Below are 72089 nucleotides of genomic sequence, written 5' to 3' on the forward strand. Positions count from 1 at the left end.
AGAGGGAGAACTATTCAGGGCTCTGAGTAGCCATCCAACAGTAATATCTTTGTTTCCAAACTAATAAGGCAACAAAGGGAAAAATATCATAGACTAAATGCATTTCAATCTGTTGTGGTTTTGGGCTGAATTAGCTTTGAGATCCAGGTCTGAGAATCTGAATTGTTATTTAATATTTATCTACCTGTTAGCCATGGTGACTCCAGACTTTTGTGCCTTATCAAATATTTTCCTTCTTGCTTGGGTGTTTGAGCTTCTTCACTGAGGTTTACTTTAGACTGGAGTTTGGGAGCAGCAGCAAAAATGGGATGATTTATTCTGCAGTGCTAAAACACAAAAGTTACCTAACACAAGGTGATTTAAAGCTCAAAAGATTGTGGGATAAGCTTAGTTAATACTGTCCTCCGGCCTTTGTAATTCAAATACAACCCACCTACAGTCTATTCTGTCAAAACAAGTGGCCTAGTTTAATATATATTATTAATACATATTTTGAGGTTGTCCAACCTCAAAGCTTTGATTATGAAGCCTTGATAATCTTGAGTTTATCGGGATCATTTTAGGCAGAGAAATACCAGCCCTCTCATACTTGAGTGCCACTGGCTCTGTTGATGCTGAAGGTTATTAGCAGAGGCTATCACAGAGATTGGCATTTGGGCTAATTGGATGATTGGGACCATGCCATGGCAGGAAGAGACTGGAAGGCAGGCTATAAAACACAGGGGCCGTGACAGCCTCAGTGAAAGAGTGCAGAGAGCTGGGATGGATGCATTTCAGTCATTAGTCCAAACAGCCACTGTAGCCCTCTACAAGAGCCATGGGTTTTATGCTGATAAGTGAAATTAATTTCATCCCTATCTGATAGAAAAAAAAAGCCTTAATGATACAGAAGGCCTTGAGCCTGTCTGTCTTACGAGCTAAATATGAGCTATTTCGTGTGATTCGAGATGTAGTTACATATGTAGTGTGATCTGCCTTCTAGCCATAAAACCATTCACCTTGATTAGTAGAATTAACTTAGAGAACAGAGGAGTCTGAGGCTTATGATCTAATTACAATATCACAGATTCATGTCACCTCCTGAGGTCACTCGGGCTGGAAGCAGTCACCAAAGGCTTCCTTCACAGGCAATGGAGAGCTGGCTGCTTCCAGGCAGGGACATCCCACCACATCTGGAGATGGCCCTGTCCCCAGTGCCTACAGAGGGACTCGGGGGTGGCTGCTAACTTGGTTCTAACTTGCTTCTAACTCAGACAGCTGAGGTTAGAGACACCACCCCAAGGCGCAGAAGTCCTCCATGCCCGTACATACGTACAGGGTGTACATATATAACCTTTACTGGCTCATGTGCAGCAACACTGAAGAAGAACAAAGGAGGATTTCTGTTGTCGCAACAGCATCAAGGCAACACAACCGACTTCTTTTAGAACACAAGAGCAAATATCTGGTGTTTAGGTAAGTGTGCACGACAGGCTGCCAAGATAAGGCTGATGTGTCATGATTTGTTATGCTGATATAGGCTGATGACATGGAACAGTGACACATCAACCAGAAATACTTGCAAAGACGCAGTTGCCTGAAAAACAACGTCACACTTGTGTTGCTAGTGGAATGTAACTCATTAATATGTATATCATGCACCCGTGAGTCAATGCAGAGTACAGTTATTAAGATCTATATATATCTTAGTGTGACTAGAAGAAGACTGACCCCCACTGCTCTCTCCATTACATCAATATTTCAATACCCTGTTCTGGTGGTATCTCACCATTTTATGTTGGCAGAAGCAGGTGCGCGAGTGATGGATTGAGTTGCGTGGCCATAGCTTTTAGTCTTCTCCAGAACTATTAATGAGCTCATTGCTATAGTGGAATGACAGACAATAGGCTCAAGGTGATAAACTAAAATCAATGAGTGTTGATTTGTTTTTATCAAATAGTTTTCCTTGAATTTATTAGCTTCTAGTACCGCTGAGCAAGAAAAATGATCATTTACAGTAACTGATTGCAAATGGTGACTGGATGAGAAAATTCAAGAAGAAAATATTCCAGCCCAGCACAGCCAGACGGGCAGAAAGGCTGGGATCAGATCCCCAGCACTGTGCCATGAAAAGCTTTTATTCAAACAGAAATCCTGCATTGCAATGTATTTGGTAATGGTGATCTTTGAAGCCATATTTTCCTGGTCAGAGTGACATCTGGACCTTTTAACATTGTAAAACGAAGAAGATGATACACCATTTGGCACTTTCTTGTCTGGATTATGAGAACTTTGTACTATTTATACATTTCAAGGGATGAGCAAACTTGTTTAAATTTTATCTAGTTCTGTTATCTAGTGGCTGCCATGTAAGGGTGGGAATAGAGGTTTTAAAGAACAATTCAAATTCTGTTTTAAGAGCCAAAAAAACCTCAAATGTGAGAACTGGGACTTATGAGAGCTTCTCCTCCCCTTAATACCATTTGCTCTCCTGTCCTGGTGGTTCTCTCCCCAGAATCCCATCTCCATAAGAGGGTTTCTACATCCTGTAACTGCAAGATATCTACAGTACTGGCAGCTCTGGGTCACAGGAATATAGCTTTGCCTTTTGAAAGAGGGATTGGTCAAGTCAGCATTAACCTTTGCAGATGTTGTGCTATTTTTCTTACTCACAGATATAGATCTAATAACCATTCAAAAAAAAAGAAAAAAATTGGTCTGTGGCCTTTCAAGAAGAGACCTGGTGAGACAATTAAGTTAAAATAGAACAAAAATGTTTCCATTTTTCCCATGCTCTAATTGAGGTCATAAGAGATCCCCCAGTCAGGAAATTGTTGCTTTTACTTTATTATCTTCCCACAGAGTGGGAGACATAATATAAGCACTAGGACCTCCGATTTGTTGATGAAAAATTGGTTTTTGTCTGTGTGTACATGCTTATTTTCTCTATTGATTATAAAGTAACTATGTCAGATATAGACACCTGCATTGCAGAGATAGGTGTAGTGACTTAGATGAATATACTAATTAGTATTTACCTGTCTGGCAAGTAACTAAAGAGTGGCACTTATTACCTTTTGTTGAACCAAACCTTTTCCTGTGGATTTGCTGACTTAATGCGTTAGCACTCGGAAGCGGCACAGGAAACCAAATAATTTACAGTTCATTAATAACTTTAAGTACATTCTATAGTGTATCTGCTTTCTTTCATGTCCTCCTCAACACCAGCTTGGTCCTGTTGTGAGAGAGCACATTTCTCCTGGGTAATTTTCAAGCCTGGAGAGCTTTGATACTGGAGGTCTGTAAGTCTTCTACCATCTGATTTTAATGCTTCAATCTCTCAGAAGGACTGTGTTTGCAACTATTTACTATGAACTTAAAAATGGATGTTGTTTTGGATAAACACAACCGAATTCATTATTCAACTCAATGTCCCCTGAAGAGTTCCTTCCTGAAACAGCTTCCAGAACCACATAAGAAAGGGTTAAACAACCCACCTGGACATTATCAGTAGCCTCTAAGTGAAAGAACGCATCATTTGCAAAAGATTTTTACTGGTTCTTGCATTAAAAAAAAAAAAAAATAAAATAATAATCTTCCTTTGTCATCTCTGATCATCGCTGCTGCCTTACAGCTAAATAAAGTGCTGCCTCCTTCCTCTTTGTTGAATCTCAAAAGATATTTTTTGTTTCTACAGAAAGTTACTTGAACAGTCCTCTCCTCCTCTGCAGCTGACTCATCTCCAGTAGCATTTATCCATACTATCAGCTATCTCCCTATGTGGTATGGCGTTTTCTGGCAAAAACAAAGAGAAAGCTGAAATTTCAGCTATATCCGAGCAGGTTTTATAGTGGACAGTTTGTTTGACATTCAAAACAAACTCAGTTTTCTAAGGCAGACAGAATTCCAATTACCACAAGAACCAAGTAGAAAAATCTACAGTCTCTTAACAAAATCAGTAAGGTTGACAGGTGCTATTCAGAATGCTTACATTAAATGGAATCTTTTTAGCCCCTCAGATTTTTCTGCAGTGATTACACCCACCCCTATGAAATCTAATTGACTGTACAATATGTAAAGTGGCACAGTGGTATCTATGAGTATGTGTCTGGCATTTAATACATAATTTTCCACTTCTTACTTCAGGTTACTGCCTCCTCATTTCATTTCCTTTTTCATATTATGGGGCTGTAGTGTTCACGATGATGATAAAATAGCTAATCCAAGAGGCTGCCAAGTGAAATTTTAATCAAAGGCCTTTCCTAGCTGAAAGACTGGCTTTGTTAAGTGATCAATATCTATTGATGAAAAGAGCCGAGAAGAAAAATAGTTCTCTTTGCTTTCACAAAGGAAGAACTTATTAGAAGTTATTAGAAACGTGGGCCAATTTACCCCTCCCGTACCTCCTAGGAGTCTGGATCCAACCTTAAATAGATAGATTGGCTGAAATCACCATGCAGCCATTTAAAGACCTCTTCTAAGCTGTACTGTTAATTAGACCCAGAATACGAACAGACTGCTGATATCTGACACCTTGGGAAAGAAAAAGCTACCATAATTATAATTATGTGCACCACAGAACTTGTTCTCTATCTCAAAGCTGCATTTTTTCCTTAGCTATGCAATGGGCTAAAGAAAAAAGGGAGACCAGGCTAAAAGTGTCTGTGGAAATGTGCCAGGCACACAGGGGTAGAGAGGTGAAGAATGCTAATTAATATGCTTATTTGGCAGCGTAACAATTAGGATGCAGAGGCAGGCACCACCAGCAAATGGGAATCTGGAATCAGATCACAAGGATGGGGAAGGGAGGGATGCTGAGAGCAGGAATGGGCTATAGAGGATCTTACTGCTGTTTAGCATGAAAGGATTCAAAAGGGATGTCCCTTCAGTCCTCAAAAAAGTGTTGTTTTGCAACTGAATTACATGGGAGCAGGTTCCTAATACCCGCCCCCTTCAAGGGTGCCCATTCCAGAAACTCCTCCTATTATTGAGGAAAACACAGGAAGTATTGCTTTTGTTTTCCATCAATATCAGTTCAAGTCCTTTTCTGAATCAAGGCCCAGTTGATCAGTTAATGCATTTCAGAGCACGTAGGGAATCGGTAATGGAGACATTTAGTGGGTGCTGCTCTCTTCTGCACCTCTCCAAGTGCCCCATCCTGTCTGTTTTTAAATGGATCAAGGGAGATATAATAGCAAGATTCATACAAATTTCAAGTATGTAGAGTTTCTCCTTCATCAGATTTCCAATATCATATGCACATTACACATACAATTAAACACTTTCCCACTTTCTCAAGGTATTTTTATCCATTCTCCATCAACGTAAATAATTGAGCACATCTTTCCTGTCCTCCTTTTAAAAATACAGACAACTCATGCTAACGAAGCATGGGTTCATTATTTTGAGAGCTCAGGCTTGGTCTGATTTATTGAATGGTCATTTCCCAAACCTCATAGAGGAAAGTTTTTCTTCCCCATGGGGAAAGCTATGTAAAAAGGGGGTTTGTTGGCCTTACAGTAAAGCCTCCTTTCAACAGGGGTTTAAAACCAATAATACAAAAACGTGGCTCACTGGTCAGCACCACATGCATGTGGCGCTCAGAGCACCTAGAACCCAAGGGAAAATCAAATCAATCCCAGAAAGATTTAAAGATCCAAGACATGACCCAGCGAGACCTTCCCTTGAGAGCTCAGATAAATATTACTCAGGTTTAGAAGCTTTTTGTTGGACCCCACTCTAGCAGCACAATCCAATATTCTCCTATTTCTGATATTTCGGGGGATGGCAGGAATACTTCTGAGTGACAGGTTGACACACTCGCCAAGTTATTTTACAGAGAACCTAAGTCCAATATTGCTGAAGCTGCATTTTTGTACTTTGCCAATAAATTAAGTAAAGATCCTTAGATAAAACGTACCTACTACATAAATTTGCAACAAATCAGGCTGTAGGCAAAAAAGCTTCAGGTTTTCACTACTCTGTTCCCCTTCAAAGAAAGTCCTGAAAACATGAATTTGAACCAGAGAAACAAGCAAGCAATGAGTAGTGCTGCTTTAGAAATCCATAGCTATTTTTTGCAAATTGGTCCTTTCTTCGCAATCAAGCCTGATTCTCTCTCCCCCCGGGATTTTCAAGACTGGATTTGCTCACAAAACCAAGGCTCTCCTCCTTGCTTTGAATTAGGCTGGAAGATCTGGCTGGAGGCAGAGCTGGTCAAGTCACTGACCCGAGTCTGCTGGTGTGAGCAGGGGATTTGTGAGCATCACGGTCAGGTTCGCTTTTGAGGAATACTCAGAAAAATTTAATTCACCCGGGGTTAAACCACAGGCTTTTCAAAACTCTTCTAGTTGCCAACTAAATGGTCCTTGCTGACCTCATGTCCTGTTATTCTTTCTCACTGTCCCACAATTAATAAAAACCAAACCACTCCCTGCTCCATCCAAGGTGGGAGTCCTCAGGGTAAGTGAAGGTCAGGCCAGTAAGGTATGTCTCAGCTAAACTTCAGAACCAGTTCTTTTCCCTTAGGTCTAAAAATAGACAACTGCAGTTGACTGCATTTTGCTTTGACTATCCACCCTGCCCGTGTCAGCAGAACCCCATTTTGGCTTCAAGGCATCGATTACCAAATGTGTGAGCCGGTAGGAATCACCCTTATTTCACAAGGGACCTCATTGCTGGCTTTGTAGGGTTTCTGGCCAAATCCAGCCCAGGCAGGAGGTCTCGATAAGCATCTTGCTCACGTGCTTTCCTGACCTTGGCGTTTTGAATCATGTGCAGCCTCTGAGTCAGATGAGTCAATGTCAGGAAATATCTTTGAATGTAGAACAAAAAATTGGGACAATTCTACCCCACCGCTTTTCTGGTAAACCAGGCTGATCCGAGTTTACTGCTGTGCCTGGCTGCTAAACAGCAAAACCATAATTCCCAAATATGCCAGTGCCCTGAGAGCATCTTTAAAAGTAGCAATAAATTTGTGGAAATGGAAAATGGACGCATTACTTTTCTCTCTTATATGCCTCATGGATATCGTTTAATCCATTTCCTACAGCGAAACCTGCATTACTGAACCAGAGGAATTCAAAGTAAATGAATGGATCCAGCCCCCGCTTGACTGCAGAGCGTTAATAATTTTGCTTAGCTCCCTGCTTAGATTGTTTTTCACCTAAAGAGATATTTACTGTAATATCCAAGCACCGTTTCAAAGCAGGCAAGGAACACCCCTACAGATGAAAAGCAATCTTGGAGATCACCGGGAAAGGAGGCAGACTTCCTAAGAAGGAGATTTGTAGTCAGACGTGCTACCTTGTTGTGGCAGGCTGCATGCCCAGGATGGCTAACGTCCTAGCTGAGAATGAAGAGAGAAACGTCCTATTTTAGATGGTGAGATTGGCTCCCTCTGGGAGTCGTTGAACCCCTGCCTCTCGAGATGCTTTACAAACATCAGCAAAATAGAGAATAAACCGGAGGGAATAATGCTGCGAGCAGAGCTGGGAGATGGTGTTGGTGTTCTCCATCTGTGCTTTTTGTGAACAAACCACCAGCCGTAATCTTTTTTGATGATGTAGCCATCAGGAATCCTCTTTGGGCAAAAGGACTGATTGCCCTTTTTAGTGGGTGTTTGATGGTTTGCAGCCAGTGGGGATCTCAGACACCTTCCTGCTGCCCACAGCCAGGCACCACGGTCATCTGGGCACACAAACATCAGCCCAGAGAATTCAGGAACCATCGGGGGCTCCAATGAATTTTTTCAAGACAAGACTTTTCCTCATTTGTATCAAAGAGTAAGAACTCAAGTGAATCTGTAAACCTGAAAGAGCTTTCATTGGTATCTCCCCTTTGCCCCTCACCTTTAACACATTAGAACTATTTTAGTTATTTCTTCCCATTTTGTTCTTTTCTTAATGTAGTTTCAGTGAAACTTTAACTAACCAAAAACAACCAGCTTTTTTTATGTTATTTGTTCTTAATGTAGTTTCAGATAAATTTTAGCTAACCAAAAACAACCAGCTTTTTTTATGTTAAAGCCTTGGAACAGCCTGCCAGCTAAATGCACGAGAACCTAACTTTGTTTAAAGCAAAGAGATCCTCAACACACCGCTTTGTGTATACCTTACTAAAAATACAGGGATTTCAGAATTATAGTTCCTTCATCCCTTGCTCCTGCTCTCTGCACCGTAAGTGATTTCCAACCCTCAGCCTGAGCGAGCTCAGAGAAACAGCCTCTCTCACCTCCTGAGCCCAGACCTTCAGATCCAGGCAGCAGCCCCTCCTGCGTGGCAGGAGCTGTAAAAGCAGCTGCTGGGATGCGGGGAGGAAGAAGCCAATAAGAAGATGGATGATATAAATAAAAATAATCAAGTAGTTCGGAGTATTGTACTGTCAGCTTTATTATGATAATAACGCCACACGGATACTTAGTCTAGTTTAGGAATAGCCCTAAAGAAAGATAATTTTACCTCCGTTTTACAACCAAAGTAGAGACTTTACTCAAAATAGAGAGCTTTGCTCTCCCCATCCCCAGCCTTGTACCTAAACCATAAATCTTTTTCTCCCTATACTGCTATACTATTTTTTATCTTGATGTCTAATAAACGCCACATTTGTGAAATATGTTATAGCATATGGGGAGAAATAAATACAAGTACATATCCAAAGAATAAGCCTGGCAGCAAGTGTCCCTTGTACCTTGGCTGGTGTTCCCCAGCACTGAATTTAAAGACACTGCGTTTGCCTGTGACAGGGTCATCGGTCTGCGGGGACCGGCGGCTGTAAGTCTTGCTGAGAACTCAAGGCAGTTTTATAGATGGCTGCAGACATGTGGCACCAACAAGGGAGAAAAAGCCACAAGGGCAGAGCAGAAGGCTATTTGGGATCAGTTCTATGCTCCCAGAAGACATTTTTTTAATCTCTGTCTCAGGTTCCACCCCCCCCAGTAAAATAACACTTTTCTATTTCATAAGGTCTGTTTTGCTTAATATTCGGGAGGCTCTCTAATATTGCTGCCTCCAGTGTTTTGATGACATATTTTACTTCCCTGTAAGGCACTGGACAGCTGAATGATGGGTGTGACAGTTTCAAAACGTGAGCTAGAATTAAGGCAGCTGTGGATGGCTATGTAGCGCAGCATCAGTTCCCTGTGTCTTTTAACCCCTTAAGTTGGACCCTTGCTTATAAGGCAGTGGATTCCAAGATTTTATTCCAGATACTCGCTCATTTCTTTAAAGGAGAAGAACAATGAATCATCAAGAGTTTCTAAGTATAAACATGTGAGCACTGAATGGCTGGTAAGTACGCGATGAAGTTAACTCCTGTCCTGGTGCTCAAGCCCAACTGAAAGGTCACAGATCAAACGGGACCTACTTTGCTAAAGGAGCTTATTTCTAAGTTTAATTAAAACAACGATAGAGCAGACATGCCTCCAATACAGTGTATTACAGAACTCTCAGGGAGTAATGTGAAGAGTGACGCTTTGGTAGCAAGAGTATGTACCCACTTCGAGCTTCAATTGAGAGAACAGTAGGAGATATTTGGTCTTAACCAGTGTGTGACATTTGGACATCTCATAGGCTATAGAATTGTGCTCAAATCCCAGAGCCAAATGGCCAAAAAGACCAAATTTCCAGTTTTGGGGAATCAATTGTGGAAGAAAGTACCACTTGGTATAAATTGAAACATTTCCTTCATTATCCCAGAAAGTTTCCTTTTTTTTTTTTCCCCTTTAACCATATTAACTACTTCAGTATTTTAAACAAATGCTGCATCCGAGTAGTTTGAAATAACCAGGTTTTCCTCCATTTTGAAATTATACCCTATTCATTTTGCTAGCATTACTCTTAACGTGTCAAACCTGGCAATTTCCATAGAAAACATCCTTTCCCACATGAATGTTTGGGTCTGTGCTATCTGTACTTTAACCTCGCAGCTCAGTCTATTAGGTATTTCCCAGATGACCAAGTACAGACTGGTTTGCCCTTAAGAGCTCAATACTAGAGGCATATTGAGTGCCAGTAAACAGGAAAAGTTTTACAGCATGAAAATAGGAATCCACTGTTTGCTCAATGAGAGAAGGCATAAAAGCTTGGGAACCATTTGAACACTGACCTAAAGTGAAAGCTGTGGCTCTTGGTTGAAAGCATCCATTTCCCTTGCAGGGGCCAAAAAGTAAATGCTACAGCAGAAGCGCTTTGGTTTGCCTTGTATAGAAGTAAAAAGAGGATGTTTCCCAATGTGGCTGGATTTCTTGCTGGCACAGAAATGGAGGGGCTGGCAAAAAAAAGCAACTCAAATCAGGTCCATCTGCTTAGAATTAGCTTCTGAGTTTATGCAATCCGCTGTGCAGCAGTAATGCGCAAAAGGAGAATGAGACCAGGGGAGCGTGAATTGCAGCAGATCAGAACATTTCCCAGCTCAATGAAATTTTGAAAGTGAATTCTCGTGCGGTGATGTGCTAGTTTTAACAGCTTTTTGTCCAGTAGAGGCTTTTCTCCAGAGCCTTTGGGTTGTTTGTTATTTCCGAGCAAGCTGGTGGCCCTGCATTAAAGGAGAAGAGGGAGGAGAGACCGAGTGACACCACTCGTGTTTTGTAAACCTGGAGTAGACGGACTGATGTCATTCTTTTTCTGGAGAAATATTTTCCTTCTGTTCTAATGTGGGATGAAAATGAAATGTGAAAGCTCAGTGGTTATAACAAAGTGAATTTATCCTCCCCCACTTGGCTCTAGCAAGGGTATTTTTGGACCGAGGTCAGCAAGGGGATAACATATGCGCACAGGTCCATTTGAAGCCTTTAAAGACAAAATTCCTGCTTCTTCTGCTATCCATTAGTGACTGCCAGGTCCCAGCACAAAGCCTTCAATAATTCAGAACATACTTTTCGGACAAAAGCAGCTGCTGGAAGTTAGCACAGGTAGTCGATAGCTTTCCTCCTGCGAGAGAGGTCACTGCACAAATGACCCTGAAGTTAGTGAGGTTTCTCTGATACTGACTCACTGAAGTGTTAACTCGCTCTAGAGAGAGCCTTTCTGCCTCCATCTCCCTTGATGTAACATACAGATGCTGCATATCCTTCCAGTTCACTGACAGATTCCTATCTTAAGGGCTTTCTGCTTCTCCTGCTTGTCTGTGAAGTGTCTTAAAACACCCTTCACACAAGTTTGGAACTGGCACCATGCAAAAAAACAAAAAAAAACCACCCACCCAACTGTACTTGCTGCCTAGTATTCAATTTTTTATTGTTTTTTTTAAAGACCCTGCATCACTCCAGACACTCAATTTCAGAGAGAACTGTTAGACAATTCTGATGACTTGAGAGTTTTGTGTTCTGCTGTGCTGTAGAGTGGGAGGAAAAAAATTGCAGGGAACAACAATTCATTTCTGGCTTCTTCATCACCACAATATTTGTAGTTCCTTTCACTAAGACAGTCTCCCACACCATGCTGAACAAGAGGAGGAAAAATCCAGTTATACAGCTCTTTTCATTTAAAAGAAAATGCAGCTTTCACAACTAATTTTTAAGGTGCATTTTTACTGTGGCAGAATAAGAACCTCCTGCAGGAAGCAATCAACCTTTGCTGATATGAGGAAAGGAACACTGCTCCAACCTCAAGAGGTGGATTATTTAACATGATTCTTTATGTATTCCAAGGTTATACTAGTCAGTGTTAACACTGGGAAATCAGCGTGGCCTTTTTTTATTATCCTGAGTATTGGTTTTGTAAGGAATTTCATCTGCAGAAAAGCATACGGTGAGATATTACTGATTATTTACCTGATTAGCTGAATTAATGAACAGGTTTTTTTTTTCTTTTAACTGCTCCTCCTTTCTCACCTTCATCTCTTAGCTAAAATGAGACACTGTTTGAGCCCTAGCATGCTAGAGCACTGTGAAGATAAGTTTCAGCAACAGTATGCCCTCAGACACTGGGAATTATATTATTATTATTATTCTCCCTAGCAAACCAGGCTTGAGTATTAGGCATAATATTTTGCCCCTCAGTCTGCTAAACCAACAGCCAAATAAGCAGTAAAAGGAGCAACACTCCCTCTACACCCTCACAAAGCCACACACATACTTTCTAAACTCAAATCTCTCCTGGATCATTGTTCTTTGCATGGGATTTTCCAGTCTATGAGACAAGAACTGGAATTAGTCAACAGTCAGTCTCTTACTCCAGCTACTTAGGACTGTAAAATACTTGTCTCTATTGCCCAGAAACAGAGTTAGGCACCTAAAAATAAGTGATGTGACTACTGCCTCCACCTCCCCATGCCGTATTAAGTTTAGGACAAAGTTTCATTGCGAAACCCAGCACTCTAGACTGGTTTCTCTGACGTTGAGTCCCAGGAATTCTGTGTATTGTTTGTGTATGGAAAATGTTGGAGGGGAAAATCGCTTTGGTTTGGGCCCATTCTTCAGTATATAAAGAACATCATGCCCCATCCCTCTGCCAAAAAGCAGCGTGCATTGGCACTCTGACACCAGCCAGCCTGGGAAAATCTGTGCACGCTCACTGGGGTCTGGGTTCAAGGTAAGAGAGCAGCCCAAGAAATTCACATCTTCACATGCTTGGGTTCTGAAGCTTTAGGGAATGGGCATTTTCTAACAGATGGGTGTGATGAGGAGCATGTCTGCCTTTGAATTGATCTTCCCCAGTGACCAGTGTAGAATTAGGGAAACTGCTACAACTGAACAGGTACAAAAGCCATTGCTATTTTTGTCTTCTTTCCAAGAATGATCAAGAGCAGTTGCCTAAGTCAAAGTCCAGTCTTGTACGAACACCAAGAACCACATGTCAGCTCAGAAAGGACAACAGAACCCCTCTACAAATCACTTTGCCACAGGCCAGAACCAGTTCCACACTCTGCACTAAAACTCCGAGGCCACTTTATTAGAAAGAAAAACATAATAAAAAAATCTAAGGGCTATGATAAACACAATATGCCATGGGGAGAGACTAAAAGATAACAAGGAGTTGCTAGTGTTTCATGTCTCTGAAAAAAGATGGCTTTTATTAGGTGATTACAACCATATAACACTAAGAAACAGTGGTTTTGGTACCGATAAATTTTGGCTGTTTCAAAACACAGGTAACATAAGGTTCAGCTGGATAACTAAGAACATAACCCAGAAGACAACTCCTAAGGCTGACCCTCCATTGCCAGGCATCTGAACGCAATTATACAGCATCACTGGGGGAGCAGCACTGCTCCTTCCACATCATTGACATGACACCAGTGGGCACAAGTGGACAAAGCAAGTTGGATCCTATTCTGCTGCCACAGAACCACAAAACACTCTGTACCTCTTGATAACAACCCATCCATACAACTGGAATAGCCTCCGATTCCCTTCACATTCTGAATTGGTATTTAATATGTAGCCAGACTAATTCCTGGAAAGCATCAGCCAGAAAAACATTTTTTGTAGATAAATTCTTAGTTTCTTAGAAAACTTACTTCTTGCAGTTATACTTGGGACTGGAGAACAATGAACAGCACAACACATCATTTCTTCTCTGTAAAATGGCTTTACAGTGTAATAAACAACCCATTTCTTTTTATTCTGCTTTCACCAAAATACTTCATCATTTCCCATTTAAGTTATTTAGTAATTTCCACTGCAGTGAAAGATGCCAGAAATGAGTCTCTCCTCCTTTGAACTTTAATTCTTCAGTATGGAAAAAAAAGTTGGGGAACTTTTGCCACAGCCAGCTTCACAAACAGGTACTCCAGGAGGCTCAAACGAAGTGTAATAAATTAGGAGCAAGTTCTTTAATTTCTGTTCCATCACCTTCTTCATATAAGAATATTCCTTGCATGAAGATTGTAGAGCTTCTGAAACTAACTCAATAATTTGTCCTGTCTATTTCTAACTCATTTTCTAATCCATATGATGTTAAAAACAGATGTAGAGAACCTTGCAAATCATGCATTTGGGTTCATATTTTGTTACGTGATTGCTGATCATGTATCATCTAGAAATTCTCACTAAAAGCTCAAATTTGTGCTAAGTGCACCTAGAGCAATTTTACTATTATCCTCCTACATTAAAAATGAACATTGAATTGTAGAAAATAGCATTTTAAAATATAAATATTTTCATTTATGGTTTTTTATCCCCCCCATCATTGACCCATAAGTATTTTAAGAAACAGTTTGGGTTTGGATCAGAAGTTCAGCCACATCTGCAGCTAGAGTTTTTGCTCTCTCCAGTGTTAAGAGAGAATTTGTACTGGCAGCTTTATATCTAGGCACAAGAGGTTTGATTTGAGCTCTCTTTTAGAGAAGTGGGGAAATCTAATAAAAAATAGTTTTTCTTCTGCTGGACATCAAGATTCTCCTTTCTCATTTAGCTATTTTGAAGGTTTCCTCTTTGAAAGGGCCCAAGGCACAGAAATGGTCCCTGTGCTTTGCCATCAGGAGGGTTGCAGATTCATGGAAGGGGCTTCAGCTGATCTTCCCTTGAGCAGGGGCAGTCACCTACGAGCTGATGTTCCTCCACCCCAGCTGTCTGTGGCTGCCCTCAAAGTTATTCCAAGGCCTCAGTCCTCACCTGCCCCATCTCCAGGAGTCTGGAGGGCAATAAATCACACAATCCATCCTTCCCTCCCCTAGAGGCTTGGGCCATATAACAGCAAAGGTATTTCTACTTCTCATACAAGTCTTCAAGGGACAGGTTCTGAGCATAAATAAAATGTACAGTACTGATGAATTAAAGTCCTTAACACATAAAAACATTTTGCTTCGCAAATCTAATTACCATTCTTGCCTGTTGGTGTTTTAAGTAGAGTTTTAAAATGTCAGGCACTTGGGAGGGTTTGTTTGGGTTTTCAGGCTTTGTGTTGTTTCTTTGTTTTTCATGAGATGCTAATTTGTGGTAATTGTGTTATGCAGTCGTAAGAGCCTGGCTCAGAGGAAGGGAATTATTGGTGTGTGTATTTTAGTAATAACAATTAGAGAGCCAAGAAAAAAAAAAATGAGACAGGAGAAAGAACATATTACTAAAATGCTCACGTACTTAGGAAGAAAGCTACAGCTTGTTGCTTTAAAGGAATAAAAATCCGTCTCGTATCTCTCAAACACCTATTTATCAGCATGCCATCGAGATAAAAAACTGTATACATTTCTACAGACAGGATTAATTTGAGGCAATTAATGGAAATAAAAGGAGAAAGGGGCAGTGATTTTTGTTGTAGTACTAGGCACAGGGAAGCTGTTAACTCCTTTTGTGATTTGAGGTTCTTAAGAGAAAGACCCATCAGGAAAGGAAAAATAAAGCATGGTTCTTTGTTGTTGGCGTTATAGCAATATCTGGATAGCTTAATTAGGAACAGAGCATCCTCTATTCTGCTCAGGTCTGAATGAAAAGGCAGCTCCAACCCCACGTTGCTTAAGACATAGCGCAGCAGATGGGGAAAGGAGCAAACAGGAGCAGGAATTGAGCTTAGCCAGGCAAAAAAGACAGCATCTCACCATCTGTCTGGCCAAAACCATCAGCTTAGGAGAGAGGCTGGCAGGGCAACAGGTTGGCTTGGAAAAGGTTAAAGTAATGGCTGCAGTGATCCTGCATAGGTATGACGCCGATTGTCTGATCATCTGCAGATTTGTGGATTTATGCTACAAATGTCTCTTCCTCTGGAAGATCCTGTGCTGGCCACTATATGACAGGCTCCTAAATTAGATGGAGCACTGATTTATTCTGGCATGGTGGTTTCTACCCCTAAGAGGAAGGACCCAGTAACCTCAGCAGACAGGTTTCTGGAGCTTCAGCTATTGATTTTGAATTCAGGGGGCTTTGGATGTCATCTCTGCCCGTGCCAGTGCTGCCATCAGAAAGCTGCTCCCTGGAGCACACTGCCAAAAGCTGCTGCCATGTTTCTTTTAAAGCTGCTGACTTCTGCTGTCATCTGCTTGGGGCCCTTCCATTTCAAGGGGATCTTAGACAAGATGCAGTGGTACCAAATAATGAGTAAATATATGCCTATGGAAAGGGCAGTACATCACTACGAGTGCATCCTTTCCCTAAACAACTTTCTCTAACATTGCTACCAAACAGTTGCTGCAGGGACATGGCAATTTGGTGGCACAAGCGTTGCATTTATGGTCCCAAAACACCACAGGCTCCTTGTGGATGAGGCTCCATATATCAAACTTAACTCATCATTTTGCTCTGAGCTGCTCAGAAGTTGCTTGGACCAAAGCTGTTGTTTGAGCGTGGTAGGGAGGTGGGGGTTTAGCAAAGAAGACAGAATTGTGTACAACACCACAAGGCAGGAGATATCTAGCGTGGCCACACAAGATGTCCTAAGCTTGAACAATCAGCCACCACTCACAGCAAGACAAGATGACAAATAAAGCTCAAAGTGATTTCCAGCCCCCCTTGGAATACGAGAACATTTCTGAATAAAGACAGAATTTCTTCCCCAGGATTTTTCAGAGCCACGCTTCGCTAAAGTAGTCAAGGAATTTGCTGCTCTGCGTGTTTTGGATGGAAAAGAAAGCTTGCAGGCCCGTAGCGAATGCTGAGGCACAAGACCAGACCTAAATCTAGCTCAGATCTGGGAAAGATAAAGCAGCACACTGGTTTTATTTCTGTCACAGTGATGTTATACAGGTTGCAATCAGGACTGTTGTACAAAGAGCTGGATCCACCACACTAGATGCGTGCTGTCGTGCCTAAGGAGAGTCCTGCCTTGCCAGGCAAAAGTTGGAAGGAGAAAGGGAGATGAAATTAGATGCTTCAGGGAGAAAAATTAAGTCGGTGGGATGAAGGCAGGTGCTTCAGTGTGTTGGATGTCATTGCTTCTCACATGGGGGCTGGCAGCTGACAAAACCTGAAGTATTTAAACGACACATCCCAAGATAGGTATGATTTAGACACACCTTCAGTTCCCCCAAACTCTTTTCCATATTAAAGATTAATGTCAAGCTAAAGCAGAGAAGAGTAGCATAAACTCTCACTAGAGGGAAGCAGCAGTAACATCATGGGAAATGACCCAGCTCAACACAGGAGGTAAACAAGAAAGAAGCAGGAGGGACAGAAACTGAAGTAGGCACTCATCTCTGGATAGATTTGTTTCAGCAGTAGGTTAAAATCAATCTTCCCGAGGCTACAAAATAGCCCTGTCCTCTGTATGTGGTTAGACTTTATCAAATCATCCAGGTAATAAATCAAACCAGGAAATTCTTCATGAGTTACATAGAAATAAACCTTTAACAGCCTCTCTATGCAATTAGGCAGCCTTCAGACCTGCAGCTGTGCACAAAATCCAGTGGCCCAAATCTTCATCTGTTGTGAGTTAAGAAAGTACCCTTAGCTTAATGAAGCTGTCTTGATTTATGCAAAAGCATGGATCTTGTTTACCAAGCATTAGCCTATGCTTAAGTGATTTCGGAACATGGTGAAAAAGTCCTTATGGTTCCCAAGATGGAAAATTTTAGACGCTTCTAATATTTGCACATCTCACTATAAAAGTGAGTATGAAATAAACTGGCAGGTCTATCTTGCTTGAAAAATTTCAGCCCTATTTGCCCAACACTTTTTTTAACCCACCATTTGAATGCTCACTTTGAGTTCTCCAAATGACTTGGGTAATTTTCATCTTTACTTCGTTTGTCTAGTACATACAGATCTTTCCATCAATACATCACCCCTAGATTTAAACATCATCATATTTGCAAATGAGGCTGTTCAGGAGAAGTCATCAGTACTGAATACATACTGCTCATTCCAAGTCTCAGACCACACTTAGCAGCATCCTCTAAGGTCCCTATTCTCAATACACACTGATTGTCTTCTCTGAATAAGCAGCTGCAGCCCAACAGCAACCATGTTGGGTTGATTCTTTTTATTTTTTTTCCCTTTTTAAATACTCAGAAGTTTGCAATTTATCTTCAACTCAGCTGTGCTATAAGCTTCAGGCTGTCCCAATCTTAAAAGACAGAGGAATGAGTCTGCTTCAAGTTTAATAGACAACATTTAATCTCTCTTGCCTTTGGGTGGGTTTTCTTTCTTACCCAAGCAGAAGCGAAACCTTTACTAAATCCTGAAGGATGACTTCCCAAAGCAGTACTTTTCACCACTTGCTGAATAGGTGGATAACTTATCATGTCAAAGCCTACAGCACCTCAGAGAAGTTTTTCCACTCTTGGTCCCAGACACAGGTCATCTACATGGTCTGACTCTGAGATAAGCAGATTAACAATGGTATTTTGTTAAATGGCATCGGATGCACAAGCAATGGGATGCTGGGCCCTTGTATGACATCCTTGTAATGAAAAGACAATGTTGGCTAAAAGCCAGGGTTTAAGGTTCTGATTTTAACAAAGCTAGCAGATAAGAAAGGGCCAGAGGCTTAGAAAGGGCTGAGCAGCTGTGCATTGCCTGGAGCCCTCCCTTGGGAACCCTCTCATGCTAATGAGTATAATTTCCAATGCAGAAAGCATAGGATCTTGTGAGTGCAATCTAGACAGAGTAGGTACAATCCCTGCTCCAGAATGGTTACAGTCCAAACAAATAAGTGAAGGGAGAGAGAAGCATTATTTCCTCTACTTCACAGATAGGGATGATGCACTCAGAAATAGACTTGTCAAAGGTCAACAGAGAAGGTTGCAGTAGAAACAAGGACCAGGTCCAGGACTCTTGTTCCTTCTGCTGCCCAAGCTCTGCCTTTCTCTGCAGACCTTAGAGGTAGAAAACCACATTGGGTGGGACCTTACAGGCCATTTAATCCTCTCTCAGTAGATAATGAAAGCTAAGTAAAACACTGTGATGGATCTTTGCCTCATCTGTTCTTAAAAACTTCCAGTAACTATGAATATTCATTACCTCTACAGACAGTCTTTCACCTGTCTTCAGAGACACACAGTTTGAGATCAGAGAGCTCCCCCTTTCCCAGCTCCACAGGTCATGTTTTCTAGGCTTGTATCATTCCCACTGCTTTCTCCTGAACTTTCTGATTAGTCCAAGACTTTTAAATTGGACACGTACAACTCCACCATGGCTTGCCAGAGTACAAAGTATAAGTACAAAGATTGCTTCATAAAACTTAGATGTAACAGTCCTCCTGCCCTGTCCATCTTTACCTGTACTTTGTTCTGTGACCCTTCTGACCTTGGTCTGTTAGTGGTCTCCAGCTGTAGCAGTTCTTCACTACAACGCTTTAATTTTTCTCTGAGGATTTTAGGAGAGAAAACCTTCAGTCTGGCACTTCTTTCTGCTCCCCTCCACTTCAGAGAGATGTCCTCTAACAAGGCTATTACTCATAGATGAGCTGATACTTTGAGTGCAGTGTTAATGACTGAAGCTGTGAATACAAATTTATTTCCATTGTGTATTTAAGAGCTTGGAACAAGCCACCAGTATGAAGAGGTCATATGTACCAGTAGGAAAAAAAAAACCTGGGTGGGGTTCATCTCTCTTCCCTCCCCTGAGTCATTTAGACTAATTTTCCAATTGATGATTGAAATAGTTGCCTCATCCTAAGATAGCCATCTAAAGTATCTCTGCTGAATCATCATCTTGAAGGGTCTTCAGTAACTGAAGCTTTACTTTATTCATTTAGACTTCCCTGGCTCCCAACACCCTTTGTTATCTGGGGAAGGACCAGGTACAGCCTGACACTCTTGACTGCGCAGGGGCTCAGCCTTAGCTCAAGTCCTCCCAGCAGCCTTAAAAACAAGTGTTACATCTACAGAGAGAGCAGCACGGGTGCCAAGAAAGCTGTGGAGAAATGGCACATGAGCATTTACAAATCGCCCCTCCATTCTACAGTTTGTAAAGTTCTCAAAATTAGGTTGATTTTTTCCCCCCACCTCGCCTTGCAAAGTTGTTGGAACAGTGATTAAGGCTACTGAGCAGCCCAGCTCTGCTTTCAGCACTCTCCTGGGGCAACCTGAGCATCACTTGTAAACTTATCTCAATTCAGGAACCACATGAAACCAGTAAAACTTTCCCTCTCAAAGTTACTGCCCAGGCTGTGGAGAAATGGCACATGAGCATTTACAAATCGCCCCTCCATTCTACAGTTTGTAAAGTTCTCAAAATTAGGTTGATTTTTTCCCCCCACCTCGCCTTGCAAAGTTGTTGGAACAGTGATTAAGGCTACTGAGCAGCCCAGCTCTGCTTTCAGCACTCTCCTGGGGCAACCTGAGCATCACTTGTAAACTTATCTCAATTCAGGAACCACATGAAACCAGTAAAACTTTCCCTCTCAAAGTTACTGCCCAGGAGCAGGAGGAGAGACTGTCCTGCAAGAACAGGCACATGGTTCATCTGCTCTCCTGTGGCTACAGGAATTAATTTCCTTTGGCTGTAAAATCCCAATCTGTGTTCTGCTCCCTTCACTTCAGGACACCTTTATTTTTTATATTCATCTCTTCATCATCAGTGACTTTAAAAGAAAAAAGGCAGTTAAAAGAGCTACAGGAAAGATCAACCTCACCTCAACAGCACACTCTGCTCAAGGCATTTCATACTCAACCCCCCACCTCCAGTTAGCTGTGCTGCCTACCCCAGTAATTTATCCCAGCATGAAGATTGCTTGGTCAGTGTGTCTGTCTCTCCTTGCTATTTTCTTCATGCTCAGTTTGCCTGGCAGGCAATTCTCCTTTTATATCACAAGAATCACTTGTTAGCCTATAAACAGGAGCTTGTTAGCTGGCTTCCACTTTCTGATCTCTGCAGGAGCTCGTAGTTTGCATGAGGGGGGGGAAGAAAAAAAAAAGGATATTTTAAACACCACTTGTCAGCAGATTAAGTGCCCTTTCTTTCTGAGCAATACGGGAATGGTAGGGAATTACGGTAATGGCAAGGATACTGCCTGCTACATCAGCAGAGCAGTAAAGTTACTGCTGCTCCTTGACAGTGTGGAGCTGAGCTCTGCAACTGGGGAGGGATCCCTCCAGGGATGCTGGAGCCAAGCCCCTCGCAAGCCTTGGGAGACAGGGAACCAGCACAACTGGGAGCCATCAAAATACTGCTGGGGAAATAAAGGGAGAAAAGCAATGGATTTTCAGGCACAGAGTCCCATCCCTGCATGAAGAGAGGAGCCTGCTGTGTTGTGCTGTGAAATCTCCTTTCCAGATGCTCAGAGGAGCTGTGCTGCCTTCTAGAGACTAAAGAGGTGAGTGGGGATTGGGGCAGGCACAAGGGTCCCGGGTATGCTCTTCCCCAAACCATCTCTCTCCACAGGTATTGTCTGGCTGGTTTTGAGCATGAATATCTGTCAGTCCTTTCTGCCACATCTCCTTGAGCGACTGGGAAGTTTTGCTTCGTGTGCTTAAAAAAAAACAATAAATCATGATCATTTCTTAACTTTCTAGCCCACTATCAACCCCTATAATGACCACAGTTGTAATGGTTAGGGATATCTGATGTTACCTGCAGTCACTTTTCATTGATGTGGAGAGTGAAAACTGTTTTTTTCTTTCTTGGGGTTATTCTTCAACTAGTTGCCTCTTGCAGGCAAGAAAATACAAAGGCTGAATTTCATTTCAGTGCACGGAAGGCAAATTCCCACAGTGCAGTACCTTTTCATCTCCCCTCCCCCCTCCTCCCTGCTTGTCAACTGGGAATTTCGGGGGTTCAGAGTTTTAAATGCTTTTGCCTGCAGGAAAATTCAGTTTTGAGATTCAGCTCCGTGACAGCTGTTGCTACTCGGTGTTTGAGTAAAGGGCCATCTGAGGAACTGGTCTGAGACACCCAATATTAGGACACTCTGAGAGCCCTACCTCATCTTAGATTTAACAGGAGTAGTCTCAGTGGTGGTTTTTCACAAGTCTGATCAGTATTTTGAGTGGGAACACTCTATCCACATGCAGGTGCTGTGGAAGGCTTTCCAGCCCTCACTTGTAGCTTTCTCCTTCATGCCCCCCGTGTCTCAGTTCCCAGGCTTATCCTCACTTTTCCATCTGATGTACCTTTTCTCCATATTTAGTCAGCTAAGGCTGAGCTTGGCTTCCAGATACTCTGAAATGTTGTGTCACTCAGTAGGGAACTTGTTCCTTACAACATCATCTGCTTGGCAGGAGTTGCTTTTTCCTATAGATTTCTAAAATGGGCAGTTTAGCTGGACTAAAGAGCAGTTCAGTGGGTAAAGGAGTCACTTCATAAAGAAACCTTAGACTGAATTCTGGACTTATAAATCTACTTCACAGTTAGCAGTCCTAAATTGTGTCCCACAGGTTTCCATCTCTCCTACAACTGGTCTCTGCAGGTGAAATGATAATTAGGATTGATTGCTGTCCCTAAAGGCAAACAACCAACTGCTGCTGAGAGTGCGGTCAGAAAAACTCAGGCAACAAAATCCACGTTGGTCTCTCAGCTGTTGCTAAAGAATAGTGGGCTGAAAAAGGTTGGTTCCACTGGCTGGAGCCAGGCTGAGGAGGGCTCCCTAAAATAGCCTCCTGCTCTATTCTTACATGGGAACCATAGCAATAAGTGAACATTGCTTTTGGAATCATATTGTTTGTATCTTTGTCTCCTTCAGGGGGGTGAGGAGCTGCAAAGAGCACAACAGCCTACATCGTTGACACAGCAAACTTCACTCTCGCCTACAGAGCAAGGCAGAAGCTGATGTAAACAAACTCTAATTCACAGTCCAGGAACTCAAGTGACACCTGCTCCACAGCACGGAGAAGCTTTGACTGACGCTTCAGACCCAGAAGATGGGTAGTGGCAAGTATCTCAAACGACATTGTTGAGCAGACACAGCAGCAGCCTCCTCCTTGTCAGGCTTTTAAGTCAGTTGTAAGGCAGAACTAACACAACATAACTAAAAGCATCAGTCATTTCCTCTTGGGAGAAACATAAATTTTGGATATTTATGTTACCTAGATATTGAATCTTACCAAAAGGCAGTAATGATTTTAACCTGCAATTCCAATATTTCTCATCGTGTAATCCCAGAGAGTAAGATAAATAGCCTCTGTTTTGTGTAGCCTCACTTCTGCACCCCAAGGAAAAATGCAAAAGGAGGTAAATTTGGCTTGAAAATAGTGACTATTAACTGTGCTATACTGGTAAAAGTTGGGGAGAAAGGTGGATTTTCTAATATGTTTCTGGATCCTTCTCATTGTTCCTGGTGCTGCACTTCTAAGACGTTCTTAAAAACTCTTTTTCCCAGCAAAGCCAGGCTAATGTTGCCTGTAAGACCCTCCGAGAATTGATCTCATCACTTTTTCTACCTGAAAAGGGAGTGAAGTACAACAGCCTCACATGAACATTACCAGCCCCTCACCATGGTTTTCCTCCCTGGAAACTCCTCCGACTGCTCCAACTGCACCCACTCTGTGGGGCCTGTGAACATTTCAAAGGCCATTTTATTAGGTGTTATTCTAGGGGGGCTGATAGTTTTTGGGGTTTTGGGTAACATTCTGGTTATCCTCTCTGTAGCCTGCCACAGGCATCTTCAGAGTGTTACCCACTACTATATAATTAACCTGGCTGTAGCTGACCTCCTCTTGACTTCCACTGTCCTGCCCTTCTCAGCCACTATGGAGATTTTGGGCTACTGGGCCTTTGGGAGAATCTTCTGCAACATCTGGGCAGCTGTCGATGTCCTTTGCTGCACTGCTTCCATTATGAGCCTCTGCATCATCTCCATAGACAGATACATCGGGGTGAGTTACCCACTGAGATACCCCAGCATAGTGACAGAGAAGAGAGGTCTCCTGGCACTCCTGTGCGTTTGGGCACTGTCTCTGGTGATATCCATTGGACCTCTTTTTGGCTGGAAGGAACCAGCACCAGAAGATGAGACCATCTGTCAAATCACCGAGGAGCCTGGCTACGTGTTATTCTCCGCTCTGGGCTCCTTCTACCTCCCCCTGACTATTATCTTGGTGATGTATTGCCGGGTGTACGTGGTGGCCAAAAGGGAAAACAAAGGTCTGACTTCTGGTCTGAAGACAGAGAGATCTCGTTCCGAAGCGGTGACCCTACGGATCCATCGTAAAAATGCCCCTGAAGCCAGCAGCTCAGCATCCAACCCCAAGAGCAAGCATCATTTCTCAGTGCGTCTCCTCAAGTTCTCCAGGGAAAAAAAAGCTGCCAAGACCCTGGGAATAGTGGTGGGATGCTTCGTTCTGTGCTGGCTCCCATTTTTCGTAGTGATGCCCCTCGGTAAGTAAAGCAAAACCCTCTACCTTTTACAGCACCGTCCCCGGAGGGAGGGTTGTGTTTGTGCCCGTGTACAATAATGCACATAGAAAATTGCCAAGGGAATAATTTTCTATTGGAAAGCTGTCAAAAATCAAAATATTCACCATTACAAAGCAGTGAACATAAAAAAAGGAGTCTCAAATGAAACAAACTATTTCTGGTTCAAAGAGAAGCACGAAATTCTGAAAATAATGGAAACTCTTTCTATACAGAAAATACTCTCTTTCAGAACTAGAGCTGTTATTTCTGACCAGCTCTGCCATAGGAACCATTTCTTTAGGGATGTGTGTGTTTATATCTAAGATTGCAGCCAGCTCTTCAGCTGATATAAATATGTAAAAGGTCAAGATATAAATGCATTCAGGGTCAAAGTAACTGTTCACAGACTTGGGGCCAGACCTCCTGGAGTGCTTAGCACCTAATATTTCCCACTATAAGGAAAAAAAATCAGTTTCCTATCAGGAAATTCACACTATGAGATACCATATGTTAATTACATTTTGAGTATTTTTTTAATTTATCGAATGACCAGTCAGAAGAGACCAGTGAGGATCCTTCAAATTAATTTTATACTTCTCTGGCTTGTATTTATTGTGGAAACCCACTGAACCCACTGGCCAAACACTGGCTACAACCATCATGCTGAATATGAATATTTATTCACCAGTTTTAATTCTAAAGGGGAGGAAAGTCAGGGATTTGTTCTGCTTTACTATCACAAATATAAAAAGTAATTAGAATTTTAATTAAACCTTGCTCAGTCACCTTTGATGTGATTTCAGGATTTAAAAGCAGAATACTAATTGCACACCTATATCTGAGTGGGATGTATATGACACATCACACCAAAGTTTGCTCTGCAGCAGCTGCACTAAATATTAGGTTTTGAAACATGGAACCTTAAATCTGTGAGTTGCTCAGTTTCAGTAGCTTTTTTTACAGAAAGGGCTTATGTTGTACAGGAAAAATACAGTAAGATTGTGTGAAAGTTTTAGCTAATAACAGAACAATGTGTGCTATTAAGGAAAATAAAAACCAGCCTTACCTAAACATGAAAAGAAAGATTTGTGGATTTTCCTTTGATTTTTTTTTTTTAATCTTATAAAAAGCTGTTCTTTTTCAATTAACCTCTATTGGATTTACTAAGATTCCCAGGTTGTTTCATGAAACATGTTGCTAATGTTGCCATGTGAAAAACCCAAAACTAGAGAATCTTTTCTGTTGGTCAGTACTGGGAAGTGCTGGAGTAAGAGATGGAGAAGTTTCACGAGGAAGAGCCCTGAAAGACCTGGCTCGTGCTGTCCAGGGTGTCAGCATGTTGGAATGCTGGTTGCCAAGATGTTTGAAACATACCCAAAAAGGGTTTGCGAGAACACATTAAACACACTTCATGTGTAAACGTGGTTGCCCATACAGAGCTGTTGTTAATTAACGTGCTTTGGATTTAAGAAAATTTCTGGATTCAAGAGTGGCTTTGCTCTTACTTTGACCCTTATAAAGCAACTTTGAGGTTAGTTTCCCTATCTTTGTGGGGTTACTGAGTTATTTTTAGACTTATAAATCCTTCAAAACCTATTTGCTACTTCTGTTTAAAGACAACAAAACCCTGTTAAGCAGACAAGATGTGCAAAGTAACATGACTTCAAAAAAACCTTAGGAAGCACATCTCCAGGCAGACTGTCCCACCAGCCTAAGGACAGACTGAGCCAGAGACTCACCTGGAGGTGATTGCATGTGGCAACCTCCACCTACACCACACAAAACACTTTCTAAACGACAGTCACCATTTCCAGACAGATGAAGGCAGGCACAGGGAGAAGTGATCCAGCCAGGATCACATAGCAGATTAGGGCAGAAATCAGACTTTTCAGACATGCAGAACACTCCGTTGCCAAAACCATTGGCAGCTGTGGAGCCCACAACACGGCTGGCTGGTCTCCACCTACACCACACAAAACACTTTCTGAAAGACAGTCACCATTTCCAGACCCATTCTGCAGAGAGGTGAAGGCAGGCACAGGGAGGAGAAGTGATCCAGCCAGGATCATGCAGCAGATTAGTGGCAGAGATCAGACTTTTCAGACATGCAGAACACTCCGTTGCCAAAACCATTGGCAGCTGTGGAGCCCACAACACGGCTGGCTGGGCAGCAACAACTTTGTTGTGCAGAAGACCAGCTCTGCAGCTTTGTGGCCACAGGACAGACCTATCAGAGGTCCCATCAGCCATCGGCTGCTGCCCATCACTTCAGTCACTTGCAGGAGTCAGAGCCTTTCAAAAGCAAGTTGTCCTCAATGAACATTGCCCATGAGACAGACATTCTTAAACTACCCCACACAAACCACTCCAGACAACCAGCAGGTGCTTACTACTCTATGCAACAGAAGTTCCCAAAGCATGAGTTTATTTTACTGTGATCTAGAGCATCTTTGACATCCACACATCCATTAACATCATTTCTACCAGCCAAGAACCACTTTAAAACAAGAAACACCAGATCTGTTAACATGTTTAACAAATAGGGGTAGAAAATTCTGAGGTGTAGGTATGGGAATGGCAAGAACAATAGAAGGGTATCAAGAAGGGATATCAGCAGATGCTGCTGAAAATAACTGGAGAAACAACTTGAGTGTCCCTGCCACAAGACAATATCTTAATTGAAATCAGCATGTAAAGTTGCCAGCTGCAATCTGTGCCAGTGACATCTCTCTTACCTTCTTAGATGGATGGAGTTTCATCCCAGGCCAAGGGTCTGTGCAAAGGCTTTCGGTCCAAGAGTCCAATACACCTTCCTCTCACTTGGCTTTGATGTTTGTGGAGCGAGCCAGGGAATAATAATCCTGTTGCATGAAATAACTGAGGTTACAATTTGTTCCTTCTCTGCATGCTGGAGTGCAAACCCACCCTTCACAAAACTTCTGTACCATAAGAGTGTAAAAACAGCTGATTTCCCCTGGAAGAAGTCAGTTTCTTTTCTGGATGCACTTTTTCTCCATCTCTAGAGGTGAAGAGTGAATACACTCCTAGTCTCAAAGCTTTTCTGTAAAAGCTTCTTCGAACTCAACATACTTTCACATGTTGTTTAACAAAACTGTACAAGTCAAAGCTCAAGTCCATCCCAGCTGGATCCCCACCCTTTGTATTCCCCTAATTAAATCTCAGTTCCACTGTAGGCACATAGTTTTTCTAGTGCACTGAGAGGTCCTTTTCTGTGATGGTTTAAGGAGGACTTAGACCATCTGAAATTTGGGGTAAGAGGTAGCAATCAGCACCTAAACAGGAGTTTAAACAGAGCCAGTCAGAGCTATGAGGCCCTTTGTCTACTATGTCCATTAGCCTCTATATAGAACACCTGCTCTGGGTGAGCTCAAATTCTGTCTCTGCTCTGCAGAAATCTGGAAGTCTGACAGTGTAAAGTGCTTTTCATTCTCCAGACCTTCCTTTGAACTGCTATTACACAAAATAAACTGTAAACCCATTGCTGAATTAACTTTATTGGTGGAATTCCGCACAGACTCTTCCTATAAATGTCATTGCCTCAGAGCAATCACGCCCAGCACTTTAGCCCTGGAATAGGTTGTAAAGCCTGATGTCCATTTATATCTACAGCTCTCTGCAAATGCTTCCCAAGGAGACTTCCAGATATCCCCACCAAACTTTTCTCATTCTACACTAAGCATCCACCTTTCTCTAAGTGTAGAAGGGATATACTCAACAAAAGGAAATGTTTATCTTCTGAAGATTTTTACCTCCCTGTTTAGGAGCTCTAAGCACTTCCACTGACTGCCATTTGTTTAGTACAGGCTGATGCTTGCTCTGAGCAGACTACGAGAGCATCCTGCTCCATCCAAGCAGTCTATTACTCAGCTCTTCAGAGAAGGTAGCTGGAAAGGAAACTTCCCCATCCACTTTAGGGCTATTGCTCTCACATATCATCTTCTACACCTGTTGCATCATTTCTTTAATCTCTTCTTTCTCCTATGCAACACTTAATCACCATTTTCCCAACTGCTAGCCACTCATCAGTGACTTGGGCTTTCTCATTTAGCATGCCCTCACGTTAACTTACATGGCAAGAGTAGCTTTAAAACCTTTTTAGTACTGACCCTCACACTTTGGTTACCCCATGCTTGGCTCCTTTCTCAAAACATGACTGCTCTAAAGCACTCCATTTGAATGGCAAGGAGGAGCACAACACAAGGATTACAGCCCATGCACTCCTTTACATGAACAAGGATATGGCTCCTTTCTCAAAACATGATTGCTCTAAAGCACTCCATTTAAATGGCAAGGAGGAGCACAAGCCAAGGATTACAGCCCATGCACTCCTTTACATGAACAAGGATACACTGCTTTACTGAAGGGAATTTAGAGCTATGCTCTAGCAGGTGATAGAGCTGCATTTTTCTTTTCTCCATTAGCCAAGGCCTTCTTATCACAAACTTTCTTTTTTCCAAGTAAGCTATGAAGTGAAACTCTACTTCTCTTCCTGAAGTTCTCTAATATCTTGTTTAACATGTTGCCAAAGTTATTTAAGATCTGGGGGCAAAACAAATGCCCTGAAGTAAGCAATATTGCTTTTCAAATTGGAGCAATCATATTCTCTCTGGCACCCCAGAAAATAGTGATGGCTTAAAGCTGAAGTAGAAACCTGAAAACAGGCTCCTAAAGGAACCTGAATATCAAGGAGCAGCAAGAGCAGGGCTGTTCCATGAGGATCTAGCAGGTGATAGAGCTGCATTTTTGCTGTACCCTCCCCAAAAGCATACACAATCATACCTGAGAAGAAGCAGCCAGAGGTGGTATCTATAACAGGTTAAGCTGACAGTCCAGCAGTCACAAAACAACAAATCAGAGCCAGAAAAGAACAAGCATGACCTTGCCTACATCTCTCAAAGAGGATGAAAGACAAGAGCCTGACCTTTTATGCAGCTCCTTGGCCAATGAGCAGAGGGTCTGGTTGTAGAGGCCACAGATGAGGCTCATCTGGGCAATTAAGGCTTGTTGGGCTCTGGCACTCTGCAATAGCAGCATGTTTTCTTCCATTTCTGAGGACCACCCAGGAGCAAAGGGTGACAGCAGCACAGGCAGGAGCTGTACCCTCCCCAAAAACATACACAACCATACCTGAGAAGAAGCAGGCAGTGGTGGTATCTATAACAGGTTAAGCTGACAGTCCAGCAGTCACAAAACAACAAATCAGAGCCAGAAAAGAACAAGCATGACCTTGCCTACATCTCTCAAAGAGGATGAAAGACAAGAGCCTGACCTTTTATGCAGCTCCTTGGCCAATGAGCAGAGGGTCTGGTTGTAGAGGCCACAGATGAGGCTCATCTGGGCAATTAAGGCTTGTTGGGCTCTGGCACTCTGCAATAGCAGCATGTTTTCTTCCATTTCTGGTTTTTCCCTTTTCTCTTGCAATTGCTAGAAAGGGATACAGAGAGATATAGACAGAAATACCCAGAGCTAGAAGAGTCCAGAAATTCAGTGCATGCCCATAGTGATGTAACCGCATCCTCAGCATCACTTTGGCAAGTGGTGTCAGCCGACAGAGCAGACCTTTTCCTGTAGCTGGAGACACTTATGGGTTGCCCTGGCAATTTTTCAGAAGCTTCATTTTCAACAAAACAGATGACAGTGCTTGGAGGTTGTTTTGAGGTGGAACGTGCACAGAACTGACAGGTTAAAAAAAAAGGGGGGGCTGGGATATTACAAAAAAGGTCCTACGTTGGGATTGATTGTTCATCTTAAGAAACCCTTAGAAGTGAACAAACTCACAGATCTTTGTTGTCCACTTTCTGTGGCAAACTGGCTTAAACCTATCTGGTTGCAGATGTTTAGTTCAGAAGCAGAAAGAAATAAAAAAGGAAAATCTGAGCCAGGATGTCACAGGGGAAAAAACAATCCAGACTACTAAACAGGGCAAGGGAGAGGAAAGCTTTTCGTGTTTGTCAATCATTCTCATGATGAAGAGAGCAGAAAAGAGGATATGCTGGAGGGTATTTATATTTGTAGTAGAGTAGTAAATTAGTCTTGTGAGCTGACACAAACACCGTCAAGGGAATCCTCTAATCCTGTCTACGTGCCTGTCTGCAGCTGGTTTCTAATTACTATTTTGTGGTTGTTTTTCAAATGGAGTCAAAGAGAATGCCTCTCTACTTTCACTAGAGGTAAACCAGAAAAATTAAATGCATTTTTCTATCTCTGCCATTGATGCAATGTCTCGGGAGGTCACAAGGTGAGGAGCAGGAATATGCATCAGTGTCTGGAGATTGGTGGATTTATCCCTATAGTTTCCTGTGAGGTTTGCATTTGTTGTATGTATCATCACTTGCTATATGTTTTACTAAGGTGACTGATTTAACTACGGCACCTTCCTTGGGCTCCGGAGGCTTGAGTTCATACCCAGTCCACTCAGCTGTAAATGGGAAACTTATTTTTTGGAAGGGAAAGGTGGCCAGACATGACAGAAAAGCTGCAGTTGTTTGTATGTTATCAGATACAGAAATTCATGTACCTTAATCACACCACTAAGACATGAGTTGACATGAGACCCCCGTGTTGCAATGCTAGGACAACACAAAGCACTTTTTTTGTCTGTTAAGATACAGTATTTCCCAAAGTCTGTGCTTCAGGGACTCATCTGATTTTTGACACCCGTGAAAAACGTATCAGATACAGCTTTATGTCCTCTTGCTCTTTTCAAGAGGACATTTCAAGATCATCTGAGCCTTGACTCAACGTGTTCTCCAGCCAGAACACGTTCAGACCAACTCCCACGGTTCCTGAATAAGCCGTCCTGCATCCTGCCCACTTACTGTCAGAGTAACTGGGCTTCAGACCATGTTCCTTTGTCAACGTGAACCAGAATATGACAGAGTTGGGTCAAGGAAGTAAAGCTGGAGTCTCTGCTTCACCCATGTCTTATCACAGCAGGAGTTGGAATACCTGCTACTCTCTTGAAGTTTATACTCTGAGGTTGACTCCATTCCCTACCTCCTGCAGACAGTGGTGTTTTAATAAGCAAAATCTCAGAGTATCACACAGGATCCACTAGTGTGAGACACTGAGAGCAGTTTAAACATGGGTTTTAGCATCTTTTGGGGGCACAAAAAGGCAGTGCTTGGGATTCATCCACCCCCCTTGGTTTATGCAGTGGTATAATGGGAACTGCCAGGGTGTGAAATACAGCAGTGAGATGGGATCCCTGCGGAACAGCTTAATCCTGGCTGCTGAACAGAAAGTCACCCATTTCCTGCAAAATCGAGACTATTTTGATTGACCATAAGGAAGCAATGAGTAGTACAGTCTTATCCTGTGAAGGGAGTATCCAAGAGAAGGTGTTTACACAATGAGAGGGCAAAGAGGTTTGCTGATGAGGAAAATAAGGAAGAGAAAGCAAAAGTTTTCCCAAGAACCAGAACTGTGTAGAATTGCACTAACCTTCCAGGGAATCACTACCCTGACATTTCTCCATACAGAAGGCAAATAGCTTAACTCCTTTTCATTAATCACCTCTTTCCTTTAGAATTGCAGAGATGATCTCATAGTAGTAAATATAAGCACAGGATCTTCCTGCCTCCCCTACTACTTTACTTAGAGGGCAGAGAGTAAGGCAAACAGCCCATGCACTCCTTCGACATCGTCGTGGCTTGGTTGTCTGCATATTCAGAGAAACAAGGATCTGAACCCCCTTTCTTTTCATTGTTCAGCCAATAATAACATAATAAAATAGAATAAAAGCTGTGACAACCTAACCCTCAAGATAGTTTTCATATCAGAAAATACTGACCTCCAGCCATGGAGGAAATATTTGTGCTATATTCCCCACGCTAGCATTTCAGTGTGTTCCCTCAGTGACAAAAAGAAAAAAAAACAATTAAAGGGAAAAAAAACCCAAGAATTATGCCCCAGCTCCAGCTCATTCTCTGGAGCACAGGTCAGGGAGAAGAAGAGTGTTTACAATCCTTGAGTCATAGAGCACCAGTGTGTGTGTCTATTAAGTCATTGAATGGGGAGAAAATAAGCCATGAAGATAAACAGCCAAGATACTTCCTTGGCAAGTTTGGTTTTTTGGTTTTGTCTTTTTTTGCTCATCACAAAGGGTATTTTTCATAAACACAGACTGGAAAGGCTTTGTTGGTCTAGGTTGATAACTCAGCTACGCTGAAGCCAATGGCAAAGATCCCACTGACATCCCTGTGGCCAACATTTCTCCACCAAGTCCTGAAACGTTGTGTCCCACTGATTCATAACACAGCAAAGCAGCGGAAGGAATTGGCAATGTTAATAGCCATTTACGCTGAAAACGAGAGAGACAAAGCGGAGTCAGTTGTGCTGTTTCATGATTCACATCTCTGGCTCTCCTCCATGCACTACCTGTCAGAGAAGGCTCCTCCTTGTCTTCAAAACGTTCCTGCTTTTACGTAGTCACCACTTTCAAGCCCCTGGAGCAAATGAACCAAGAGTGTAATTTTTTTTCCCTCGCTCTCAAACGTCACGGCAAAATTTAGGATTTGTTAGTGATTGAAAGGCGATGAGTGATTCTCCCACCCCACCCAGCAAATGTCAGGATTTGTTTTCGATTTGGATACATAAGGGAGAGACTCAGCTCCTGCTGGAGATAATTCCTGTATTGCCAACCCCAAGGATCCCAAAATCACGACCGACAGCCACAGAATGACAAACTCGTGAGACAGGCTGAGACAGACTCACCTTCTCAAACCATTCTCTGAACCACCCTCTTGGGTTCTTTTAATTTTGAGAGGAAAGCGAAGATTTTGTTGCAAGTGCACGACTCTGAGAGCGAGGGCTTCGGGACGATTATCAAATATCTTAAAAATGTGAGCAACAAGATCCACAATCATTCCACTGCAGTAACAGCACGGGAGCTGGAATTTCAACAACAACGAAATTGATTTGTAGAACAATGTGATTATTTGGGTTTACATGGGTAACAAAACCTCAGTTTACCTTCCCATGGTTTTTTATCAGCTTTCTAAATCTGCAGCAGCCCACAGTGAATCTGGAAATAGTTGCTTGCTGAGATGTTTGCTCTTTGCCAGAAATATCATCCATCCTAAGTGGGTACAATATGAAACAGAGCATAAATTAGGTCTGAAAAAATCCAAATAATCAGAGCACCATTCCCAGACTGACCCATTCCTGCCCCCTGGCCTTTCCCCCCCCTCACCTGTGTCCAAACACCCATACCCTCCTGATGCCCCAGAGATCTGGATTCGGGCCCTTGAGAACAGAAAGAAACTCTTGCTCCTTCTTCTACATCTGTTTATTGTGGGTGAGGGACATCTAGGCACAAAGATATTCCTTTTCCACATGAATCAATCACTAAATTTCAGTCCCTGGGACAGGCACAGCCATGAAGGTGCAAGACTTGCCAGATGCAGGCTCTGACCCTTCCTCAGGTCTATGAACCACTGCTCTGCAGTTGTTGGGTTAATTTGATTGCACGAAACCCAGAAGCGTTTCCTACTGTTCAAGGGTCCTTTGGTCCCACTTTTTGTTCCCACAGAAAGTTCTTTCCATAAGGGAGCAGCAGGCTGAGACGTGCTGGGAGAGCATATACGGAGTGCAGCTGTTGTGTGTCTGCAGCAATACATATATTTATATATAAATATACTTCCCAGAGTGTGGTTTGTCTCTTGACCCGAGGTGCAGTATAGAATGCCAGCCTTATGGAATAAAGTTCAGGGCTAACATTGAGCTTGGGAACACAAGATACACCACAATTTATCAACGTTTGCAGAGCAGACTGCCTCAGGAGAGAGCCAGGGTGCCCCTGGTACAGAGTTAATCCATGTGGGGACACTGGTCCTCCTCGGTGCTTCATCCTCAGGGTCTTTAGGGCAATTGCTCTGGAATAGCTGCTGCCCTCTGGCTTGACCCCTTTAGGGCAGATCCCAGGACCTGAGGTTTAAGTTTTGCCTCCCACTGTCTCTGTTTCCAGTCCACTGTGGTTCCAGAGGCGTATTTCCTATACGTCAGAGGCAAGAGATGCCAGGATTTTTGTTTGACTTCTGTGCAAGGTTTAACATAGGTACCTCTCCTGATTCCCTGGGACACTTCAAGCTTTGACAACCTAATGCTAAAAAATATCATTTGGTTCTCTGCTCACAAGGTGCACAGGCACTGACTGCTGGCATCTTCTGAGTGCAATTTGTAACATACATTGGGGGGAAATGTATGTTATAAATAAAAGGGGGGAAAAAAGTAGTGAACCTAAACACAGCTGCAAGATTTAGTGGCAGAGATGGATTTCAACACCACGATGGGTCTGTGGGTCATAAAAATGCGTGGCATCTTCTTCCCATGGTGCTGACAGAGACAAGGCAAGAGCAAACAAATAACACAAGTCTCTGTTGTCTGGCAGCTTCTAAAATCCCTCTCTGCTGTCCATCAGTGAAACGACGCATATCATCAGTACTGGGTTTTAAACAACCTATAATCATGCAGCTCTGCAACTTCTGACAAAAGTCAAATTACATCTTTGTGACTGAATTGGCACTTACTCACCAGGAGGTACATGGAAAACTTCTCTCTCAGATCTGAAGAAACTTTGAGTTGACAAACAGGAAAATAAATGGCGAGGGAAGGGAACGCAATCCTGACATTTTCAGGGGTGAGTGATGAAATGCTTAATGGCAAAGGATCTCAGAAGGCTAATAGTACATTTTATTTTATTTAATTTTCGTACAACAAGCAATTGAATTGTGCTACTGACACTTGAGAGCCCTCAACCTTTTGAAAACAAAGCAGGAATTCAAGCATCATTTAGTCAATCTGCAATTCAAAGGCAGTTAAAGATCAGTTGAAGTTTACTGTTCTTCCAGCACAGACTGCAGGGAGACAATGGAAGATAAAGCCTCTAAACTGTAATCGGTTTTGCCACTATTTACGATTTTATTTCTGCCAGTGTATCAGGGAAGACACTAAGGCGTGTAAATAGGACAGAGAATAAGTTTTAAGACAGGAAACTTTTCACTTCTCAGGTGCTGCTCGCTACCCAGCTCTATTAGAGGATACCTGCACAGCTGCACTTCATTAGTCCATGATTACACCAGGCTGAGAGTGAGAGACTTGGAAAAGCTTGCTCTGGAGAATGTGGTGCTATAATAAATAATAATAATTCTGTTTTCTCAGTCCTGGCTACTAGTAGGCAAGTGTCCAAACCTGAGCTGACACTAATTGGTAGCCACCAAACGGTCAAGGAATGACTGGGCATGGGCTCTGAACTGCTCTCCTCAGTTCCACCTGGTTTCTCTGTACCATGTTTGATCTCATGCTTTATTACAGTCATTGTTGGGGGGAAAAAACAACCAAAAAAGCCCAACAAAACAAAACACCACGAAACCAAAAAAAACCCCGTGAACTCACAAAACCTGTTTTATTTCTACTCTGAACTCAGTTGACTTGAGATGTCAGCCACTGCCCAGCTGATGTTTCAGCCCACAGAACATTTTATCACCAGGCTCAGCAGCACTGTGTGAAAATGACTCCCGCTTGCTACCAAATCCATCAACCACTGATACTAATCACGGCAGCAACATCACTGAATATTAAAGGCTTGGAAGAAAAGAATGCATTCTTAGTATTCTGTGGGGAGGGACGTGGTTCCCCAAGGGCTTGGAGAATATATTTGTCCCCTTTTTCCAGATACTCAGGTAGCCAAGAGAAAAGATTAGGGCAAGTTTCTGAACTACAGGGGTAACCAGGTGTCTGCAACAGAAGGGCTCTGCTTTCTGTGGCCTTTTGAATAGGACATCACACTTCTACAGAGGCACTAAGCAAATGCTAGCATGTCACTAGTTCCTCACACTAGCCTGTAATACACAGAAGGATTTTGCTCATTAGACAGAGAAGGTGCAGAAGGTTAAATATTTTTTTGCACTCTACTAAATAGTTCAGTGGCTCAAGGCTTAGACAGGCTGATCTTGATTTATATAGCTCTGGAAGTTGACTAAGCTGCCAACGTAAGTAAGAAGAGGGTCCAAATAATTTCTACTTTGATTTTACATCTATCTCTGTTACATGTTGGGTCCTTTGACTATAAATTCCAGCCCTTCCAAGATGCTACTAACAACATTTCTTCCTATTGGTGCATGGCCTGTTCCATTCACAGGACAACACAGGGTTCCAACGAAGCCCGTAGGCAGAACTTTAGCTGGTCTAAACTCATGAACCATCCCTGATCAGCACAACAGCAGAGCAAAGGCACTGTCCTAACCCCCAGGTTGTATCCACCACTGGAAAGAAAGTGTTGAAAACAGTACATGATGAGGTCTACAGATAGCAAAACCTGTATGTTTTTAAAACTGCTGCTCTTTCTTGTCTCTGTGTGTTGTTCCAAGGCAACAAGTCTCTACACTGATGAACCAAAAAAGGTTACATTAATAAATTAGCATGCAGATCCCCACCCCAAAAAAAGAGCAACAGACAGACTCTGACACGGGCTATTTTCTATTTTTAACAGACTTTGGCAAGGCACTAGCATTCCATTTAGAGTGAGCCAGAAGTTGCAGCAAACAGGAATTGTTATTGTTTACCCATTTTTACACTCAGCCTCACACAGCTGATTTCCTAAACCGAGATTTGTTTCACCTTTTGTCTGAACACAGAACGGGAAAGCAGAAGATATGCTGCAATTAAATGAGGAAATAAAGAAAAAAATTGAGCGCAATTTGAGCATTTAGAAGCCTTTCCTTATTTTTCATCTGCCAACAACTTTAGCCAGAACGTTCTTTGAGAATGTTATTTAGTTGTTCTTCACCGAAGAAAAGAAGCATCAATTTACTGAGAAAAAAAAATCTAGGCTGCGGATATGCCTGCTCACTCATGCTGAACTGCAAAATAGTGTTTGCTTTCTTTAGCACAGCTTTTGTGGTCTGAAAAAACTGGTCGGTGTTGAAACTGATAGTGAAACTGCTCTACCAGCCAGCTTGGAGCAAGGAGGGAGCAACCATGGAGGCAGCAAGGCTGGTGCTTGGTGCCTGGGATGTAACTGGGGCTGGAAAAAGAGGTTGATCTGCTCCGGTACAGAGCAACCATGGAGGCAGCGAGGCTGGTGCTTGGTGCCTGGGATGTAACTGGGGCTGGAAAAAGAGGTTGATCTGCTCCGGTACAAAGAGTGAGATCTTGTGGCATGTTCTGCACTGCCTTTGGGTATCGCTTCCCTGCTGCTCCACCGCACACCAGATGGCCTGGGTCTTCAGGGACCTCTGGCAAGTCAGGGATAACTTGGGGGGCTGCTCACCCTGGGACCTCTCCTCTCCCTTCCCCGACGGTGGCGTGTCCTCTGGGCCCACCAGCTCCACGGAGAAGGTTGGAGCTGGTGCCATGGGGAGAAGACCTCGCTTCGCGTTTCACGGCGGGGACCATGTCGAGCAGAACGAGCAAGTCATTAATCACCCTGCACTATTTGTGTCTCTGGTGCAGGCAATATTTTGATACGTTCTCACACAGGCAAAAAACACCCTGAGAATTCCTCTCGGGCTTCTGCGGCTTGAAAGCATTTGCTGCACTTGCTGTAAGCTTTGTTTGACAAAGATGGGGAGAAAAAGATTCAAACTGAAGTTCGGCAGCTCTCAGAATTAAATTAGGACACCCTCTAATTGCATTATTAGCTTTTCCTTAGTCAGGGGAGGTCCAACGAGCAGATCGATCCCCGTAAAGCTGAGGAGCTGCCTAGAGATGAAGTTGAACTGCAGAGGATGACAAATGTATCGATGCCTGAATCTTCCACAGTATTTATTTCTTTCAACAAGCACATGCTTACGATTTTTCCAGGGGCCAGCAGGAAGACAAGCATTTGTCAGTGCTAAAAGTTCTGTTTATTATAAACTTGACTATAAAGTCCAAAACAAGCCAATTATGTTTTCTGGGAAACTATTTTTCTTCCTGTGCCCAGACTAATTACTGACACTTGTATGACAGAACCACTTTTTTTTTTTTCCTTTTTCCTTTTCTTTCTTTTAAAGAAGGCAAGTAAGAATCAGCTTTTCCCTTTGACAGCATATGGCAAATATGTTTCTCTGGTTCTAAATTAATTGTGCAAAATTGATTTTAGAAGAGCTGTTATCCCAGCATCACACAGAGTTTAGTTTTCTGGTTCATTCACATTCAGACAATATTGTTGTTATCTCTAAGCAAAGAGAAGTACCAAATAAGAGAATTACAGGTTCTTGTTACAATGGACACTTTCCAGTGTCATTCAAGGCAAACAACAAATTTCTAAACAATTCCCTGTAAGCAGCAGCGTTGACTCTTTGACATCTTAAATACCTCTGTAGCTTTATAATAACACCTCTCCATGAGCAAATCTCTTCAGTGTTTACTGACTTCCTATTCAAATCATTTAAAGTTGAAAACTTGCTTATACAATCAGTAAGGAGCTCAAGTTGTACTTAAACAAACAATAAAACCCAACAAAGGAGAAATGTCCCCAAGATTTTAAATCAGCAGATAACTCACTGTTCAATCCTATGTTATCAGATCTCTTAATCTATTTTTTTAAGGATAGTAGTAACGCTGTTTAATTTTCATTTCACATGGCCACTTGTAGCTGACTCTTGTTATGCCAAGACAGTGAGGACTGACGAATGCACAATTTATGGCTCTGTCACTAATATGCTGACTAAGCTTCATCAAAAGATTCCAAATTTTTTGAATGTTGTCCTCACTTCTATAGAATAAGAAGTCCCATAATACTTTCCTTACTAAGGAGCCACCTAAGTTCTTGCTCTTTGAACCGTGGCTGGGAGGAAACTTTGCAAGTATATATCAGTGTATATATATTCTGGCTCCCCGTGAGACCCTCTCCAGTGTTCGCTGATGCAAGAAGGAACCTTTCCTTTAACTTCTCTGAATTTTAAATGCCTTCTATGAGACAGAAAAACGTGACAGAAAAACCTTTCTAAAGGTTTCTAGGGAAAATGAGCCCTCAATACTTATCATTTTTAAGACAGCTGGAATGCAGTCAACTCAGTAATCCTACTTTTAACTTACTCTGACTTCTGAAATGATGTGATTTTCTTGCCATTTGAATCCCCTTCTGATGACCTCCTAGATATGACTGTTATTTGGCTAACTAATCTTGAATTAGAAGTCCCAGAGGAAGCAATTTTCCTCTATCACTTGATTCCAGTCCTCTTGCTTGCCTCCCTGGCTGTAAATGGGAATACAACGCTTGTATAATCAAGTAGATGTCTTGAATTGATCTCTGATAGAACAGGCGTGTAATTGTACAGCACCATACCCTCTGAAAGACTTATTCCTGCAGGAATTGTGCTTTGAGTCATAGATTTTCCAAGAAAGGACAGAATCTTATTTATTTTTTCCAATGTTTAAGTTTCTTTGGTTACCTGCAATTTCTCACTGCCTCTGCCTTAACACTCTGTGTATTTTCCATTTTAGGTTCTTTCTTTCCTGCAATCAAACCCCCGGACACACTTTTTAAAATAACATTTTGGCTTGGATATTTAAACAGCTGCATCAACCCCATCATCTATCCGTGCTCAAGTCAGGAGTTTAAGAAAGCGTTCCAAAACGTCCTGAGAGCGCAGTGCCTCCCAAGGAAGGAGGCGAGAAAGAAGCAGTCCCCAAGTTTCAACCTCAACCATCCCACTGGCCAAAGACTGGAGAGTGGCAAAGGTGTGGTCCGTATCCCCGTCGGCTCAGGAGAAACCTTCTATAAGATTTCCAAGTCGGATGGGGTCTGCGAATGGAAGATCTTCTCCGCTGTGCAAAGCATGCCGGCCAAAAGTGGGGTTTCTAAAGACTGTACCTCTGCCAAGGTGAAAAGCAAAGGTTTCCTCCAGGAATGCTGCTGCACGGGCACGTCAAGGAACCTCGTCCATGAAAACTGTAAAGTGCCAACCATTAAAATACACACCATCTCCCTCACTGAGAACGGGGAGGATGTCTAAGGGATGGAAGCAGCACAGGCTGGCAAACGGGTGGCTCTGCTAACGGGACGTTGCTCTTCTTATTGGGAAGTAGAAGTAGATGCCACCAGAGCTGAAGGGATCTGGGAGAAACAAATAGCATACTGTAAAACAGGGTGAAAGCCTTTGAGACGTGGTGTCTTTGAGTGCTGGCAGCCTGAATGAAACCCCTTAAAGACAGTGAATGGTTTCAGTGGATGGTGAGCACCTTATGGTCTTCCGAGAGACTGGCCTCTGCGAGTCATTTGCCTGACACCTAAAGGCTTTATTTTTCACTGTATTCCCCTGTTTCAAAGTTCCTACTGTTCTGATTTAGGTGCAATGGAGGAGAAAGAGAAAACTACAAAGATCCCATGCTGATTTCAGTGTGGGTACTTTCAGACAGCACCACATTTAGACCCATTTTGTGATTCTGCTCCCCCCAAAAAGCTTAACCTCAATTCAACAGCCAGGAGAGCTGAGGCTGGGAGGCTCAGGTCTTGGGACAGTGTTTACAGATCTCTGCTTACTTTTCATTACGGGACTATGGACAAGAATGTTTTCCTACCATGTTTTGCCTCTTTTGTACGTGCCCAGGTCCTGGCTTGGTGAGGTCCTGCACACCTTGAAGAGAACAGGCAGCTCTTTGGATCTGCATCTTCTGGGCAGCCTCAATGGTTCCTCATTCCTGGGCTGCACCGGGTGGGGATTTGGTCTTCTGCAATGGCCACAAGGCTGCTTGTCTTCAACCTGTTTGGAAAAACAGTCACATCAGCTCGTAGGGCATGGCAAAAACACGACCTTGGCTCTTGCCCTGCTCGGAGTCGCTCTAAGTTTCCCCTTGTGCCATGGATTTCAGTAAACTCCATTGCCAAGGGAAACCCAAGGCAAGTGGCTGCACTCCCACCTAGCTCCAGAGACCAACCAGAACTTTTCTTTTTTGTACAACCAACCTCCCACATCTCCAAACAAAACCAAATGAAAATTTGCATGCATCCTAGGCTTGCTTGGAAGGTCTCTGCGCTTTGATGCAGGTCTAATAAAATTCAAGACTAGGTAAGTCATCCTCAAATAAGGTCGAAGACATGGCTTTCACTCATCCATTTGTTTTCCTTGCTCTGAGTCCAGCAAGGACCTGCTTAAAGACTCAATCATTCCTTGCTCAGGTGCTTGCTAGTCAGATCAGTGCCACAGTTGCTGGAAAAGCTGCAGATATTTTCCTGTCTCCTTGCAGTCTTATGCCACATTCCTTTTCTGACTCCTTCAATACTAAGTGCTTTAAGCTTTCTATGAGATCCTGGGTACCCTGAAGCCAGGAACTTTGCCCTGGTTCTGAGCAGTGGGAGTTAAGCACGTTAAATGACTTAAGGACATACATCCCCATGAGAAAGGGCCATCCTTTGGGAATTTGGGAGGAAAGCATTTGGAAGCATGTTATATTTTAATATAGCTAATCCAAATAAATAAATAAATGAGCTGTTCAGCATCTGGAAGAAATAGTGGGAGGAATTCTCTGTACAATATTAGAAATAAGCAGCTCTTGACATAACTCCTCCTGAGCCTGCCAAGTAAGAATGCAGCTTCTTGAAACAACACATAAGCCTTTACTCATGTCTCAATGTCAGCTCCTGTGCTGAATATCTACTGTCTTGAAAAGGGAAAGGGCTTAAGAAAAGGTTAGCTTTTACAGGATACGGCCTTGAAAGGACACCTTGATATTATTGATGAGGAATCATTGTTTATTCATCTCTCATTCAGTATGAGGTCCCCAGCGTCAAGAGAATTTCAGTCTGCTGTGCCTTTTATTTATGCTTGAATGAGATTTCTTTCCTCCTGCAAACATGTGTTTGGAGCTAGAACATCATTGGACAATTTGCAAAAGTAAAATCTCATCCTTGGAGTTCTTGTTTTGCACAGTCCTGGAAGCAGAAAACAACCTCGGAGCGTACATACAGTTCAGCTCTATACACAGCCAGGATGCTAATCAAGCACTGCCACTCCAAATAAAAGTTGAGCTCAAAGGGAAAAAAGAAAGTGGATAGACCTAGCCCTGTATTTTGTGCAGACAGTTCACAGAGACAGAACAATTTTCCCCCTAATTTGGCCCTCTTCTCAATGCATTAAATTTATTGCATAATATCTTTACACCTAGGAAACTTATTACCAAGTGCTCATTTACAGATCTCGCTAATCTTGCAGGATCAAAAGTAAAATCTGTAAAAGTAAGAATCATGTCTTTGGGCAGATTCACTAGTATTTACTCAGACACCACCAGCCTGATGGAGCTGTGTCAAAGAACAAGCAAGTTGTAAAAAACCTGGTAAAGCTGGCACCCTTTTTTCTGGTGTAATAACCAAGAACACTCCAAGTCCTATATGTTATAGTAAATTTTCCTTGCAGCACTTGCTGCCTCAGATACATATGTCCTATAGGTGTTTTCAGCTGCTAACATGTCACATCAAGCAGAGGACTTGCTTCTCCCAGCCTTTAAATAAATGAGTAAGCAGTGATTAGGAAAACAAAGCTAATAGTTCTCAGCTCAGCCTGCAGTAGTCCTGAAGACATGGAGAAGACACTTGAATTTGGAAGCACAGTGTTCTTCAGACCATTAAGGTTTTGGTGTGTTTGGTGGGTGAGTGTCACTGGCTACCTCTTGGAAAATGAAATATCTAGCCTAGCTGATTAGCTGAAGCAAATAGCTATTTGTTCTCCCACATGAGTGCTGCATAAGGAGGATACAGAATGTCCCAAACAGGTTAAAATTAGAGAATTCAAATCAAATCCCTGGACCCAAACCTTTTATTTATTTCCAAAAGCAATCTGTAGCATTATCCCATTTTTTTTTAAAATAAGAAACCCACCCCACCCTTAAAGCTTTTCTTAGGGCTTTTCAATAAAGTCTAGAATTTGAAACTAGAAGTGTTGAAATACCATGAAAAAAAATATTCTCATGGTACTTCAAGCCAAGACCAGAAGCAGAAAAGCTGGAAATCTCATAAGAAAGTCACGTGAGACTCATGGCCAAGGTTCTCAGTCTCACGGGGTTCAAATACGTGGGACGTTTATTTGAACAAAACCCGAACTCTGAAACATTTTGAAAAACACCCATTAAAATGAACACTACTAGCAAGATTTAAAATCTTCACTGCACACACTCGCTGCCCAACCCCACCCATATATTTATTTTATAACTTGAATCAGTAAGGTCATTTGTGCCACCTCCTCTTTGGAGCTGGGAGATTTACAAAGGGTCTCTCTAGTAATTTTAGATTTGTGGAGGCTTCATGGTGTCAGGCAAAGGGTTGTTGTGGAGCTACACATGGGCTGACAAATGGATTAGTCATTTCATTCCAGAGCAATTCTGAAGTAGGAATATAATCTGAATCTGTGAAGAGAAGATAAATAAGTCAGTGTGCTGGTGGCACGAACAGGCACGAATAGTCACCTTTGTGTCACAGCACTCCTGCCTGTGAGAGAGTGAGAGAGCTTAGAACAACCAAGTCTTGGTCTCATCTTCATCCTTTTTTTCCTATCATCAAACAGATGCTAAAGGACCTCTCTGTCCAGTGACTCTGAAAAGCACCCAGACCTCAGCGACAGGCGAGCCTGGTCCCAGCCACACCTCTGCTGCTGTCACATCTGCCAGCAAAAACAATCACATAATTTGTTTGGCTCACTCTGAGAATTTCTGCATGAAAACTGCCCCGTTCCCTTGTTGCAAGCAGGGTCATAGGCACTTGTCATCTTGATAGACATTTGGACCGACAAGTCTCAAAACCATAGAAGGAGCTCTAGGGGAAAAAAAAAAAAAGTTCATATTTAAGCAGCCCATATTTTTCTGTTATTTAAAGCAAACTTGGCACTGGCCAAAGAGCTGCAGCCACAGAGGCTGAATGTATGCATGTTTAAGCAGCCCATATTTTTATGTTATTTAAAGCAAACTTGGCACTGGCAAAAGAGCTGCAGCCACAGAGGCTGAATGTATCTGTCTATCCAAAAGGCACTAGCAGTACAAGAGGTTTCCCAGTGGCTTACCATCTATCATCACGTGTGAAATCCTTCCACCATGGGGACTCTGTGGTGTGAAATACTGTAGGAGCACAGAACAGAGAGCAGAAGGTGGTCAAGTGGGAAGTAAGAACACAGTGGGGTGCTGTGATTTTCCCCTCACAGCCCCATCCAGTGGACCACACTGACCTGCCAATTGAGGTGTCCCGAGTGAAAACTTTGAGGGACCACGTAACATCCCACCATTCTCTGTGGTCAGTATTTTCTGTTGATAGCAACAGCCAGGATTTCCATCCGAAGTGGAGCAGATAGTCTCTGCTGCAACGAGCTGAGAGCTGGCACTATCATATAGATGACTTTTAATTTACACAGGTTGAGGCTAAGCAGATCACCAATCTCTCTTCCTCCCAGGGCAGGGAAAGTTCAGTATTTCAGTTTGCACAGTTAATGTTCATTCAGATTTACTGTCTTATGTTTTTAAGGCTTCACGTACCCTGTAAGATTATTCAAATCCCAAATACTTAAGATCTGCCCATTATCCAAATAAATGTCTCCTCATTATTTTATTTTTTAATATTTCTCTGACAAATCCAAGGATAAATTACGTATTGCGTAAAAGAATCTTTTCCTTTGCCAGGCTTTAATGTCTTGAAAAATCCATGGCATTGAATAGAGGAAAGATTAAGGTAGGAATATTTCTTGCTTTTCTACTCATCAGAGTCAGCAAATGGATTTCACAAAGCTGCTTCGGTCTTAGTTGTAAAATTTCCCTTCTTCAGTTTTCTGAAAGGTAACAGCTACAGACTGGAGTATCATCTACTGATTGAAGCTGATCTAAAAAAGATCTTATTGCTTTACTGAAGTGGGAAGTGCTTAGTTGTAGGTGTGCCTGTTGGCCTCATGTTAACTAGAGCTCATGTTTGGATGGGGTTTTATTAGGAGCTCCATGTTAACATAAAGCTACTGAGGCACAGAGTGCTTCACTCAAGGAGGATTTCAGCTATCCCATGTTGAATCCATGCTTGGTAATTAACTCCGTATCCTACTCGGAGACACCTCCATCCTCTTTCCTGTCTTAATACTGTTTGGATAAGCAAGACAATACTGAAAACCAACTCAATAGGACAGGCTGCTGACACCAATTATTTTGGGATGATTGCTTCCAACAACAGAGCCAAGAAGAAAACCCAGTGGGTCTTCACAATGTTGCCCTAAGCTCAAGGCATGTTTGGGACCTGCACCATGCAGGGTCATCATTTGCCAGAAGGAAAAAGTTTTAATGAGGCATCTTCATCTACCCACTCTCTACCTGCTTCTGCATTCCTCATCCCTGCTCCCAGTCACCCTTCTGCACAGAGCCTTTTAGTCTCACCAGCACATCAGCCTTTAAGTTTTTTTCCCAAGAAGCCCAAAAAAATCAACCAGCATTTTCTATGAATGAATCTGCCCGATCTTTATTCTGTTTCTTGCCTAATTATAGTCAGACTCACAGGGAGAAGTTACACTGTCTGGCCAGACTAATCCTGTCTTTTTCTATCAATGCACATAAGTAACCTAAACCTAAGTTTTTTCCCAAGAAGCCCAAAAAATCAACCAGCACTTTCTATGAATGAATCTGCCCAATCTTTATTCTGTTTCTTGCCTAATTATAGTCAGACTCACAGGGAGAAGTTACACTGTCTGGCCAGACTAATCCTGTCTTTTTCTATCAATGCACATAAGTAACCTAAACCTACTCCATCTGTAAAAAGGAGCTAATCCATAAGCATAATCAACTCCTTTTTGAAGGTATTCCCAAGCAGATTGTTTAATACATGACAGTATTATGAAAATCCAAGGTGCTACGGAGATAGTTTGTGGTGCATTAAAATAAAGATCTCCCACCCAGCTTGATAAATGTAATTGAATCACTTATTTCCCAGAAGGAGATTAAGCATTTGAATTAGGGATTCAAGTAAAATGTCATGCCTTCTACGCAGAGCATGCTGCATATTTCTCATACTGACAGAGAAAGAGAAAAATAGCAAGCATGAGCTAAGGGGAAATGAATTGCTAAAGAGGAGAGCTGTGTATTGCAAGCAACCATCACATAAGAAATAATGCATCTTTTACTTCCATGACACATTCAAAGGTCTAGTTAATGCAGATTACTCTTTGTTACACCGAGCCCAAACCCAGGCTGAGAAATATCCTCTCCTTTACTATCACGATAACATTAAGATCTTTTTCAGAGTCATAAATGTCCAATACTGAAAAGCAAAAATGACTTTCCAGTACTCATTGTCTCGGACTGAATGACAAGACCTTCTCGCATTGATCTGAGTTTCTTCTGCGACCTGCAAAAACCCGGTCCTTGTAAACCATTTTCTGAAGACAGAAAACACAAGTCTAGCCAGCGTTTCAGCCGGTTTCCACTTAAAAAGCAATTCCACTCAGCTAATGATCACAGCATCATTGTTTTGTGATACAAAACCTTTGCTGAATGTCGCTGAGCACTCAATTCTACTTACCAACGACTTTACGACTGTGGGAATTGTATGCGAGCTGGCTTGGGCTTTTTTTAATTTTTTTGCTTTGCCAATCTTCGGTTGCAAAACTGTTTCATTTTTCTTCTCTCTGCTGCAGCATTTTGCCTGCATGTTGTACAAGTGTGGCTGCCAGTGGTTTTTAAAGATGTGTCTTGAAACGGGCACCGCGTTTTCTGAACATGGGATGTCCGATGTCATTGAATTTTCTACGTGCTGTTTTTAAGGCCCGTTGTTTACCATGCGACGTGTCCGAACAGTCATGCTGGTCATTTCCTTGAACAAAACTGAATGTGTATGAAATACTGCTAGGTGAACAAATAAATTATTGGGGGGAATGTGCACTTTGTGACATGTGAAATGCAAGTCTGTTTCCTTTTTTGGCTTTTTTTTTTTCCCCCAAAAGTATTTATACAAATGTGACTTCTCTCTTTCAACAAACATTTCAGGATCAGGTAGAGATTCCTACCAATAGTGCTGATCTCAGTGGGTTTTAGTGGGAGTGAGGTACAAGGACAATAAATGTATCAAACATGTATTTCTACTATAAAAAGTTACAGTTAAGTTCTTAAAAAAATTTTAAAAGGAGATTGAAAAGTTCATTTTGGGCCTCAGATCCTTACCATGCATATTCCATTTGCTTACAGTAAAATATCATGTCCCAGATGAAATCCAGCCCATTTTGCTATATTCCTTATAAACAGACACTAAGAGAACAATTCCCTGTCAACCCAAGAATGTAAATCCTCTTTGGGAAAGAGAGTGCTGAATTATTATTTTCCGTGATTTATAAAGGGAGAGAAGAGACACGGAGAAGCAAAGGCAAATTTCCAAACCAGCTGATACACTAGGAACCTAGAAAGCCCTGGCTGTAACTGTCTCTGGTGAAACCCTTGAAAATTTCCTCCTAGGTCTCAGGGAAACTCTGGAGAAAAACTAATTAGAAAGAAAAAACCCAAAACAGTCGCCCCCCTGCTTCTTCTATAGGTCTGTTCTTCCTCTGGCTTACAATGTGCTGGATTAATTTATATCGCAGTAGAGCCTGGGAGCTTCTAAAGAATTGACCTTGCTCTAAAGAATACCTTTCTAAACTTACAAATGGACATGAAGTAATAACCTAGCGCCTCAGAATGCCTTTTGTGATCATTACATTTACTGCCAGATAAAAGAAGTGGAGTTATTTTTAATCAATGGTAGGAAAAGTGTGCAGGAAATGTGCATTTTTGCTTGGCTTTATAAAGTAAATCCTGTTAAGGTTATGTAGGACTATGTAATCCTAAATCAGTCTGTTTTAGTCAAGTGGCTATAGATCCTTTCCCTGTGATAGGACACATTCCCTTGTGGTCAACCTACCAGGTGGGGCGAGGAAGGAGTTACATTTTCTGACATATTGGATGAGAATTTTATTTTCCTAACGGGGTCATGATTTTCTGACCTGAGGCAAGTCAATGCATTTACACTGTGTCTAAACTCCCCTCTGTGCAATGGATGTGATACATCCCAACTGTCCCAGGAATGCCGAGCCTCATAAAATACCATCAATGGTTTTGAAAAGCTGATATATGGCAGGAAAAAAATAAAACCCGTCGGTGCTTTTGTTTCATTTCATTACGGATACACAAATTTGGCAAATTAGAATCATGGAATGGTTTGAGGTGGAAGGGACCTTAAAGGTCCCTGGGCAGAGATACTTCCCACCAGCCCAGGTTGCTCCAAGCCCCCTCCAACCTGCCCTTGAACCCCTCCAGGGATGGGGCAGCCACAGCTTCTCTGGGCAACCTGGGCCAGGCTCTCACTACCGCACAGCAAAGAAGTTCTTCCCGAGATCTCATCTCAATCTTCCCTCTTTCAGTTTAAACCATTCTCCCTTGTCCTATAGCTCCCCTCCCTGATCAAGAGTGTGTGTGTCCGTCCCCTCAACCCGAGCTTTCCTGGAACCCCTTTAGATACTGGGAGGCCACTATAAGGCCTCCCCTGTGCTTTTGCTGGGTTAAAGCTTCCTACCCTTTTTCCAGGTCCTCAGATGTCTTTGCCAGTTTCTCAGCAGCTTCTGTCCGCTCAGTCTCATCAATAAACCATCCCTGTTTCATCCCTTTTTTAATGGTCAAGGTAGGACAGAGCTTCTGCTACCCTGCTAATGGCAGAGAGAAGAGCCACAAGGTTCTTCTGCCTGTCTTAAATGTGAAAGCAAAAGAGAGCCACAAGGTTGCTACTTCTGCCTGTCTTAAATGTGAAAGCAAAAGGTACAGCTTTCAATCATGCCCTGACCATGGGCCACTATAGATAAATACTTCACTGCCATAAACTTCTGCTCAGAGCCCCTTCTGAGGCCATGAGGGTTTATTTCTCTGTCTTGAGGCCTCAGGGTGAAATAACACATGCAGGAGGCTCCAGGAGGTCCTTGATTTTCTCCAAAATTACACAATCAAGAGGAAAAGCAACATTTCCATTTTTCCTGCCTCTGTTCCACACATTAATTTCAACAATAATGTCTGTGCTCGGCATTATAAAGAAGATTTAAAGAAATAACATAAAACAATTCTCAGTTTTATATGTGATCCACCAACTCCCAGAGTTGCTCTCAATTTTCTAACCATTACAAGATACGGTTTTATAGATGCCACAGTAGTTAAAATACCCTAAATACTCTTCATGCAGTACACTTCAGTCAAGTATCTCCAAGGGCTTTTAGAAACATTTCTTAATTAAGCCTTTCTAATACAGAAACTGCATTATACATATCCCCTTAAAGGTTCCCAACCTGTTTAATAAACTTTAACTTAATGTAGCTTTAAATTAACTAGATGAAAAGGTAAAGTCACTCTCCACTCTGGTGTGAAAGGAAGCATCTGGTTTAGTATCTGCATTAACATCACACTACAGCTTTGATAAGGAAGGAGCTATTTAATTCACCAGTGAGAACTTCAAAGGAAATGCAAGTGGAAGAATATTACTGCCTAAATATGACTTTGGCCAAAGCAACCCAGTCAACACAACTCTGTTTTTTCTGTCTGAATGCAATATTTAATAACCCACGGACGGGTGATGCTAATGGGACTGTTTCATCTCCCGGAGAAATTAGGCTAATGCTCTCAAGAGTTATTGGGGGTTTTTTTCATAAAGATTCAGGCCCCACAATAAATTTTATGACAGTTTTAATCATGGTCCCCTACAGGATAAAAATCTTAGGGCTGTGGGTTTATGTTTTGGTAATCTAGCTGTCGACAAAGGTCAAAGCAGTCAGGAGCTTTATTGAGGTTCAAACACTCTCACAACGTTAAGTGACACCGCGCTGGCAATTACAGGAGGAGCGAGAGCCAGAAAACATCCAGTTTTTTTCTTTCAACTTGTTATTGGCCTAATGCTATCATAATTCTTACAGTAAACTTCTGCTCATTAACGTGGTAAGTGAGCCCAACAGGTATTTGTTTAAACCCACTAGATCACGTAATGCAATTACCAGCCCCTGATCTTTATCAGAAGCTGCAGAATCGACTGAACGACTTTGGGAAAATGGCTTTTTTCTCCCTGATATCAAACTTAATGCCTTTCTCCAGAGCTGGCCTGGGTGTGCAGTTGACATTATCTTTTTTATGAAGTAAACGGGTTCGGAGCAGGTATATGGACAGGCTAGCCATGATGTGTCACTGCTGGCTTAGTTTTCACTGTCATTATTAGTTCCCAGATATAATTAGAAGTGGTCCTGTTAATATAATAGTCTATCTCCCAAAGCAAGGAGAACCTGCAGAAAACGAGTCAGAGATGGGTAAGAAATTCTGCATAATCATATCTAAGATTTTAACTGAAATCATGGCTTGGGCTGGTACACAACAGAAGAGAGGCTACAATAATGTGGGGGATTGGATTTCACCTGAGGATTGTACCCACACACACTTCCACACCAGAGCACATCTTTTAGCTTTTACAGTTTGTTATAATTGCTGTGGTTTGTTTTCAAGAAAACAAAAAAAAACAGCACATGATGGATAGAAGCTCTCTGGGTATGTTTCCAGTTTGTTATAATTACTGTGTTTTGTTCTAAAGAAAAAAAAAACAGCGCATGATGGATAGAAGCTCTCTGGGTATGTTTTCTTTTTCTTTTGCATTTTCTTCCTGACGTATTTTGGCAGAAAAGAGAAAGAAAATAAAAAACACCACAGAAAAAAATTAATGCCTTCCATACCCCCAAAAATGAAGGGCTGATTCTGTTTCCCCTCAACCTAATTAAAGATATATATTGAAGCAAATACAGCATTCCTTACCCTTATTGAGCAGCCCATCACCAAGGAAGCCCAGCAGCTCCAGCAGGACAACTGGTTGGTGGGTTACCTTTGCTCCTTGACCTTCAGCAGAAGCTTGTCTGGTGCAGGACAACTCACTGGTGGGTTACATTTGGCTCCTTGACCTTCAGCAGAAGCTTGTCTGGTCAATGCTAACCCAGCCTCACCACAGCATTTACCAACACATTGGTATCACAGGCTGAAAGTTGTTTATTCACTCTCAGAAGCACTCCCTGGAGGTAAAGGAGCAGCAATACTAGTTTTCAGAAGGATGCGCATGAAATTCTCCTGAAGAGAACTGAGAGAGTCAAACTGATGGTCTTCACACGTGCCCCCAGCAATATGAGGGGAAAAAGCCCTTTTGTATAATCACAGAATGGTTCAGGTTGGAAATGACCTTAAAGGTCATCCATTGCCACCTCCTGCCCTGGGCAGGGACACCTCCCACCAGCCCAGGTTTCTCCAAGCCCCCTCCAACCTGCCCTTGAACCCCTCCAGGGATGGGGCAGCCACAGCTTCTCTGGGCAACCTGGGCCAGGCTCTCACCACCCATAATACTGAGTTGAAGACTACTTATCTGTTATTTATCAGTGTAAACTGATCCCTTTCTTCATCTGGAGTATAGCATCACCTCCTAGACAAAGCCCTGAGACCTTAGCAACACTTCATTGGAACTCCACTGGTTGTAAAAATAAGCACAATTTGACCCACCAACTAATTAAATCAGCACAAGCAAATGATTCTCCAGACCTACATGTTTTATTCCCCATTTGGCTTATATGCAACACAGAAATAAAGGCCTGTGATGTTACCAGTAGTGGCAAGAGAACATTTAAGTTCCCTTTGTACAGTAGTATGTTGGGATACCAGTTAAGTTCCCATTCATAGATACGCTGACTACAGGGAGCAGAGGTTTTCAGCCTGGATTTTCAGACTGCAGCAGTTGCTGTCTGGAAAGAGAGAAGAAAACTACCATTTCACTGATACAGTAATGGACTGAAACGAACTCAGTATCACATTATCATATACGTGCTTGTATGTACTTGTGTTAATACACATACAGATGCTGTCTATCCTTAGCCCAGAGCTCCCTATTCAATGTCTGTAGGCATTTTCACAGTTGAGCCTCACTGAAAATTCTGGGGGAAGAAATATAGTCTGCAGGGAGTAGAAATCTATCAGCTGATCTAAAGATTTATTTTAGGAATTTGAGCTCTGTATAAGATTTATTTTCAAATAGAAAAACCTGCCCTGAACTTGTTGACCAAAAAGGAAGAGCACATACCTGATTTTGCAGACTCATACCTTGTTTCTTCACTCCTTCATGTATCTATTGCAAGGCAAAAGGAGAAAAGGGTGAGAAGCCTCATTAAATAGCTCATTTGTTGCTTGTTCTCTCACTATGGGCAGCCACACACACCTGTTAGCACTCAGCTCTGCGTTTTCCTTCCCTCCCCTCAACGCACACCTGATTTTCATTTCAGTGCCTGATGGTTATCAATGGAGCTGGCCAAGGCTATGGAAAACAGGGCTTTTTGCAGCTGCATCTTTACTGAGTGACAAGTCCTTTACTGACTAATGCTGAGGAGACAGCATTTAAAAAATTCAGTTTTCTTCCTTGTTTACACATGCTTAAGCTCAGAGCAAACAGGGTTTGCCAGGGGAGCATCTAGGTGTGGGCAGGTTTGACTATATGAAATGTATATATAGTATTGGTCCCAATGTATGCAGTGGAAAGGGGAGTTGACAGCTGGGAAGCAAAAACCCATGTTGATGAATGCTGAACCCAACTTCCCTCCAGTTTTCACATTAACCTACCCAGCAGTGATAATTTGGAGGAGTGAAGTGTATACGAGCACAGCAACACATTCTCTGGCGAGCACGTTATTTCCCTCCCCTCTAATATCTCAAATACTCCTGAGTTTCTAACCATAACAGATCAGTTCCTCAGGGGTGAAAACTGGAGAAATTCCTCTTGCCCTCAATGAAATTCACAGCAGAGTTTCTCTGGTACACCAGAGGTTTTTTTGTTTCACTTGTTGGGTTTCTTTACCATTAAATTGTCTTTTTTTATTAATATTCACAATCACATTGTGTTCTCAGATGTAGACATAAAGCTGAAGAGTTGCCGTCCGTTTCTTTACTGGTCTTTTTTTCCTCCTTATAGCTGCTGAGATGGAGGCAGTGGCAGCAAATGAAGCCTTCATGACAAGTTGGCTTTTTGCTAACGCTACCTACCTTCAGCTGTGACGCTCCCTTATCATCAAGCTGCTGCTGGAAATCACACCGAGCTACTTCGAGATGAAACTTTTACTATTTATTAGTGAATCAAGTAACGGTATCGATGTTTATTGGCCCCGTGCCTCTTAAAGCAAATATCCCCTACGTTGGCAGCCCCCGTGATTTATCCTTGAGAGAGCCCGTGCTGTCTGAACTCCAGCTCAGGGACTCCAAAATGCTACTTCAGTTTCAGGAATGTTCTGCATTTCCCTGGAGAGTCATAAAAATCTCAAACTAATGGTGCTATATCCGGAGATGTAGTGGAGGAGGGGGCACGCAGGAAGAGTATTACCAGGGAGTCTTCGGTTTTAAAAGCATTTCTTTCCTTGGGCACTTGGAAAAGGGAGGACAAACCAAATCTGGCGGTGACAGGCAGTCTGTTAAACCCAGGGCTCACTAATTAACCCCCCCAACAGTTAAAGATACCAAACTCCTCCTAACATTGCATGTATTTAGCTTTAATCCTAAGAATTAGAGAAAATCATCTATTTTGGTGTAAAACCCGCTCTTTCAGTGGCTTTTACAGTTAGAGAACACCTGGAGCAGCAACATCCCATCCCTGAACTCCAAAGGGCTCATGTGAAGGTCTCCCCTCTGAAAAATGCTATTTCTGAAAGAGATGTTCTGGCATGCAGGGAGAAGACAGCCACCACTATAAAGAGAGACCTTCTTCCCCAGACACACATAAAAACTACAGCTTTTTTGCTTGTATTCAAGCTTTTAAGCCCTCCCACCCGTTGTAGATTTTTCAACACATGGTGGATTTTTTTACAGAAACCAGCCTTTTCATCACATCTGATGTTACCCAGTGCATCAACTGAAGAATTATGGCTTTCTCAAAAATCCTGAGAGTGATCCATTTCAGAGATGCATGGGGTTTAAGTTTGGGGCTTATTATTATTGTTGTTATTATTATTATTATATTATTATTATGGTTGTTGTTGCTGTTGTTGTTATTATTATTATTCCATTTGCCTTGCATATTTCTACACTCTTAGAAACTGGCTCTTCCAGTTTCAATATTCCTAACTCAGAATCCCATTGCAGCATAATCACAGGGAAAAAGATGTCTTCAATCTGGGTTTTTTTAGTACTTATTTCAGTCCCTAGTGCACGGTGGCCTGGGCTGAGACAGTTGCATTTAATCCGCAGACTGTGTGTTCCTGCTGTTCTGCCCATCTTTTTTGCTGTTTTCTTTAACTCACTTGCTGCTGCAGCCGTTAAGGAAAAGAATATTTAGAACAGGTTCAGTGAAACAAGCAGCTTGTCTGGTCTCAGGATGTTAAAGCAGAATAGGATTTGCAGGAAAATTTCGGATAACCAGCCCAGGAGGAATTTCCTTGCAAGGTTATCAGAGAACTTGTGTAAGACGTTTCAAACGGTGATAAATTCATGTCCCAAAAAAGCCTATTTATTCCCATCTACTGTCTGAATAGCTATACGAGAATTTATAAAGTGCATGGCAAATCTGAAAAGCCAAAAACGTGCCAATTCCAAGAAAAAGGAACATGTACTTATTTATAAGCACTGAGTCCAGACCCATAAATTGCCACCTCCTTTTGCCAAAAGAATAGGTTCCATGTGGTCGTTAGCAAGCTATTTTAAGGCACTTTTATGCCTTTCACTATGTTGTTATATCCAAAGAACATTTTGATTGGGAATTCAGTTGTCTAATTCTGAATGCATGACACATTCCCAAAAAGAGGCAGTTAAATTAAATTACAAGGCTTGGTTGGGTTGTTGTTTCATTTGTAACATGCCTGGAGTGTCTGCTGGCTTCACCAGGAAATATTTGAATATAAATCTCATCTCAAGCTAGATTTACATATGGATCTGAGTATATTGAAAGGCTCCAGAGGACTCATAAGAATCATATGCCCCTTCCTGGTGCTGCAAAGGGATCATGCCTAAATACTCCAGAACCCAGCGTTCGCATCACTGGGGACATTTGTGTTGCTGGAAGCTATGTATAAAAATATAATTCAGTGCCTATGGAAGCAGGTGGCAAACGACAAATTGGCCAATAACCACCTGCTGCATCCGCAGGAGCAGTTCTGGGCATGTTCTGTGCAGCCTTGCCATCTTGTGGTCTGCTCGGGCTACGAGCAAAATTGGGGTAAGAAAAGGATCTGACCACACAGCTGGGAAGAGAAGGCAATGCTACACTAACCCGTGAACATGGGGAAAAAATCAGAGGAGACAGGAAATTACCCCCAATCTGTTTGCCTGCCCGTTTTACACGAGTACATATGAATAAATATGTATATAAATATATATATTTGTGTCTGCGCTGGGACAACTGATATACTCTGGCAATTCAGAGCTGTGAACTTTGCTGCCAGGTGTAATTTCTGATTCCACTAGTAGTAATGGCAACATAGAGGGAGGAAAATCTACCTTCCTGCTGCTTGAGGCATGTATAGCCTTGTATATGACAATTTAGGCATCTATAGGCTCCTCCTGCAGAGGTACATGCGATGGGTGACTCTCCCAAGGTCCCCAGGGGGCTGGGGAGATGCTGGAGCAAGGCGGGCAGATGTCAGTAGGGAGGAGGGTCTGGAGAACTTCAGCCTCAGAAACATCAGCAGAAAATGTTTGTAAATAACTAAAGCTAAGGAAATATTAAGACCGAAGTGGCAAAATTAACCCTTCATGTGAAACTCTTTAGTCACCACAGTGAATTAACAGCGCCGTCTTCTTACCTTTGTTTTCTGTGGCAAAATTAACCCTTCACGTGAAACTCTTTAGTCACCACAGCAAATTAACAGCACCGTCTTCTTACCTTTGTTTTCTACAGCCACAGTTCCCCAGTTCCTTATGGAGGAATTTTGCCTACTCCAACAGAGCAAACCCTGCCCCTAAGGGGTTTTTTTTGGGGGGAAAGCAACTCCTCGGTGGGGTTTAGCTACTGGAAAGAGCATAATGCTGGAGTGGCGAGCGCTGGTAAAACACCACAGCAGCCGGAGGAGTCACACTGCTTTGCAGAGGCTGATCTTCTGCTGCCTTCTCCCCTGAACTCGGGGAGCTTTAGAAACCTGTTAGCCTAATTGGTGTCATTAATCAAGCTTGAATCGTATCATCTTAATTTGTATTGAGGTTAATTTTTGTTTGGGAAAAAAATGGCTAGAGCTTTGTTTAACATAGCTATGCACGCCTTTTAAACCAGCTATTTTACTCTAAATGATGAATTAGAGGTATAATTTCCTTTCAGGTTTCGAAAATTAACATCTAATTATTCTTAACCTAAGGGATATTAGCACTTCTTATGAAAGTGAATAACACCCTAATCTAAATTTAGAAGAGAGAACTTCTCAGGAAATGGCAAGGCTGGAATTATTCAAAGACAAAAGGATAAAGCCACAGACAAAAATTAACAATTAAAAAAAAGTCAGGACTCATTTTTTAGGACAACCAAGGGAAACGGAATCTGCCTCTTTCAGATCTGTACTGGTTAAATTATCCTGCAGCTTGAGAGCACCTTGGTATAAGCAGCACAATCAGCCCTGGGATTGCCATTCTCTTTGGGACCACAAAGATTTCTTTGAAGAAACTGAGACTATTTTTCTCTTTTTGCTTCATTTAGAAAAGGTGGTGTCTGGGAGGTAATTTAGAAATTGTGTGCTTTTTCTTTTATCAGTGAGAGCAAATCACCATCAAGACATTACTAAGCAAAATTCTCCATCTCCGAAAGACTTTTAATTACTCTAAACGAGTGTCTAAAGAATGTGAGTTCAGCCTCAAACTCTTGGGGGGCTTGATCTTGGAACAAATCAGGGAATTAACCAAAGAATCATAGTTTTAAAAACAACTTACTATTTAGGAATCTAAGCATCTTTGACAGCTACAAAACTGCAAATGCTTGTCTTCTTTCTAAGAGCACAAAGGCACGGATCATTTTTTCTGGCAGATATTTCATTATTTCAGACTTTCTCTTCTAATGAGAAGAAGCATTTTATTTTTCTCTTTATTCTTAAACCGCAGATTGTTACGGAGAGCACTGCAGGAACCAGAAATAGGACTGGACACAGCCTGACAACTCATTACTTGTACCTAATGAATTAAATCTCTCTGGAGAAGGAAGGCAGCACACGAAGGGCACTTTCCTGGTAGGATCTCCTTATGCTTTCAGGCCGACACTTGTGTCCTCACTGTCTCTATTGAAGGTTCTCCAGTGAAATGTCCTTGGTCTAGATCACGTTGGCTCATTAACTCTCATGTTCAAGCCAGAAAGGGCTCTCTGAGCTTTAGACCGTTTTCTCTTCCCTTTGGATGCCAGGCTGAAATCATTCTTGCATCCTTCCATCCCGAGTGCTTGTCACTGGGAATACTTTCATGCCACATAAAGCCAGTGGGTGAATAATTTCTGGCCCAGAGCAAACACAGATCCATGTCTATGGCATCTGCAGTTCGCCTTATTTCTAAATCGAACTCTTAGGGCAGGCCTGATGCCAAGAGGTTTTTCTCAAAATAGGAGTTTCCACTCTCCCCTGATATGGGGTAGCAAACTGCACTTCCAAACTGGGAGACGTGCTAATATTATCTGCTCAGATGTTCCTGAGCTTTCTCCTAAGCTCTTTGGGTGCTCAAATGAAGCATTTTTAGTGCTGGTGTAAGTTTTGGCAGCCCTGAGGACTGAAATAATCTCAGCACAAAATAGGGGGTGGCTGGGGTATCCAGCATCTTTCCAACCCTTTCCCTTTGGTGATCACCATAGATGGGTTGGCCAGAGGAGGCCATCTGGGCTCTCAGGAGAACCTCATTCAAGCAATGGTTTCGAGACAGATCATTGTGTTACAGTTTGGTTGTTTCGAGACAGATCATTGTGTTACAGTTTGGGCACATCCTTCATTCCTGCTTTCTTGATAAACTGGCAATGAACTCCATCCCTGGACTCCTCCTTGCCTCTGCTACAGCGTGGAGATGATGGCTTTCCCCGTGGAAATGAGGTCTTGGTGGTCCCCAGGGCCTTTTTGAACTGTTTTTGCACCCTGCCATAGCATCCTCAAGAACCAGGGTGTGAGGAAAGATGTTTTAAAGCCAGTCTAATCTTCCCACGTACGCTTCGGGTCCAATTTTCCTGTGAGCAGTAATGCTGAAGGAGGCAGTTTGTCTTTTCAGCACAGCCACGCTGAGGGAAGGGATAATTACAGGAGTTTATCTTTTCACTCCACACCGTATTATTCAAAAGGGCAAGATATTTGCCTAGAAACAGTGTGGTAGGTGGGAGGGAAAACTTCCAGCAAACACTGTGCACTTCAGTAGCATCTTTCATCAGAGAACGTGAAAGGGCTTTATAAACATTATTGGGGAGATATTATTTTTTTCCAAGCATTTTGCATTGGTCAAAGCTCTTCTCCTGCTGAAGGCAATATACAATTCTTGCTGTCCTTCCCTGGGGCAGCCTGAGGAGCCAGGCAGCTTCTGAGATGCTGTCTGACTCTTATTAAAGGTTTTTAATGTCCATTTCTTCAGCTGTAAAATTAGAAAATGTGGCTTTGCCCTGAATCGTACAATGGGTCAGCAAGGGATTTAGTGTGTTATACCCTGGAGCTCTTTATATTCAAGCTTCTAAAAGATATAGGTTCAGCCGTACTCAGAGAGAAGAGAGAAAATTTAATCCAGTTCTCCTTGTGTTCTTCCCCAGCTGTGAATTTTTGGCTGGGGTTATGTCCATCACTCCCATCTCCATGGGGTTTCGGGAGCCCTGCAGAGAGCATCGAGGCTGGGAGCTGGGATTGGGACTGGGGATTTTCCCCTGGGGGGGCAAAATAGGATTTCAAACCTCAGGTTTCACCAATTCCCATCGCAGCCAACGAGGTGGTTCCACGCCTATAGCCAAGCACAAGCCAACATTGCTAAATTATGGCCTAAAACTGTCTTATAGGCACTTACCTTTGGACGTGAGCGTTAACGAGCGCTGCCAGCCTCGTTACACCGGGCAGACACAGCTTTTCAGAGAAGATTTAAAACAGAACTTGCAGGGCTTTGGATTACGTCCCCCTCTGTTGCTGTGGCTTCTTCATAACATGGGTATTTAACAAATAAACTTATTATAAATAAAAAGGACCATTTAACATCCAAGTGACAAGTTACAGTGAAACTCAAAGTGTATAAATGCCAGGGGCTTTTTTCAGTTTATAAAACCTTGTTTCTAAGTTTATATAAAGCATCTTGCTGGCTTTGTTGGGGCTTTTTTAATATTAAAAGAACTCTAGGACCCGATCCAAAGCCCACTGAAGTGGATGCGAATACTCTCATTGATTTAAATGAGTGTGGATCCGCCTGTTTTTATTATGGGATGGCTGCAGGGGAGCGGTTTCTCCAGCCCAGGACGGGGGACTCTTGCCCTCTGCTGGCTGTTGCTCACGCTAGAAATAAAATACCAGGAAAAAAAAACTGCTTCAGAATTGAAATAGAAAAAAACAAACCCACAGCCAGCCTCGCTGTGCTGGGAAGGGTGAAGTCTGCAGTAACAGGGAATGACTGTCTGTTAACCCCAGAACAGCCCAAGAAGAGCAAAAAGAGGAAAAAAAAATATTTGCTATATTTTGCTATTTTTTTCCCTTCTGACATTGCCAGATTTTGAGCCGCTCAGCTGCACGAAGCGGGGCCGGAGGAGGATTTTTCAGAGCTGTGCTGATGAGTTCTCCATCCTTCATCAGATCAGAAGGAACTGCCCAATAAAGCTCAGCACCATCCTCACGCAGGTGCCCACAAACCACAAAGAGGGTTGCCCACAAGAGCTGGGTTCCTCCCACTGCAGCCCTGGGGTTTGGGCAGGGATGCTCTCGGGGTTTGCCAGACCTTCTTAGGGTTAAGGGAACTGCTCTACTCAGTGATTTTTTTAAATGTTGGTGAAAGGCAGAGCAGTTCAGTCGCAAGGGACACGGTCTCTGCTGTTGAAATCAACACTGGGCTGTGAGAGGAGAGAGGAAAATGGATCTGAGCTGAAAAACTTTGAGCCCAAGGGTTGGGTTTGTTTTTTTTTCCTTCTGAGAATCTGATTTATTGCTCTGGCATAAGAATAAACGTCAGCAGATTTAGTTTAATTATCTAGTTTCTGTGTGAGGGCTTTCATCAGGAGAACTCCAAGCGGCTGACAAAGGTGGTCAGAATCGGATTTCTATTTTACAGAAGGTAAACTGAGGCACGAAGCCAGCCCCAAAACCAGAAACAGACATAAGCATGGCACCAATTTCAAGCATCTTCAGTGCTGGCATCCCCAGCTGAGTTAGATGAGCAGAGACTCTCACCACTCAGTATGGGGAAAGCTGCACTCTCAGGCATGTTGCAGCTTGTCCTGGGAGAGAAGCCTTTCCCCTGGTCTTGGGGGGAAAAAAGCTTTAAATGATGATTGAACATACAGAATCACAAGTTGGCTGTAGGGCTGTATTTGAGTTCTAAGTAGCACCTTTGGGGCTGTTTTCCTTCTTCTTTCTATCGAGGCAAGACGATTCTGGCTAAGTTGTTTGTAAAATAACATCAATGCCAAAATATATTCTTTCCACTCCTACAAATGGATCCTGAATTGGTCCTACGGGCACTTTAAACCCAGTGTATGTAAAGCAAGGCACAACAGAGGCACGGTCCCAACGTGGGACGGGCTGAAAAACATCTCCTGCAAGAGCTACCAGAGGCACCTCTGCCGTGGCACCTTGTTTCCTTCCTGATTTTGTAGCCACAGCCTGGCATGTTTCTAAAAGCACCTACGCTGATGCTAATAACAGCTCACCTCCCATCTGGATCCAGGCCTCAGGAAGGCACAATGTTCCCTCTGTATCAACTACAGCTTCGTCTCCCGACCCGCGGGGCTGCCAGGCAGCAAGGGACACGTCCTCCCCTGCCTGGGTGAGTCACTTCTGTCCACTCAAGCAGGTGATGTTCTGGGTGCTAATGTGGAGATGAGTGAAATCTGGAGGAGGGAAAGTGATGATTTTAGCAGGGAAAAGATCCATAATTATTCATAGGGATGTCTCTCTCTCTGTCTGCACCGTCTAACTGAAAAAACAAACTGTTCAGAATTATTTTGAGCTGATTTGTTCTAGCTGAAGTTCCCAGCACAATTGTTTAGCCAGAGCTGGAGAGAGGGAGGGGGGAGATGCTGTAAGCCAGAATCTGATCTCAATTACCAGCCCATGAAGCTCATTCTAACTCTTTCCCTGCCAAGGATGACTTGTACCTTACAGCTTCAGATCCAAATCCAGTGTGGATATGCAGGAAAGTTGTGAAAACAGTGAGAGTCACAACAGTACAATCAGGATCAAAACCTGATACGACTCCAGAGCAGTTCTGCTAAAATAAAATAGAAAGATTTATACAGATTAAATGGATCTGACCATATGTCTTCTGGGCCAAAGTTTGTTACAATACAAAGTCTTTCACATCTAAGCAGATCCATAGATCACACAGTCCATGCTGGTGCAATCTAGTGATGGTAAACAAATGCCTTAATGACACCCCAAGGACTGGAGAATCTGATCCCAGTCACTGTTACCAGTACTGCATTCCCATCTGAAGAAGGGAAGATAAGCCTGCTTTGGGATTGCCAGCAAGGATGCTTCCTGAAACGCTGATTATAGCACAGGGAAGTGATACATCATGTCCACCTAGAGTCAAACCTGATCTTTCTAAAGATGCCTGATGGAGGTGGGTGAAGCTTCTCCAGTAAGGTCAGCCCCCCCCCAGTGTTACCCAGCTACAAGTGTCAGAGCATCACACTGCCAAGGGGCAGCTCAGAATAAAGTTTATGCTTATAATTAGTTTTAAAGGACAATTTCCTGCAGGGTTGCTTTTATATTCCCAGTACGCAGCCTCAGCAGCGTGTTTCCTAGAAAACACTGATGCTCTGTCACCTTTACCCACCACCTTCAATGAATGGTAATGAGACCCAGCACTTCTACAATATCATTAGTCCGCTGGGAGCCACGGTTGAGTGTTACCCAGCTACAAGTGTCAGAGCATCACACTGCCAAGGGGCAGCTCAGAATAAAGTTTATGCTTATAACCAGTGTTACCTAGCTACAAGTGTCAGAGCATCACACAGCCATGGGCAGCTCAGAATAAAGTTTATGCTTATAATTAGTTTTAAAGGACAATTTCCTGCAGGGTTGCTTTTATATTCCCAGTACGCAGCCTCAGCAGCGTGTTTCCTAGAAAACACTGATGCTCTGTCACCTTTACCCACCACCTTCAATGAATGGTAACGAGACCCAGCACTTCTGCAATATCATTAGTCCACTGGGAGCCATGGTTGCCCTGTCGTGGCTAAGGCATGGCATATCCCATTATCTGCAAATTAATAGGGTTGGACTTTTAATTCCTGTGTTGATCCAGGAGTCCCTGAGCTCAAACCATGCTCCAGACCTGTGCCCAAGCAATAAGATGATAAGGAAAGCCTCGAGGGACAGCAGTCTTGACCCCAGGAGCCTGTGCTTTGCTGGAAGATGGCAAGAACATCCGCATCCTCTGCTTTTAAACACGGGGAATCACAGTGTGCTGAGACCAGGCGGATAATTCAATATTTACACAGGATTTCAACAACAAAAGAATGTTGTTATGCCTTAAAAGCTTTCGGAGGATGAGATCCAAGATGGCACAGCAGTGCCATGGAACATCTCCAAATTCTATTTCTTTGTGGGTGAATTGGTCAAAATGAGGTGTTGACTCCGTAAATGGCTTAGCAAGCGGATGTTGCCCCATTCACAAGTCCAAAGCCCCCAGTAGCCCTCCAAGTTCAGGCTGCCAAGGGTGCCTTTGACCTTGTGGCTCAGAGAAGGCTCCAGGAGAGGAGGTGAAGGAGCCCAGAGGATGAGGAGTCACCCAAAATGCCATAGGACCCACTTTCCCTGTGCTCTGCTGCCCAGTGCTGGGCTGGGATCACCAGATTGACTCAGCTCCTGGTTCTGCCACAGGATTCCTGCCTAACCTGAGACAAGCCTCTTCATCTGACTTGACCCCTCTTCTCCAGCTTTAATATGGAGAGCATCATAGCCAACGACACACCTCCTTTATCCATCTTTCATATTAATGCTCCGCACAGTTGTGTTTGACTCAGACAATGCAGAGCCCCAGTTTTGGCTGGATGTTCCTCTACTACCACCGTGTCACAGTCTTAATAACATGAATTTATAAGAACTGAGTTGTGGTTCTTTTCCTAAACGTACTGCAGGAGCCCCTTTCTTTAGTCCAATTTTTGAAGCCAGAGGCAGTTTCACGAAATCTGCATTAGAAGATGATGTATGGCAGACCTTTGAAATCTGCCATTAAGCTGCTATTGTTCTTTGCAAATGTGTTTACAGACTTAAAGAGACACAAAAACTACTGAAGGGTTTTAATCAGCAGCCAAAACCACGGGAAGCACCGCAGCAGCCAGGAACAACCCCCTCTCTTTCCCTGGCTCTGCGAGGGAGAGGGTTGGTGGTGTCTGAAGCAAAGCATCTTGCCTTTGTGTTTGCCATCGCCATGGGTACTCCAAGTGCAAGTTCCTCCTGGCAGGGACTCTTTCTTAATCTAGACTTCATGCTGGGCAAACGGGACAGTGGTTCTCACCCTAAATTGCTGCCATCAGAGTAACTAAGCCCAGCACCCTCCCTCTCTCTCTCTGAGAAGCAGAACAGGTACCTTGCAGCCTCCCTCTTCTCCATCAGCTTGGCTCATCAGCTGTGTTTGTCCCCTGGCTTCTCTTTCCCTGTCCCTCCCCACTTGAATTTTAATCAGAAGCAGCAGCTGAACAGAAGGTGCCATTTCCATAGCTACGGAAGAGGCATCGACAGCGAGAGGTGATGGAGAGGCTTTTACCCAGATGCAGTCATCATTAACATTCACCATAATAACCTCGCCTGCAAGCACAGCCCTACTATGGCAATGAGAGGCTTGGGCTGTAAATCCTTGGCCAGGCTGGTCTTTCATCACAGAGAACAATACCTTTTGGAGTCACATTTCTAATCTGCCAATTAATCATTTTGATACGTGGCGGTGTTTACGTACAAGTAGAGACCACTTTAATCCACGTATGGCTGTGCCAGTGGTCACCTTGGCTGAGGCATGGGTGGGCAATGATTGCCCTTTCTGAGGTCTGATGCGCACACACACACACACACACACGTACACAGCATCTACCATCTGTGTCTTGCTCCTCCCATTGGACTGGTTTGTGCCTCTTGGAACAGTGCTGCTCAACAGAGACAGCCTCTCTGTGTTTCTGGCTGTCCCACTGGGTTATTTTGGGATGCTGGGGAGGACCTTCCCCCCTCCATTGTCACTGTTTAGCTCATGTTTTGCTTGTCTCGAGCCTTCTATCTGTCCTTCTCAGAAAGCCCAACCAGAAATGTTCCCTCCCTCCAGGATCTTCACAAAACCAACACATTGTTCGGGGGGAAAACTTCTGAGGTCTGATGCGCACACACACACACACACACACACACATGTACACAGCATCTACCATCTGTGTCTTGCTCCTCCCATTGGACTGGTACAGCATCTACTATCTGTGTCTTGCTCCTCCCATTGGACTGGTTTGTGCCTCTTGGAACAGTGCTGCTCAACAGAGACAGCCTCTCTGTGTTTCTGGCTGTCCCACTGGGTTATTTTGGGATGCTGGGGAGGACCTTCCCCCCTCCATTGTCACTGTTTAGCTCATGTTTTGCTTGTCTCGAGCCTTCTATCTGTCCTTCTCAGAAAGCCCAACCAGAAATGTTCCCTCCCTCCAGGATCTTCACAAAACCAACACATTGTTCGGGGGGATAAAACCACCTTGTCATGCCATGGATTTTATCCATGGAATGTGACTTGGGCCCATTATGGTTTGTGTTTCATTTCAGGTACAAAACCTAGTCATGGGCGAACTAAGAAACCCCACCTTGTCATGCCATGGATTTTCTCCATGGAGCGTGAACTTGGGCCCATTATGGTTTCTGTTTCATTTGAGGTACAAAACCTAGTCATGGGCGAACTAAGAGTCTGTGTGGCATCTTTGGGGGACGTATGACAAGGGGACCAGCTCTGGCATTGGGTTGGGATTCTCTCTGAAGCCCTAGTTTGTGCCTTTTAATGGTGGAAATCTCCCCTGCAGAGCTCCAGCCTTGCCCAGTTAGAGATTTCTACCCAACCTTCCCACACGGCAGCGCAGGGTGAGGAACCGGATGAATAAAACTGAGTTTGAACGTGAAGGAGGGAACGCGGGTAGGAGAAAATAACCCTTTGAGTAATTTATGAGGCACGTTTACAGCTGTTATTTATAGATCTCTATGGGGGATTCACATTGTTCTCTGCCATCTGACATTATTTGGCAGTTTAGTGGTGCCTGCAAAAAAAAAATACCCCAAACCCAAAAAAAACCCTCCTCCAATCCCACATTTTTGATTAATACTCTTGAAAGCTCAGAGTGTCAGCAAGTCCTCAGAAAGACTGTCCCTGCTCTCCTCTAATAACTTATGGCTTAAAGGTACAAGGGCTTGATTAAAACTCTCATCACAGTAAATCAATGGTAGCTGAGGGAAAAGAGGTCCTTTCCCTCCCCCTTTTCAGATAAAGTTTACTCACTTGTGCTTTTCTGGCATTTGATTTTGCATGCATGCAAAAATACTAAATCAATGCCATCAGTAAAGCCCTCACTGGGGGTGCTCAGCCCTGTCCATGGCAAACTGAAAGCAGGCTTTTTTATGCATGTGCCTTCAACGTTATTTTTGGAGAGATTAATGAATTCAGGTGCAGTAAAAATAGTCTACTGCAAACAAACAAACTCCTCCTTCGCGTACTGGAAGGGTAAAGAAAGTCATCTGCATGAACACAACCTTGGTGAGACCCACCAACGAGGCAAAGCACGTTGCACCGTTGCTGGGGCTCTTTGGGGCAGTGGATGCTTTGGATGACCTTGCCTGTTGGGAGCTGATAATCCCAGCACTTACCTCGGCTGAGGCAGGAAACACATCTGGAGATGAGGAGAAGAAACCTTCCAAGCCCCAGTTACGTCTCGACGTGGGCACAATATGTGGATCTAATTATAGGAGTGCAGTTCGCAGGAGGCTGGAAAATTAATGCTGATTCCTCCGAGCCTCCATGCTAGGAAGGGCTCATTTCCATGCCTACCCTGAAATCCTAGGAGAAGGAGAGGTTTTTTCACTGTTTCTTAAAATATAAAACCTCAGGAGACTTCAAACCGACCGCTAAGCCCTGGTCACAGGGGAGACCCCTTAGACTCTGTTGGGTCTTCCCTGCTCTCAGAAGTGCAGCCACTGCAAGTTTGTTACAGGAAAGGACAAAATAAAGCAAAAATGTGGGATGGTAGCTCATTGCAGACTTGGCCCAGAGCCTGGGAAAGCTTGGTCCCATCACCAGAGAAGCTTTGGAGAAGGGTAGGAGAGCAAAGGGGAGCAAACCACAGGATCTTCAGCAGAGCTTTGATCAACCCACAGAGAATTTGGGTCTCAGCCTGGAAATGTCCAGCTGGGCTGAGTCCTCTGGGACTTCACGTTTCTCTCTGACCACGAGGTAACACGAAATGGCCCAGAAAGGATGGTCGCATGGAATTTCACGATGTGCCTGCTCTTCAAAATATCACACAAAGCAAGTCATTCCTGGGAACTGCAGAATGTTTGGAGCCAGAAACCTGAGTGCAGCTGATGAGCCGTGACATTTGAATGTCACCTAGTCCCAGTCCAGCCCCCAGTGGCTCTTTGACTTGGCAACTGGCTTCTCCTCCCTGGCCCAGAAATTCAATGTGCCACCTCCAAACCTCTCCACCTCTCCCATGCTACCTTTGTCTTTGCCCTGCAGGAGGAAAAAGCTACCAAAGAGGTGCATAAATAAAATGGGACATTTTCCTGCTCTTGGGTGTCATTAAGGGAGAGAGATGCAGCGGTTTTCACCGTGCTGTGACTGCCTTGTAACAAAAATCTTCTAAGAATCTGTAGGAAAAGCCTATGGGGTCACTCTGATGGGGTTCTTAGAAAACCACTTAATGAAACTAGAGCTTTGCTGCAGAATTTTGTGTGTGAATTAAAAAATGCAGTGAAAAACAGATGATTCCCTATTACACTTACTGCCAGCCAAGTTTGATCTGAAAAAAACAGAGATGATTTCACTTGTGCATGAGCCACCGTCTACCTAATCTAGGACAAAATAAAATCTGGCAGGTTTTGGTCTTGAAAAGTATATGCCAAGGCCTGGGTACTTGGTATTTAAGTAGGTCCGTATCTGCTTGTAGAGGAAGTGATGTCAACAGGAGGGAGAAATAGCCTCAAGAAAGGCATCTAAAAGCAGATTAAACACGTGTATCTGGTGCCCTCCTGTGGAAATGAGCTGCTTTGGAGGAGAGGAGCAAACACCCCGTGGTTTTTATGAGCAGAAACGTTTCTGGGGTAAGGACTGCTTTTTTGGACTTAGAATAAGACAAAGAATGATAGAAACTAGAGCTTAGTTAGCAATATAACTAATCATTTTCCAAAAAAAACCCCTACTGTGTGATTTTCTGGGCTAACAAATGAGATAGTTTTACATATTATTTGAGTTACTGTTATAATTCCACCCCATTCCCACATCCCCTGTTAGTAAACACCAGTTTGGATTGGAAAGCTCTGCTCTCCTTGTGCCTATTGTAAGGACTGGCAGATGTGGCTGTTGCACAAATGAAATTGAAATTGAAGTGTGTGAACTTAAGTAAAGTTTCCAAACATTTGCCTCTGAAATCTGAATGAACCAAAGCAGGAAAAGGGGTAGTAATCACCACATTTTGGAATTGAGATTCAGAAAGCAGAACAAGCCACCATCAGACAAAGCTGTCGAGGTAACACTGATTTGTGACCTACCTTATTTATTCTCACATTCGCACTACTTTATACCTTAGGAATGCTTTGCACGACAGATATTAAATATAAATGCCCTCAATTGCTGTGTGGGGTCTGGCTTTCCCACCGAAGCATGAATTTCTTGTCATCCTCTACATTCCAATCCTAAACGTTCAACACCATTGGGTAAATGTGATCACTCTTACACTCAAGAGTTTACACAGGGCAAACGAGCAATTTAAAACTTTTTTTTTTTGGACCAGTAAGCATTACAACATTTTAAACTGCACTTAGGGAAAGTAAATATTCGCTTTGTCTGCAACTTTTTAAAAAAAAAAACAAGGACTGCTGCATAAAAAGGGTCTTCATTTTCTAGATGCACTTACATATACCAGCAACAGGAATCCGCAGCCGTAGCCAAAACGTGAAGAATGAAGGTTCATCAGGTCAGATCTTCCCCCAGCTTTAGACGGTGTTACATCCTCTAAAGTATTGCACTTTTTCACCAATTCGGGCCAGCCGGACTGTAATTCAGATGAATAAAACAGCAAAGGGTCAGCGAGGGAACGCACACAGGAGCTGGATGAGCTTATAAATGGTGAGTGTGATGCTGGATGAAGGTCTGTTTCTCGCCCCAGCCCATGGGACAGGCTGTGTCTGGGAGCAGGAGGTGGTGGGACGTGGGGTGGAAGCTGGCCAAAGCCCCGCGGTCGGCTCAGCAGCTGGGTTTCAAAGAGACCTACCACCCCAGAGAAGAGCCCCACAGAGGGCTTGGAGGGATCTTTCCCCTGCTGTGGGGAGGCATAACAAAAACTACTGGTGAGAAATGAAAGGCAAGACAATTTAAATAAGAAGCCGGGGGCGGGGGGGGAATTAACCATGAAGATGATTAATCCACGGAATAAATAACCAAGGGGTTTTCTGCCATTTGAGGCTTCGCAAGTCAGCACTGAAGGGCTCACTCTAATGCATCTGCCAAGCTTTGGTGGTTAATGGCTGGAGAAAATGCCTGTGGAAAGAACATCACGCTGCAGCACATAGTGGTAAAGCCACAGCCAGGGCGCCAAGGCTGTGAGTCAATCACAACGGACCGGGGGGAGCAGAGGGCAACTTCTCTGGCCTGTGTTATATGGGAGGAAAAAAATATAAATAAAATAGATAATCTCCTCTAATTGTAGAGCAGTCAGTTGGCAAAGTTTCGCAGTTTTGCAAGAAGAAAGAGGAATAGGAGGAGCGGTAGCAAAGAGAGAAATGATTCTGCAGATATTAGCCAGCAGCGAGCTCTTGGAAAGAGATGGTGCTGCAGCTTAGTGCTGAGCAGAATTAGATTTTATCATTTTCAAGAAGGAAAAGGATCTGTTTTTCTCCGAGTGTTGGTTTTTTTTTAGCGAAAACTTTTCCTGCTATTGGTGAAAACAACACAGAGAAGAAAATCTGCATATTTTCCAGGCTAGAGAGAAAGAATCATTAGGGTTTTTTTGTACTTCTATTTTTTACTATTAATGAGAAATGAGTGAAACAACTAATATGATCAACTAAAAAATATTTCAGTCTAATTCCCCCTCCACCAGTAGCTGCTTACACACAAAGGCAAAGCCAAAAAAATTGTTAGTCACAGAAGAGGGGCAGGAAAAGGCAGGAAAGAAACAGAAGCAGTTTGGAAGAAGAAAAACCCTGCCATTTCTTCAAATCTGCCTTACCTCTGGTTTTGGACATCGTGCTTCTGAGGAGAAAAGCCACAACCTGCTTTAAAAAAGTAATGTTTGGACTTTTTTTCCTGTAGCTACATTGACAGATAAAGTTTATGGCTTTCTCTGTATTTTATTATAGGAGGGTGTCTTGTTAGGCTTAAACTATAACAGAATCCATTCAGATGATTCATATCTTTTTAACATTGAAAGACTATCCAATATTTTCATATAAAAGAGTGGATATATATGTGTGTGTCATCTCTCTGTCCCAGTAATCATAAGTCCTGGGAGTGCTCTACATTTATTACATCCTATATCATTCTTAAGTTGATCCATGTGCCTCCGGGGAGTTCATCACCGGGATTTTTGCATGTCCTGCTGCCACCTAATGGCAACGAGCTCAAACCTCCACTTTTTGTGCTTAAAAAAGGGGAGAAACCGGCTCCTGAAGCTTCCAGAAGCTCTGTAGAGCAAGCAGCTAAAAGTAGAGTCATGGAAATCTTGGGAAATTTAAGTTAATTAAACTTAGTATTAATTAATCGTGTTTATTTCCAGCAAAAGATCTCTAGAGTCATATATAGTATTTACTTAGGGGTGTGATACCACGTTGCCAGCCCGTGGGAAGGTGCCCATCATGGAAACCCACATGAAGGGTTACCCAACAGCGGGTTCTTTTGAAGTGCAAAGCAACCAGGTCCATATTGCCAAGGAGCCCTGGGGGGGTCTGTGCACTCAGACACCCCCAAAATACTCTGGGGGGAAGGTATTAAGCTGCAGAAACAGGGCTTTTAGCCTGCAGGAAATGCAAATAGTGCAAATTAACTTTGCTGCAAAACGGGTTGGGTCGGAGAGAGGTACATCTCTGTGTTTCTATATATGTGTGTATAGAATATACCTAGAGCTGTAGATATAAATAAATCCTAGGTCACAGAAACCTCAGCTTTGAGAATCCTGTGCTGGGTCTTGGCCCAGGCTGAAGCAGGACAGCTGAGAGGTAAGGACCAGTGACAGTCATTGCTCCCAACACCCTGCCACCAAGGAATAAATTGCAGCTTAGTGCTGAGCAGAATTAGATTTTATCATTTTCAAGAAGGAAAAGGATCTGTTTTTCTCCGAGTGTTGGTTTTTTTTTAGCGAAAACTTTTCCTGCTATTGGTGAAAACAACACAGAGAAGAAAATCTGCATATTTTCCAGGCTAGAGAGAAAGAAGCATTAGGGGTTTTTTTGTATTTCTATTTTTTACTGCTTTCTTAATGAGAAATGAGTGGAACAACTAATATGATCAACTAAAAAATATTTCAGTCTAATTCCCCCTCCACCAGTAGCTGCTTACACACAAAGGCAAAGCCAAAAAAATTGTTAGTCACAGAAGAGGGGCAGGAAAAGGCAGGAAAGAAACAGAAGCAGTTTGGAAGAAGAAAAACCCTGCCATTTCTTCAAATCTGCCTTACCTCTGGTTTTGGACATCGTGCTTTTGTGGAGAAAGGCCAAAACCTGCTTTAAAAAAATAATGTTTGGCGTTTTTTTCCTGTAACTACATTGACAGATAAAGTTTATGGCTTTCTCTGTATTTTATTATAGGAGGGTGTCTTGTTAGGCTTAAACTATAACAGAATCCACTCAGATGATTCATATCTTTTTAACATTGAAAGACTATCCAATATTTTCATATAAAAGAGTGGATATATATGTGTGTGTCATCTCTCTGTCCCAGTAATCATAAGTCCTGGGAGTGCTCTACATTTATTACATCCTATATCATTCTTAAGTTGATCCATGTGCCTCCGGGGAGTTCATCACCGGGATTTTTGCATGTCCTGCTGCCACCTAATGGCAACGAGCTCAAACCTCCACTTTTTGTGCTTAAAAAAGGGGAGAAACCGGCTCCTGAAGCTTCCAGAAGCTCTGTAGAGCAAGCAGCTAAAAGTAGAGTCATGGAAATCTTGGGAAATTTAAGTTAATTAAACTTAGTATTAATTAATCGGGTTTATTTCCAGCAAAAGATCTCTAGAGTCATATATAGTATTTACTTAGGGGTGTGATACCACGTTGCCAGCCCGTGGGAAGGTGCCCATCATGGAAACCCACATGAAGGGTTACCCAACAGCGGGTTCTTTTGAAGTGCAAAGCAACCAGGTCCATATTGCCAAGGAGCCCTGGGGGGGTCTGTGCACTCAGACACCCCCAAAATACTCTGGGGGGAAGGTATTAAGCTGCAGAAACAGGGCTTTTAGCCTGCAGGAAATGCAAATAGTGCAAATTAACTTTGCTGCAAAACGGGTTGGGTCGGAGAGAGGTACATCTCTATGTTTCTATATATGTGTGTATAGAATATACCTAGAGCTGTAGATATAAATAAATCCCAGGTCACAGAAACCTCAGCTTTGAGAATCCTGTGCCAGGTCTTGGCCCAGGCTGAAGCAGGACAGCTGAGAGGTAAG

At 42.8% G+C, this 72089-nt stretch overlaps 1 protein-coding gene across 1 annotated transcript; it reads left to right on the forward strand.

The window, feature by feature from the left end:
• Positions 1-20881: 20881 nt before the first annotated feature.
• ADRA1A (adrenoceptor alpha 1A) lies at positions 20882-43877 on the forward strand. Its single transcript, XM_014943136.1, has 3 exons — positions 20882-21104; positions 22470-24103; positions 39572-43877. The coding sequence occupies exons 2-3, from the start codon at positions 23221-23223 to the stop codon at positions 40081-40083; spliced, it is 1395 nt and encodes a 464-aa protein (XP_014798622.1). The 5' UTR covers positions 20882-21104; positions 22470-23220; the 3' UTR covers positions 40084-43877.
• Positions 43878-72089: the final 28212 nt, after the last annotated feature.

This window comes from Calidris pugnax, unplaced genomic scaffold (assembly GCF_001431845.1).
Source record: "Calidris pugnax isolate Ruff unplaced genomic scaffold, ASM143184v1 scaffold88, whole genome shotgun sequence".
Taxonomy (NCBI): domain Eukaryota; kingdom Metazoa; phylum Chordata; class Aves; order Charadriiformes; family Scolopacidae; genus Calidris; species Calidris pugnax.

Bases quoted from the DNA above. Each gene is read 5' to 3' on its own strand.
- ADRA1A (XM_014943136.1), top strand. From the start codon at position 23,221: ATGGTTTTCCTCCCTGGAAACTCCTCCGACTGCTCCAACTGCACCCAC. The intron at 24,104-39,571 runs GTAAGTAAAGCA...TTTCCATTTTAG, and splicing joins TTTCGTAGTGATGCCCCTCG to GTTCTTTCTTTCCTGCAATC.